General features: G+C 48.1%; 1 protein-coding gene across 1 annotated transcript; it reads left to right on the top strand.

Moving 5' to 3' along the window:
• The first annotated feature begins 36,218 nt into the window (after window positions 1-36,218).
• Cd9 (CD9 molecule) lies at window positions 36,219-68,744 on the top strand. Its single transcript, XM_028754472.1, has 8 exons — window positions 36,219-36,399; window positions 57,205-57,307; window positions 64,850-64,947; window positions 65,555-65,629; window positions 66,489-66,587; window positions 66,724-66,813; window positions 67,689-67,772; window positions 68,279-68,744. The coding sequence occupies exons 1-8, from the start codon at window positions 36,334-36,336 to the stop codon at window positions 68,342-68,344; spliced, it is 681 nt and encodes a 226-aa protein (XP_028610305.1). The 5' UTR covers window positions 36,219-36,333; the 3' UTR covers window positions 68,345-68,744.
• Window positions 68,745-71,369: the final 2,625 nt, after the last annotated feature.

The raw sequence follows: 71,369 nt of genomic DNA, 5'->3' as shown, positions 1-71,369 counted from the left end.
AGCTTCCTCTTGCCCTTCTGGGCCCCTGTCACGTGGAAAGCGCTGTCTCTCTTCTGTGATTTCAGACATTGTTCTCTGACAAATCTCTCAGTACACCTGGGGATGCCATAGATTGAAATTCTTGCCTCTGCACGTACCCGCCTCGACTCCCTTTGTAGACGGAACTGAGGCTGTCTCCCCACCCCCGACCCCTGGTCTATTTCTCTCATTCTTTGACCGCGAGCTCCTTCCACTCAAAACCTAACCCCTCAACTCCACTTGCTTGTCTGTCTACTCAGATCCCTACACACCCTCGGACTTAGCATGTCATTAAACCTCGCTGCCTCGTTGTTGTTGTTGCAACACGGCCTGGCCACAATGCAAACTTGACAGTCAGTCTCTAGGGCCAAAGGATGGCACATTTGACTACCAAATCCTCACTGATCTTGACAAATAATGCAACGCACCGCAACGGTCTGTCTGCCTTGTGCGGGCTTTCTCGTTCTCCCTTTTCACCGCCCCCGCCCCACAGTTCATGCCATGTTCTCCAAGTTCCCCTGGCAAAAGCCACCCCTCCCCACCCCAAAGCTAGCCAGGATCTGGATCTCTCTGTTCCCACTTTTTTGACCTCGATATAGAGGATGTGGCTCCACCCTGGGTGTCTCCTCAGTCTAGCGCTCTTTCTCATCCTTATTCTCTGGCACCCTCTATGCCAGCTCCCTGCCCCAATCCTCATTCAACCTCAACTACACTCTTCTCATTCCCTCTTAAAGGGGAGGGACAATGGCTGGTGGTCCCGCCCACTTAAGGGAAGAGGCGGGCCCTAACGGCCTCCTCCGAATGCATGTCCCCTTTTCTTTTTTCTTTTCTTTCTTTCTTTCTTTTTTTTTTTTTTTTTTTTTTTTTTTTTCTGTGTAGCCCTGGCTGTCCTGGAACTCACTCTGTAGACCAGGCTGGCCTCGAACTCAGAAATCTGCCTGCCTCTGCCTCCCAAGTGCTGGGATTAAAGGCGTGCGCCACCACCGTCCAGCGCACGTCCCCTTTTCTAAGGCTGACCTCTCCCAGATAGAAAGGAGCCTTGGTTCTTTCTCTACTGACCCTTCTAACTTCGTCAGAGTTCAGGTGCCTTACTCAAACCCTGTTATTCTTTCCTCTCTCACCCCTGAGGAGAAGGAAATGGTCTGGCCCGTTGTTCAAACCCACACAGATGAGGTCTACCACATAGAGGATTCCTATCCATTAGGGCAGACACGTTTCCCCCAGTGGATCCCCACTGGAACTATCAGGTTGATTCTGAGAATTAATCCCTGGGCAGGATAGCCTGAGTCAAAATGGTTACTTGCCTCCTGACTGGCCTCTAAAAAAGCCTCTCCTAAGGTAATTCATTTTGATAAAACTGAGGAGTTACCCAGCCAGAGGCTGGATAAAAATCCTCCCGAGTTCCTCGAATGACTTATAGAGGTCCTCCTTCAGTACACAAAACTAGATCTTAATACTCAAGGGGGCATGCCTGTCCTTGTGGGACTGTATTATAAGGGTATCCTGGGTCATGGTTGAGCAGGTACCTAGAACCCCGAGATTCTCCGTGGAATTCTGCGTGAGAACCGGCAGGAGTTCGGTCCCTCCCATCATCCAAGATCCTGAAAAGCAGTCACATAGATCTCCATAGAGTCACATAGGCCAGGCTATAGGCCTCAGGCCCTAGGGATTTACATACTAATGAAGGCCAGAGGGCAGAGCAAATTAAACATTCCTCCCCCAGATCCTCCCCCAATCCTCCCCCTTTCTCCCTCCCTATATAACTAGGTACTGCCCTGAGTTTTTGGGGGGTACGCCTAGATCCATCTATTATCTGCCATGACAATAAACCTTTTTGGAACCAAGGACTTCCTCGTGTTACTGGGGCCTGCCAACGCCAAGGCCCTCAGGCCACTGGAACCATAGAATCTCCCTCCCTAATGTGGAACCCGCCACGGCGGCAGAAGCCCCTCCGGAGCTTGCGCCGCTATGTCGGCCTTTTTAAATTTTCCCCACATGTCCTCAACTCTCTTTTCCTCTCCCAGTCATCTCCTGATATTCGAAAGAAACTTAAAATGCTGGATAACAGCCCTCAAACTCCCCAGAGTAATCTGTTGAATATGTCATTTAAGGTGTTTAATAGATGGGCATAGCAGGAAAAGAGAGGGAAAAAAAAAACTTCTCGATAGAAATGTCAGCTCCTGGTAGCACCCCTAATCTCAGAAGACAATGATGGGGTTCAGAACACCACCTGAGCTTGCTTTAAATGTGGCAAAGCCAAACATTGGGTAAAAACTGCCCCTCCCCTCCCCCACCACCAGGACCCTATCCAAACTATGGGCAAGCAGGACACTGGGCTGACTACCCTGCATTACCCAGACAATGTAGGCTGATCCCCCCAAGTTCCTCCTCCACAGGAAAGTCTGTCAGATCTTCTAGGTGTGGCAACCAAAGACTGACCCTGCCATGGGACTTCTGCCCCCAACAAAATCAAGATTACCACAGAGGAACTCAGGGTGACTGTCCAGGTAGCCAGCAAGTGTTGTCATTTTTTAATAGACTCAGGAGCTACTTGGTCTATATTTCCTGCTTACTCCTGCAAAATGTATCCTTCTCAGATCTCTGTGGTATCGATGGCCAGCCCCACCGGCCAAGGGCTACAGGCCCCTCCTCTGCTCTGAGACCACCCAATAGCTCACTCCTTCTTCATTATACCTAATTGCCCCATCCCATTACTGGGCAGAGATACCATAGTAAAGCTACACTCTTCCTTTTCTTTTCAACCAACTCCTGGAATTTTCACTCTTTCTCATAGCCTCTGAAGACCCTCCTACTAACACTGATGCTCCATCCTACCTGATGTGTTTATAAAAAGATAAAGAGAATACGTTCTGTGGGTGTGTGGAGAGGTATCGGGGAAGGGGATGTCTCAGCGGGCCCATGCCAAGGCATCTCCTCCCCCTGAGAGACCAGCTGCACGACAGTATAGTATAAAATAGAGTTTATTTAGGGCATGGGGAGGGGAGCCAGGAGGGTAGTAGAGGCAGACAGAGAGAGAGAGAAAGAGAGAGAGAGAGAGAGAGAGAGAGAGAGAAGTAGAGGAGTAAAGGCCGGACATGAACATGTGCAAAGAGTGGGGGGAGGGGAAAAGAGGGAAGGGGACAGAGAGAAGCAAGAGATCAAGAGAGAGAGGAGGGGGCAAGCAGCCCCTTTTATAGTGGGCCAACCCTACCTGGCTGTTGCCAGGTAACTGTGGAGGTGGAGTTTAGACAGAATACTAACACTACCCCCTACCAGCCCAAAAGTATGGACCACTTCCTCTCCCTTGGTGGCCTCACGTCACCCTCCTATTAATATCCTACCTCCAACCTCTGTTGCTCTCAGTTCCATATTCCTCCATAACAGACAGGGCTTAAACCTGCCACACTCTCCCTATATCACCCTTATCCCAACTGTACCAAAGCCTGACTGTTCTTAATGCCTAGGCTGGGACCTCGGGGTTAGCAATGCAGCTGTCGTTCCTATACACACCGAAGTCCCTAACCCTCTACTCTACTCCCTCAGATCCCCATCTGCACCTCTTCATTCTACTGTCCTAGACCTTAAGGACGCCTTCTTCGCCATCTCTTTCCACGCAAACTCGCAGAATCTCTTTGCTTTCACCTGGAGCATCCTGACCTGGTAGAGCATCCCGATTTACTGGGACTATCCTTCCCCAGGGGTTCCGAGACAGACCCCATTTTTTGTTAGTCAGATCTGCTTTGATATGTTAAATAGGCACCTCAACCATTTGTCCCTGGGTTTGAGGCTTAGCAAGATAGAGAAGCGGAGGTAGAGAAGATCCTAGACAGAGAGTAATTTATTGACAAACTTGCTAATATTTTGTCCTGTAGGCTTGATTTTGGAACCACTCACTGTCTTTAACTGCAGCTCTTTTCAGTCCTGCAGACACCCAGGACCTGGTGTGTGTTAGACCAGCTGTCTGCCGCTGAGCTGCAGCCACAACGAGCTAAGTCTGTATAAAAAGGGCAAGCTACAAAAGTGGGAAAGGGCCTCACTATGCACGCGATTGGTAACTCATTCGCCTGGGGAAGAACTCCAAAATACCTGTGACGTATGAAATGTCTCGGAGTGCTTGTGTGTGCATGTGTAGGCATGTGTAGGCCAAAGGCTCACACCAGTGTCCTCCTCAATCACCCTCCACTTTTATGTTTTTTATTGAAGCCCAGTTTGCTGAGATCAATGAGTTTATTGTGTTTATTTACACAGCAAAAGTGAGAGATCACTTACAGGAAGTGTAAGTGGTCCCAAAACAGATGTAACACCACAAGGTCCCACCCCACCGTCATGGCAAGCCCACGGAAGCTCCGCCACGGGAGTACCATTTTCTACTAGCCTTCCATTTCCTATGCAGTCTAGCATCTCCGGAGATCATTCACAGCTGACGATAGTGTAGACAGCTGGGATCCCAGGCGGAGACTTTGGAAGCTCTCCTCCCTCCTTCTAGAAGGTACACAGCTCCACTGTTATCACAGGCCTGGTGATCACGGTGGTTCTGCTCTAGTTACCAAATCCATGCCTGTTCTAAGACGGTGTTGTGTCAGGCACAGAAGGGGAAGTGCTTGGGCAACGCTGCATCCCTTCCCCTTGGCTCCTACATTCTTTCCACCACCACCACTCTCCTCCTCAGTGCTCCCTAAACTTCAAAAAGAGTGATATGCCCATCATCCTTTGCCAAGCATCGGGGAGCCATGCCACCTCAACTGTCAGTTGTTCTTGACCAGTTGTGAGTCTGTTCATGAACAGGCACCATCCGCTGTAAGAAGTCCTCCTCCACAGCCAAGGCAGAGAGCAGCAGTGCTAGGCTCACAGGTGACATCAGAATCGCTGTATGACCTCTAAGATCCACTCTCTGTAGAGAACAATCTCCTGGAATCCAGTATCACGGAGTTTCCTCCATCTTTGTTTTTTGAGGCAGGATCTCTCACTAAACCAGGAGCTCAAAGATAATGGCTACACCAGCTGGCAGTAAGCCTCAGAGAGCCCCTTATCCCTATCTCCTCAGTGAAGAAATGCATGCCCGGCAGCACCCAGCTTTTTTACATGGGTGCTGGGAACTTAAGGTCCCATGCTTTCATGGCGTTCTCTCCCAGGCCCCTATAAAGTATAATTTGACTGTCCATCTTTGGTCAAAGACCATTAGAAAAGGAGAGACAGTAAGATGACTCAGTAGGTAAAATCAGTCCCTGTGGAAGTTTATTGACTGGAGTTTAATCCTGGGGACTCTTGGAAGGAGAGATTTAACTCCCAAAATTGTCCTCTGACCTATACATACAAATGTACATTCATACATGTTTAAGAGAAAAGAACTAACCTAAAGCGTTTTCAGTGATGGCGTCATTGGAGATAATGCTGCACTGTCACTCTGGGGCTGCCTGTGTACAATGTGGGACAAAGCAAATGCAGACAGATGCTCTTTGAGACTAACAACGCTGTTACCTCCTGGTAAACCTGGCCTAAGTTGAAACTGCACTTGATTCATGTAGCCATACTCTACCACAAGGTCTCAGGGTTCAGACTCACCCTTGCTGCCCACGGTACATCTGGAGAGAGTTGTACCACATGCCTGAGGTCCAGGAAAGAAACAATATGGAAACTTTGAAACATAGTTTCAACCGTGGATGAGTATTGCTTGCACACCATCACAGAGTTGAAAAATCCTGGCAAGCCGTCAGACGTCAGGGACAGACTGTGCGCATATACTTCTATCATCCTGTGTCGTTCTTTTTCTTGTTTGAGACAGAATCTCCTTCTACAGCCCAGGCTTGCTTCAAGCTCACTGTATGCTCAGGCCCCAATTTTACATTTAAAATATAAGACATCATAGTCTGTTAGCAGCTGCAGACAGGTGCCTTGTCCTCTAACCAGGAGACTAGTGTGTGTATATGTGGGGGTCTTCTCTCTACCCACCCACCCACAAATCCCAAGTTAAACGACTCTATGTCAGATATGCCAGCTCTAGCCCCTTCTCTGTCAGCCCTTTCTCATCTGGACTTTTAGCAGGTCTTCACTGGCATCCGATGCCTATGCCACTCCCCCTCCCCAGGGTCATCTACCCACTATTTGCTAAGCCACACCCCTACAGCACTTAGCAGGGTTCTAGAAAGAAGCAGAGGGCCAGGGACTCGGGGAGGTTGCTGGAGAAATCTAGCTGGTGGCAAAATACCAGGAGTGAGGCACAGCCTGAAGGTTATAGGCCACAGAGATTGGGCAAGGTTGAATGAGAGTCAGAGGGTTGCCTAGCAAGAGTCACAGCCATGGTGGGATCCAACTGCTGTCATAAAGTTGAAAAACAAACAAACAAAAAAAAAACAATAAGGAAAAAAATGTATCTCAATTTCCTTTCTATGGCCCCACCCACTGGGCAAGGGGGCCTGGCTGAAGCACTCTACAAGAAGGTGTGTTAGTTTCCATCACTGTAATAAAACACTCGAGTAAAACTATTTAAAGGATACATACTATTTAAAGTATATATGCTTCAAAGATAGAGTTCTTGCCTAGCAAGAACAAAGCCCAAATGTTGCAGGACAGTATGGAACGCAGAGGCTACATCAAGGTTAACATGAAAGCAGCCAGTCGTGGGAGAAACACTGGAAACCCTCCGTATCTGTAACTGACAGCAAATGCCGCATGCCTGGGGAAATCCACTCTGTACGTGCGTGAGAGAGGGGTATAGCCTACAAATGACCTATAAAGAGATTTGAATCTCTTGACCTGGTGTTTTCCTTCTGTTCACGGACCTACTCCGACTCTCAGAAGAGCTTCCCTTTCTTAGTAAACTGTCTCTGTTTCTATTTCTAACCACGTGGCCCTGGCCCCCTATCTTTGGAGACTAGAAAAAGACCTGGAAACTTGAACAGGTGTCCTGAGACTCAGATCCACACCTACAATATCTGATGAACAGTCAGAGGCATGATCTACGCTATCTGTGTTGGTTTGTTTTATATGTATGATGTATGAGTGTTTGCCTGCATGTATGTCTGTGCACCATGTTTGTGACAGTACCTAACTACATAGGCCAGAAAAGAGTGTCAGGTCACTTGAGACTGGACTTACAGATGGCTATAAGCTGCCATGTGGGTGACAGGAATCAAATCCAGGTCCTCTGGAAACTCAGCCAGTGCTCCTAACCACGGAGCCTTCCCTCTGACCTCTATACTAGTTCATTCTCATTCCTCATTTGCACTGCACTCCCTCCCACACCTCCACCCTCCCTCACTTCCATGGGGCATTGGGAACTGTGTGTTCGTACCAGGGCACCTCTCTGGTTCTCGTCCCTTCTCTCTGTCCTTGCTTTCTGCCACAGCTTAAGTGTTCCAGGCTGCTGTGAGCCTCAGACTTTTCTTCTACACTCTGGGAAGTTCATAGAGGATAAAGTGTAACCCTGGCCAGCAGCTGGCCTGCCCACACCCTAGGACTTGCCTTCCACAAGCCAACATTCACAAATCCTTCCTCCCTGGAGCATCTAGATGGGGTAGGCAAATTCCTGCATGAGATCTTATCATAGTTCTGGGAAAACCAGATTCAATCTCTCTTCCTTATCTTTCCCCTTCCATCTCAGGGATTATGGCATCTCACAATGAGGGCTGAGAAGATGCGTAGGGCCTCTCTCCCCATTCTACCAGCTAGTTTATGTCATTGTAGAAAAGTGCACACGTTAACAGCATCTTGGAACCCAGACTTAAGATTAGAAGGCAATGTTAGTAATGGACTCCATTTAGTCTACACATGTGGGCTTCCTTGGAAGTAAATTCTCACTAACAACCAACCATACGCAGAGACAAGATGGGGAACGTCCACACACAAACATGGTTATTTATACTCCTCAACACTGCTGGAGCCTTAGAGCATCATCATACTCAGACGTTCCTGACCTGTCAGCAATCGGTCATACACCCAGATCTTCATCCTGCCTGCATGGATGATGGGGCAGACTCACTGTGATGCCTCATAGCTAACTAACAAGCTATCTCCACCTCCCACACACACACACACATTTTACTACCGCAATTCACGCAGCTTCTGCTTCATTACACTCTAACTGCCCTCATCTCCTCCCTGCTCATTTACGGCAGACAGCCCCATCCCCAAGGATATAGAGACAATTCCCCAGATAAAGGGACACTCCCGTGAGCTTTAGCTTATCCCCTTACATTTTTAACCTAAATGGATTTGTTTTTAAAAGTCAAAGCCATTTGTGCAAGCACGCTGGCTCTCTGAGCCATGCAGTCTGATAGCTCAGGAGTTACTTTCATTTATTTTTAAAGCGATTCTTAGGAGACGTGACCTTGCCATGCTGAGATAAAAAAACATTCAGAAATGTTCATAATAGAATAAAATTCGGGTATTTTGCTAATGATCCTGGAATGCAGGCAAATAAGCAATTGATTTAAACTCCAACAGGAGAAAGGGTGAGTGTAGATGAGTTGGGAAGTCAAACCAGGGTCTCTGATTTTCCTGTGACAATGCTCAGACTCACCAAGAGATGCCCAAGTAGAGTGTGAAGGAGCTCTCTAAGTCTTAAGGACTTTGCAAATGGATGAGGCATATGCTCTGCCCACTCCAGTGACCCTCATGCTTGTCTCTTTATTAGCCCCCCTTGGATCACACGCTATAATATATCCTCAAGAGTTAAGGTATAACTCAAGAATCCCCAAACAATGACGTTAATATGGCATGGTAATATTGTTTGACTTCAGAGCAAACTGGGTGGGAAAACTTTAGCTAAAGAATAAATGTGTAAACAATACTGTCCTTCTGCTGAATCTATTTTGTAAGAGGCAAGAGAATAGTCTGCTATGAAAGGCTATTGAAAGATAAGAAGGCTCTCCTAGAGCAAACATAAGTGTGGCTTCCTGGTCCCCACCCCTTCTGGGATTTCCCATTGGCATAATCAAGTTATTCTTGCTTAAACCTTGTATTTCTATTTTGGCAACATTTGTGTCTTCTGGGATACCTAACAATTTCAAATTAAACTCCTTATAATTCAGGGATTCCAACCAACTCTTCCTATTCAAAAGCTGAGGCCTCCCTTTTCCAGCCAGTAGGTAGAGAATCTTATGGTCCCCTCTTAAGCAGAGAAAATACCGTAATCAACATGAAAGTAGCTACAGAAAACTGATTCATCATTGCCTTTCTGCTCCTCTAAAAGATTTCTAGAGCCATAGCTCTCAGAGCAAGAACTGAAGAAAGATACCTCAAGACTACCATGAAAGAAATCAGAATAGCAATCTTTATACATGGATAGTGGGCCATATAAAGAAAATAACAAAATGAAGGAATGAAGTCTTGTAGGACACTGTAATGGTTTGCATATGCTTGGCCCAAGTGGCACTATTAGGAGGTGTAGCTTTGTTGGAGTAGGTGTGTCACTGTGGGCATGGGCTTTGAGACCCTCATTCTAGCTGCCTGGAAGTCTGTATTCTGCTAGTCGCCTTGAGATGAAGATGTAGAACCCTCAGCTCCTTCTGCACCATGTCTGCCTGGATGCTGCCATGTTCCTGCTTTGATGGAAATGGACTGAACCTCTGAACCTGAAAGCCAGCCCCAATTAAATATTGTCCTGATAAGAGTTGTCTTGGTTATAGTGTCTGTTCATTAAACCCTAACTATGACAGACACATGAAGGGGTCCAGTTTCCAGTCACCCATTCCCTCCTATACCTCAGCACTCCTCTAAGAAAAATGCCTGTGCCCTTGGGATGTTATATTTGCTAACAATTAGGCTTTCTACATACAATAAATAGATAACCTCTAGCACTGAGCAATGGTAGGTAGGAGGATATAAAACCTGGAGATCATCCCTAGGATCATTCACCACCCAAAGGTGTGACTCCCTGAAGGCTGCTTGGATCTGGTTAGCATGCACATTTCTTTTTTAATCTTAGAGTCTTGGCAATACAAGAAAACACTAAGAACCTCTTCTAAAGACCCCAGAGCATTGCTGGGCAGCTAGCACACTGCTCGTATCCAAATCTGTCTTGATTTTCTCTTCTCTATAGGGAATCCTCAAAACCTCAAACTCCACATCACTCAGCCTCAATATCACAATGGGCTCTAACCTTCCTGCTGCCTTCCCAAAGGGGACAACTTTCAACTTGCCAAGATATTCCTGTGTTTGCTTTCTACTGACCAACGAGTATTCCTGTCCTTAATGACACAGGTAATTATGTTAACCCAAAAACTTTCAATAATACGGGAAAGTTGGGCCTCAGAGAGTCAGGTGCTGGAACGTTGCCTTCTAGATGGTGATTGCTGACGTTATCGCATCACAGGGAAATTCCATTCCCAACAAAACAGACAGAAAGAAAAACAAAAGACAGCTTTCCACTGCCGAAGGCAGGGTCCACACCACATTGTTTAGCAATATTGTTGATTCCTGTCATAATTTAAATGAAAATCACAATGTCTAGAGTCTTTGATGTCCTAAAAAGGAAAGAAAAAGGATGTTCTCTGATTTCTTGCAGCAGAAACCTACAGAGGGGACCAATCTTGATTTCCAGATAGAGTCTCTTCGAAAAGCCAAGTGTCATCTGTGTCATAAATCCTAAGAGACTCTGAGAGATCCTGCCATAAGCAGCTCAAGCCATTGTTGTTATTGAGACTCCTGCTGACGTCAAAGCCAGCTCTTCCTGGACACTGACCAGCTGGCTGAGCTGGAATTCTGATGTTACTGGCTGCTTCACTCCTGGACTTTCACTAACCAGATAAAAGCAGCCTTCAAGGAGTCACACCTTTGGGTGCTGAATGATCTCAGGGCTGGCCACCAGGTCTTATATCAACCATTATACCTACCATTGCTCAGTGCTAGAGAATATATGATTATTATATGTAGAAAACCTAATTGTTAGCAAAATATAAAAGCTTAAATAGATACCAGATGCAGTTAGGTGTGTCCTGAAGAGACTACAGTTTGGGTGTGTCTCTCAAAGCCTCATAGATAAGAATGCTAAAGAATGGAAAGTCCCTGCCTATTTTAAGGCAAGTTGCTTCTGGGAGGTCTTGCTGTCTTTGCTCCGTGACCTGAGGCAAAGTCAGCTGGATGGCCTTGAGCTGCCTCACCTTCAAGGTGAACTGGTCTGGCCCCTACTGAGTTGGCTTGAAGCCCCTTCACCCCACCCCATACACACCCATACATATGCACCATGATTCATGGAACATGCTTCAGCCTGGTAGGGGTATAGGGGAGACACTAGAAACTTTGTTTTTAATAGTAACTAGACCTTTGATGGCTCTCTCTTTTTGGTGTGGAAGAACCTTCATGGAAGGAGCTTTGGGTATGAGATAAGAATCTTCTCTCTGGGCTGACAGGACACAGGTAAAACACTATTCTAGGAAAGAGAACTAAGGAGCCCTCTTGGGTTTGGAGGAGCTCAAGAAAAAGGTAGACTAGTTTGGACCAGGCTGGCCTCGAACTCCCAGATCCACCTGACTCTGCCTCCCAAGTCCTGGGATTAAAGCTGTGCACCTCCACTGCCTAGATGACACAGTCTTAATCTATAACTATCATTAGGTTTTTTTAGCTTTTAAGATTCATTTTTATATTTTTAAATTATGTGTATATGTGTGTTGGGGAGGTCCTCTGAAAGTGTGAATGCAGATGTCCTTGAGAGTTAGAAGAGGGAGTTGGGAATTTGAGTTACAGTTTTGAGCTGTGTAACCTGAGTGCTGAGAACCAAACTCGGGTCCTTTGCCAGAGCAGTATGCATTCCTAATGACTGAGCCGTCTCTCCACTGGCCTTATGTTTAGCAATCTCTGTTAGTTACGGTTTTACTGCTGTAAACAGACACTATGACCAAGACAACATTCAATTGGGGCTGGCTTGCAGATTCAGAGATTCAGTCCATTATCATCAAGGTGGGAACATGGCATCCTCCGGGCAGGCATGGTGCAGGCAGAACCTGATGCTTCAGAGAGCTGAGAGTCCTACATCTTCATCTGAAGGCTGTTAGTGGAAGACGGACTTCCAGGCAGCTAGGATGGGGGTCTTAAAGCCCACACCCACAGTGACAGATCTACTCCAACAGGACCACACCTTCTAATCATGCCACTCCCTGGGCCAAGCATAGAAAAACCATCACACAATCTCAAGGTTCACACCCAGAACAGCCACAGAGGATCACTCTTCTAAAGCAAGCACAAGCATGGCTTCCAGTTCTCAGGCCTTCTGCGCTCCTCCGTTGGTGTAACCCTTACTCTTGCTTCCATCTTGTATTCCTGATTTTGTAACATTTGTGTCTTCTAAGCCATGTAACAACTTGAAACTAAAGTCCCTACGATGCAGGGGTTCCAATCAGTGCTTACCACTGAAAGCCAGTGCTTCTCTTTAGCAGTCGATGGATGATCTTGTGGTCCCTCTTAAAGAGTGACTACACCCCCATCCACATGAAAGGAGCTATAGAAGATTAATTCATCATCACCCTCTGTGTCCACTCCCACCCCCACCCCAAATTTTTAGCACCAAGGGTCTCAGATGCATGGGGACTGGTGAAACTTACATCAAGATTAACATACGAAAGAAGCCAGTTGTCAGACAAACACTGGAAGTCCTTCCCCACTGGGCTACACACAACAAACAGAGCATCCCTGAGAAAGCCCGCATCATGTGAATTGGGACAGGTAGAAACTATGTAGATGACCTAAAAATGGCCACCGATTTCATGACCTGATGCTTCAGAGAACAAGCTTTCCCTCCGTTCACCTGCCCAGCCCAGTTCTCAGAAGCGCTTTCTTGTTCTAATAATCTGTGTCTGTTTCTATTTCTAACCATGTGCCCCTTGCTGGCCCAATGCTTTGCCCTCAGACAAAAAGATCTGGAAACTTGAGTGGATGGTCACAGACTCAAATCCTCACCTGTAACACTAGGTTCAATTCCCAGTGCCGAAAAGAAAATCAAGAAGAATTTATTTCAGCTTACAGTTCAGAGGCTCCGATCCGTGGCACGGTGATTCTGTTGTTTCTGGGCCTCTGCTCTCTGAGGCAGAGCATTATGGCAAATGTGGTATGCTGGATCAGAGCTGCTCACCTCATGGTGGACAGGAAACAAGGAGGAAGGGGCAAGATATACCTTACAAAGGCACACACACACACCACATCCTAATGACCTACTTCCTCTGAGCAGGCCCTACTTCCTAATAGTCCAGTTAGCTATTAACCCATTGTCTTAGTCAGGGTTTCTATTGCTGTTACGAAAGCACCATGACCAAAAAGCAAGTTGGAGAGGAAAGAGTTTATTCGGCTTACACTTCCAAATTGTAGTACATAACTGGAAGGAGTCAGGACAGGAACTCAAGAAGGGATTGAACCCAGAGCAGGAGCTGACACAGAGGCCGTGGAGGAATGCTGCTTACTGGCTTGCTCACGGCTTGCTCAACCTGCTCTCTTATAGAACCCAGGACCACCAGGCCAGGAATAGAATCACTCACAATGAGCTGGGCCCTCCCCCTTTGATCACTAATTGAGAAAATGCCTTACAGCTGGATCTCAAAGAGGCATTTCCTCAAGGAAGGCTCCTTTGTCTCTGATGACTCTAGCTTGTATCCAGTTGGCACGCAAAACCAGCCAGTATTGCCATCAATGCACTGTTAAATTTGGGTGCTCATGACTCGGTCACCTCTCAAAAGCTGGCAGCTAAGCCTTGGAGGGACAATTTTAGAATCAACCCTAATGAGAATGCAAGCGGATGTCTGGTGTTGTGCAGCTACTTCCTCCCGTACTTCATTGAAACATTCCTTCCTGGAGTCAAATGTTTAGGATCTCAGGTCTTTAAAAAAATAATAAATTATAAAAATCAGGAAGCTCAGAAATTTGTGATTCACAAGCTCAGAAAACTCACCGGTCTCCCTCTCTCCCCACCCCTGAGAGAGGAACATGGAATGATTTCTTTGGTTATTGTTCATGCCCTATTTGAGGTCAATAGATGTTGGTTCAAACCTCATTTAGGGTGGTAACCCAACAGCTGGGACAGGGAACTGTACTAAGTACCTCCCTCACTAGCCGACCACAGGGACCCTCATTAGTCCCCACTCAGCACCCCAGACTCACATGACCCTTTCTCAACCCACCACCGTGGTACTCTTTCTGCCTCTTTCTTCTTTCTTTCTTTCTTTCTTTCTTTTTTTTTTTTTTTTGGTTTTTTCGAGACAGGGTTTCTCTGTGTAGCCCTGGCTGTCCTGGATCTCACTCTGTAGACCAGGCTGGCCTGGAACTCAGAAATCCCCCTGCCTCTGCCTCCCAAGTGCTAGGATTAAAGGCATGCGCCATCACTGACTGCCCGGCTACACTTTCTGCTTCTATCATATCTCCTCCCATTCTCCACCTCTCCCTCCCTCTCTGACAAGGTTTTTCTCAGCTGGCACCTCCTCCATGAAGCCTTTTCTAAGCCCTGCTGTCAAACCATCTCCTCTGTTCCCACAGCTGCCTCTCCAGGTCCATGAGAGCAGCCCAGGTCTTGCTCTCAGGCTGTTTCCCCTCCGCCTCCTTGTCCAAACTGTGAGCTCCTAGAGTCTGGAAATGAGCCTATCACTGACCCCAGTGTCTACTCTGCCTTTCCTATCCCCATCCTCTTGCGGGTTCTGCCTCAGATGACAGGAAAGCCTTTTTCCTTTGTTTATTACTAGAAGAGCCAGGGCTATGTTTGTGTTCAGTGGCCCTAAGGGAAAGGCTTTACCTTTGCAACTTGTAGCTCCTGCCCTGAACTGAAGGCAGTCCCAGGCAGACTTTCTGTTCTCACCTCAGTCTAGAGCGGCCACAGGGTTCTGCATTGACATGCTGTCACCATGACTATCCCTACTTATTCTATTTACACAGGCATTCTGTCAAAAGCAACTCTGATAGAGATCAGAGAAAAGTGACTCATTCCTCCCTCCTTCCCTCCTGTACATAAGCATTTTTACAAATTCATATCAAGGTGGATCTGGGGGACCCCCCAGGCTGGAGGATAGGGAATTGAATGAGCTTTGAAGATGCCTGGCTTCCTGTTGACCAAGTCATCTCCACTCTGACAGCACAGCAGGGAAGAGAGAAGAAGGCAAAGGAGGCCAGACTGGCTAAGAACCAGTGGAGGGATGGAATGCCAGCCTCAGAGAACCCTTAGAAGTCAGCTCGTCCTCAATTCTCCAGAAACCAGGGGGCTGGAGAGGGATGCCAGCCAGTCACAGAGAGGCATTGTGTCTTTCTGGGGCTATGGAAACAAAGCACCACAGACTGAGTTCTTTAAAGAGAATTGTACTGTCTCCGGATTCTGGAGCCAAAGTCAGAGATCAAAGTGTGGGCAGGTAGGTATGGGCAGAGTGGTGTGGGCAGAGTTGAACCTTCCTGAGAGCTGTGATGGGGTATGGGGCCAGGTGCTTCCTTCCTAGTTGCTGAGTTTTGGGTCAATCTTGGTGATCCAGAGATGAAAATTCTGCAAGCTCATATACCATCTCCCCAATTGTTTATTTCCACTTTAGTAGGTTTATTAGCATTGTCAAACATACATAGCAGCTCAGGGTGTGGTGGAAACTAAGGTAAGAAGATCCTGTGTTCAGGCCTAGCTAGGGCTACATTTTGATACCATCTCAAAACCAAAGTAAAATAAAATACAAGCAAGATATCTGAGTATCAGCATCCATCACTCTGCTTCTGGTGTGTGAATACAATGTAACAGCCCAAGGCCTCTGCCACTAGTACTCACCCCTCCCATCCCCAGCCTCTGCCCCTCTGTGAAGGACGGCAACATTAAAAGAAAAGAGAGAAGTAAAATAAAAGTAATTGTTAAAACCCATTTTAACCAACTGTACAACAACATTAAGTTTCAGTACCCAGCTCCAAAATTCTTAGTCTGTCCCACCCTGAAACTCCATCTCTGTCCATGAAACCTTGGCTCCCTGTTCCCCCCATGTAATCTCCAGTCTCTAGTAACCACTGTTGTTTCCTATCATTTGACTCTTCTAGGTCCCACTTAACTGGAATTCCCCAGTACGTATTCGTCTGTGGCTGGCTGGCTCTCTTTTCTCGGCAAGTTCAATGTTTGTATAAAGACAGCAAATGTATGAGACTAAAGCCCAACCCACTCCAGTGTGGCCACGTCTTAACAACCATCTGCAACAACACGATTTCCAATGGAGTTGGGGTTAGGACCCCAACTATGAATATAGGGGACACAGCTCAACCCCCTAACAGCTACACTGATAGATAACATAAGGAAGGGTATATGAGGCCGGGTGGTGGTGGTGCACACCTTTAATCCCAGCACTTGGGAGGCAGAGGCAGTCGGATTTCTGAGTTCGAGGCCAGCCTGGTCTACAGAGTGAGTTCCAAGACAGCCAGGATTATACAGAGAAACCCTGTCTCAAAAAACCAAAAAAAAAAAAAAAAAAAAAAAAAAAAAAAGGAAGGGTATATGAGTATGGTTTTGGTTGTAGACCATTAATACTACTACCTCCAAAGTGACCCCACTAACAGGGGTCATTTCCCTGACAAAGTTTTCCAGCCCAGCTAACTCATCACTCAGGAAGGGAAGGACAGGGATTGCTGGCAGATGTCCCAATGCAGTCTCTACTTGAGCTCCGAGCTCCAGCCCTGAGACTTCAGTGTGACCTGCCTGACTAACAAGCAGCCACTCTGTCCTCTGAGGGACATCAAGTACCAATCTACCCACCTACCAGGGCTTAAGCTGCCTGGACTGGGAGGTTTCAAACCTCTACCCATTGGGAGCCATTTTCTATGTTCCACAATAAGAATTAACAGTGTGGTATAGGCCTGGTTCTAGGCTCTAGAGAAAAGGAATGACCTTTGCTCTGGGAATTTTTTATGGAGGTAAAAGGAAAAATAAAATAAAAATGAAATCTACAGTGTGGCTGGCAGTAGTAAGGGCAACTGTGGGGTCAAATCAGAAGGAAACGCATGGGAGGTTCTGGGCTAAGCAGAGTGACACAGAAGGGAAGGAACCAGCCATGCAGACACTGGGAGAGAAAGATCCTGACCGGGGCCACAGCACTCACTGTGGAAATGGAGTCCAGAGTGCTGAGAAAGGGGAAGGTACATCAAGTGACTAAATGATAGCACCATAGACCCTAAGGAGGCTGGGTGTCACTCTGAGAAATGGAGACCTGAAGGAAGAATGAGGAGCCTGCCTAGCATGTTTCAGGCCCTGGGCTCAGAGGAATAAGAACTGAGAGCTTCCTGCCTCCAGGAAGCTGATGCCATCCAGGACCAGTCTGGGGGAAGCAGTCTGCTGACCGTGAAATCCACACTAGCCATACCTGGGTAAAGAAAGCGCTTTGCTGCCCAAGAGTGAGGATGTGAGTCCTGGTCTCAAGAACCTACATAAAGCTAAGGATGACAGCAAGCATCTCTGATCCCAGAAGTCCTACAGTGAGAGGAACATAGAGAAGGAGATGCTCTAAAGGTTTGCAGGAGAGCCAGCTTGGCTTACAAGTCACCGGACAACAAAAGACACCGTCTCAAGTAAGGTGGACGGGAGGACTTACGAGGTCATCCTCTGATGTCTACATGCCTGCCTTGGTATGAGCACCTGTTTGCTCTCTTGTTCTCACCCTCTCATTAGAGAGAGAGAGAGAGACAGACAGACAGACAGACAGACTAAGAACAGAGTTGGCTTAGTGAAGGGTTGAGTGTGGAGAAATGCATCACTCTCAGCTTGGAGAACCATTTCCTCTGCCAGGATTAGATTTAACATTTTCTCTCTGATGGGGGGCAAGGTTTGTTGTCTGACTGTTCCTCTTTAAATTTAAGTTGGAAAGGAAAGTTCAGTTATCTTTGGGTGAGCCACTTTGCCTCCAAACACAGGCTATCACGGCTCACCTCCATGCCGTAGACAAGACAGAAGGTATGTTGTGTGTATGTGGTGGGGAGGGGGAGTTTGAGCTCACACCTCTAAGCAACTGGCCTCACAGACCAAGAAAGCAAACATGTCTCCCTCTTTCTATCTATCTTTGTACCCTTTGGGCTGGTTTTTAGAGTTTCGCTCTGTGTGTGTGTGCGTGTGTGAAGGAAGCAGGGAAGAGGTATGTAAAAGCTACTCATGCAAGTCACAGAGGCAAAATGGTGGCAGGAGAGATGTGGGCAGAGCCTTATAAATATTGTGGGGTGAGCACATTCCTGTGGTTTAAGGACTGGGGACAACAACTTGAAGATCTGGCCAACTTCATGCCAAGAGGGGTGCTCGTGGGATGGAACAGGGCCAGAGCTAAAAATACAATGATATTTCTGTGCCCAGCAAGAGTATTAGCATCTGTGGGGTTTGTGTGGTGGGAAGAAGTGGATTTGAGGAGGGAGGGAGAGAGAACAGCCCCAGGGAGGGGCTAAAAGTGAAGGCTGGCCTGCAGCAGAAGATTCCGGACAATTAAGGCAGGTCCAACCCAGAGACTGGGCCCAGGTCTGTGTTCTGCACAGGGAGCAGCAGGGAGAGTGGGGCAGCCCCCCCACCAACAGGTAAGGAACCTAGAAGGCGTGGCTGGGGGAATGGGAAGGAGGTATGTGTTAGTCACAAGGCATTGGCTAGGCCTGAAGCTAGGATGTTTCCACACTGACCCTCATAGGTGTTTCATTTCTTTTCAAACAGAAAACAGTCTTCATAAAAACATAGTTCAAAAAAGGACTCACAACCCCAGGGCCACCCAGCGAGGAAGTGGCAGGGATAGAACAGGGCCCCTACCTCTGCTTCCCAGAAGCAGGCTTACTGGATGGGTCCCCAGAGGGCAAGACATGGTGGGTTTCCAGGCTGGGAGGCAAAGTTTCTGCTCAGCCGATGTACCCAGCAGTAAAAGCCTCCTGACTCAAAGAGCAAGGAGTGCACAAATGCTGCCTTGGCAGACTTCAGAGAGACCTTGAAGGCCTCCAATGCTCTGGGAGTCTACACTTCCAGAGAAGAGCACAGGCCTTCCAGCTTCCAACTGTCCCCTTGAAATGCCCTTATGATAAGGAGAGTCTCACTCCAGAAAAGGAGAAAGTACACACCAGCCCCTTGCAGACACTGCCTATTCCCAGTCACTATGCTGGGCTGTCATTGTACACATCACCCCTGAGACACAGGACAGAGTCCCAGCTCTTCCATTGCCAGCCAGAGTGCCCCTCATACAGAGACTCCAGTACACCAGACAAGGAGGAGGCTTGTGTAAAACCCAAGGGTTGGTTCACTGGTAGTTTCCTAGGTCCATAAGGAGTCAGAAGAGAGGGCAGCGGGAGCCCTCTCAGGTGAACTCTCTCATGGAACTCAGAGAGAACTCTGTGGCTGTCACTGTAGCTGTACAATTAAAAGTATCAATAACCATCCTTACTTGGACATTTCTTATGCACCTATACACTCAGCTAAACGCTTGGTATATGTCATCTGATTTAATCTTCAGAGCACCTTCGTGAGTCAACTATTCCTCTTACTTCCCCTTTGCATCTAGAGCAGATGCTCGTGGGTGACATAGTTTGTCCAAAATTGCACAAGCGATATGTGACTAGGTCTGGATTCCAGCCCAGAGCCACCAGACTCCAGACCCCACGCATAACCAGGAGGAACTATTACTTCTGCAATCTCCCTAGTGATAGGGTTAGATCTCCAACATACAATATGTAGGTTTCATTGTTGCCGTGACGGATCCCCACAAATCTAGCCCACGTGTTCATGTGTATTGCACTTGAGGTCGTATCTGACACATGGGTCTCACTGAGTAAGACTCATATGAGTAGACAGATCTACCTTCTTTTAGTGTCTGCAGGAAAGAGTTCATGACCATGCATTTGCTGCTTCTGTATTATGCATATGACCATGCATTCCCCGACTTGTAGCCTCTCTCTTTTTAACTGAGAAGCCATCAAAGTCATGTTTCTCTGACTCTTTATCAGAGTTCTCTCTGAGCATACTCAACTTTAACCTATGGAGTTAGACGGAGACCATCTGAATAATTGGAAGTGATTGCTTTTATTATATGTGCTTAATCTAAATTGAATCATCAAAGTCCCTCTTGCCATGCTAGATAACACTTCTCAGGTACATAAGGTGTGTACATATGTCAGAGAGCCTTTAGTGTGTGTCTGTTCACATGTATATGTGTGTATGTATTTATGTGTTTGCATGCATGCACACACAGGCACATGCATGTGTGTGCCTGTGTGTAGATATACATTTCCATGTTTAAATGTCATATGTTTCCATGTTTAGATGTCATGAGTGAGGAGAGAATGCATACAGGTCTGTACATACGCGTGTAGAAGCCAGAAGTCAACACCAAGTTGTTCTGTGACCTTTTCTGGGGACATGTGAAAAAAATGTCTGACCAGCCCAGATAAGGACTGACAACAAATCAAACTATTTTTCGCACCCTGGTATAGCTTAGTGAACCAGAGAGTTCATTATTGTTGATTACAGGATTTTAAGTGAGGGGTTTCTTTCAGGACCATGGAAGATTCAAAGGCAGTCACATCACCAAAAAGCAGGAGCAATTGTCAGAGTCCAGCCTAGACACAGGATCTGTTTCAACCAGAAGCAGGGATATCTGGAAGGCTCGTAATAAACACACATAGGCAATCAGTTTCTCTCTCTCTCTCTCCCTCCCTCTCTCTCTCTCTCTCTTTCTCTCTCCTCCTCCTCCTCCTCCTCCTCCTCCTCCTCCTCCCCCCCCTTCGCTTACTCTGCAGCTTGTGCTGAGTACACTTTCGCTCCCTCCTTGGGCTGCACATTGCGTTCTCTGAACATTCTCACACACCTACATACTTCTCACACACCTACATACTTCTCACACACACCTCACACACACACCTCACACACACACCTCACACACATCACACACACACACCTCACACACACACACATCTCACACACACACCTCACACACAAACATCTCACACACACACACCTCACACACATACACACACACATCTCACACATACACCTCACACACAAACATCTCACACACACTCACACCTCACACACATACACACAAACATCTCACACACACACCTCATACACACACACACTTCACACACACACACCTCCGTGTGCTCTCCTTTCACTCACACACACTATCTCGCCTCTAACTTGCCCCAGCCTTTTACTGTTACTCCAAAAAGCAGCTAGAAAAAAAGACATTGTATAATAGTTACCAAATGTGTCAAGTTCAAAAGAATGATCACATCTCACAAAGAATTAAGAATTAGGATTTTCCTCCAAAGTTTCAAGCTTCCCCTATTCCCAGGCCTTTGGCAAAAATAATAATTACAAACTTATCATTATCTAAACTTTAACTTTTGACTTATTATACTTCAGAGCTCAGAGCTCCAGGTCAGCTACATGCGTTTTCCTGTGACACTCTAACGATAAATGACATGGGCAAAGCTGCCAAGCAGTGGCCAGAAAGAGTCAAGTTAACCCTTAACTCCACAGCTTTCTGCTTCTGTTGTACACAACACAATAGCTCTCCTAAGAGTCCCAGTGTTTTGACTTAGTTTTACTAGTATATGATTTTATGTATTCTATACTTGCTTATTCATACATTTCCAAAGGAGGCCAGAAACCACTCTCAAATATTATACAAAACTCATTTAATAACTTTAATAGCTTTTTCCTTTCTCAGGTTCCCAATATTGACTCTGTTTCATTTTCTTAATTTCTCCAAACTTTCTTTGCAACTCAAACACTAATCAAAAACTACTATTGTATAGTTATTGTTTCCAAGATGAGAGCACACAGCATGTACCTGGGCCATTGGGACTGTGCTGTGCCCCTATGTCTCAATTTCTGATTGTTAAAAATCATTATATCAAGAAACATCTAGTTTCACAGAATTCACCAGAACAGAAGGAAAGGAAATAGGAAAGTCAGATATAATAATTGTACATACCAAGGCCAACTAAAAAGCAGTCACATACAAAATCTATACAGTCATTGTCCAGGGCTAAGGTTAGAAGAAATGGAAACAACTTTTTTACAAAGAGCTGCCTGTGGGTTTCTGAGATGTCTCCATCTAGGCCTACTGCAGGTAGTTCCTTATTGCTGATGGTGGAGATATGTCTCCTGCTTCTCAGGGTCCCAGGTGCCATCTATGTTATGATATACTATCCCTAGCAAGCGATGGCTCACACAAACGGCATCCCAACATTCCATTGAAGAGTATCCTCCTCCTGAAACTGGGTACTTGTACAGCCTTTGGAAGGGGCTTTATAAATCTTATTTCAGGAACTTCCTGAGACTTGTGAGTTGTCTACTTCCTGGATCTTTTAAATTTTATTTACTTCTTATGTCTTAAGCCTCCTTTTAGTACAGATTATTTCAATTTGGAAGAAACTGCCATAGATTACTGATCTCTTATTGAATCTAGTGCTCATTAATTGGCTAGGCTGCCTGGGCAGTTAGCTCCAGGAGTCTGCTTGTCTCTCCCATTGCAGTGCTAGAGTTACAGATCTACCTAACCATGCCTGGCTGTCATATGGGCGTTGAAGATTCAAATTCAGGTTCTGAGGCTTGTACAGCAGGTATATTACCTACTAATCCATCTCTCCACCCCACCCCAGGAGAGGGGTATTATTCTGCCTAGCACATATAATAAAAAAGGAAAAGAAGTAAGATACAACAAACCATAGCAACATGCTTTGGTATTAAAAATAAGGAGGGGGTAACTAATCACACACATGACTATATTTGCTTGTTTTGTTTGAAGAGGAAGACATCAAAACCACTCTTGGTTATTGGTGGAAGGCTAGACTGAGGAGAGACAGGATTGGATGGGTGAGTGTCTTTCCTCCTTTTGGGAGAGTTCAAGCAGAAGGACTCATGAGGTAAACCCCATATGTCCAGTAAGCAGCCCTAACAATGTTGTTCTTCTGATTCCACACAGTCTCTTCACGTTTTAGGAAGTGAGATAAAAAAGCAAACCACCCCCCATCTTTTCATTCAACCCACAGACATCTCAGTTTGTGTCTCTAAGACGTGAGACTTTCTTGAAAAAGACAGTGTCATCCTCATACATGGCAAAACCAAAAGATTCCTTAAGGCTGGAGTGGCAGCACACATCAGAGGCAGACAGATCTATGTGAGTATAAGGCCAGCCTGCTCTACATAGCAAGTTCTGTGGAGAGTCAGTGAGATGTTGCTTCCCTCCCAAAAAAAGTTTACTAATATCAGCTAATGATTAGTCTTTATGTAGAGTCCCCTAGCTAGGTCTGTAGTCACAATACTCAAAAGGCCAAGACAGCAGAATTGCAACTTCAAGATCAGCCTAAGCTCCGGGCAGTGGTGGCACATGCCTTTAATCCCAGCACTTGGGAGGCAGAGGCAGGCGGATTTCTGAGTTCGAGGCCAGCCTGGTCTACAGAGTGAGTTCTAGGACAGCCAGGACTACACAGAGAAACCCTGTCTCGAAAAGCAAAAAAAAAAAAAAAAAAAAAAAATCAGCCTAAGCTACCCAGAAAGACATCACCCCAAAAAAATCTTAATTAATTTCTCCTTACATGCCTGAAAAAAGAGTTAGCAATTGTTCTATGTGAACTGAGAGTAATGAGAAACACGCATCGTCTATTTGATTCCTGAGTCTGTCTCACACATTAAGTTTCCAGAACTCATTTTTCTCTTTACTCTTTTGCATCCTCATTTTTTAATGATATGAATAAATAAGTTATTTTTCAAGTAAAATTAGGAACAGATACAAGGCTAAGGCTAAATAGAGTTAGCCTCTCAATGGGCCCCAAAGGGTAGTGGATAAAGGATAGCCTCCAGCAGTAGAAATTCCAGGGTGCAGGCAACATGGAATGGGGAATCAGAGACACTCATCAAAACCTCAGGTACAGGGCAAGTCAGGGCACCCAGGGGCCTGGTGTTCTGTTTTCCTGGCTTGCTTGGCAAAGGTGGATGGAAAGGTGGGTGAGGTGCCAGGAATGGCACATCCAGCTCCACGTAGCTGGAGGAGAGCTCAACATGCAAAGGATGCTGACATTCTGCTTAACAGGCAGGAGGGGAAGAAACCACGGGACTCACCCACTGTTAAACAGAGCTGTAAAACTCTCCAGGACACGGGGGCTGAACCAAAGAGCCTGGGGCTAGAAAACAGAAGACATTAAAGACAGACACGACACAAGACAACCAAATAGACAGAAGTTAGCTTATAGCTCCACCCCAGCTCAACGCTGACCTCATGAAAGCCACTGTTAACAAGGTCCCTTGGGTCCCATGGCTGGAGAGAGAGAGAAATAATAATATATTAGTGTTTTCTCTAGTTAGAATGTTCTACAGGTTCATGTGTTGCAAGCCTGGTCTCCAGGGATGGAGGTTTCATAGGTGGGGCCGACCGATAGGCCCTTGGGTCAATTTGGAGTGTGCCCTTAAGAAGGCTGAATGAAGCCTGGTGGTGGTGGTGGTGGGTACCTTTCATCCCAGCAGAAGCAGGTAGATCTCTGCAAGTGCCAGGTCAGATCTACAGAGTGAATTCCAGAATAGCCAGGGCTACACAGAGAAACCATGTCTCCAAAACAAAACAAAAAAAACAAGGAAGGAAGGAAGGAAGGAAGGAAGGAAGGAAGGAAGGAAGGAAGGAAGGAAGGAAGGAAGGAAAAGGTTGAGTGAATCTCTTGAAAGACCTTAGTTGGTGACAAGAGATGACTACATCAGCTGAGCCTGGCCCTACCTGGTTTCTCTTGGCTTTGTGCCAGTTGTACATCTTTCCCTACTCCCACTAGCACCTGCTGTGTGGACCAGCAGCAGCTGCTGTGTGGCTATGTCCCGCTAAGTGGAACAGGGAAGCCCCTAAGACCCTGAACACAGTGGAAACTTACGGAGCTCAGAAACTTACACATTTCACAAGACTTTACCCCATGGTTACACAGGCTCTGGCCGGGGGGGACGGAGACTTCTGCATGGAGTCACCTGCAAGCTTTGCAGTCAACTCCAGTAGCTTCTGGAGAGTCATTGCCCATGCTGTGGGGCCTACTCGATCACACCTGCCCCCATAAGGAACCCCAGTGTACTCACGGGTTCACCAAGAGTGACTTGAGTAGGATGTTTCTCTGGTCTGTTGCCAGTGCCTGGACTAGTCACACAACAGGATCCCAAACTATGTGCTAAGGAAGAATGGTTTCTTCATGAGCAGTGTCCTGGCTGGGTTCTTGTCAACTTGACAAAAGCTAGAAGACCTGGGAGAAGAACCTCAGTTGAAAAAATGCCCCCAGAGGGAAGAAAGGAAGAGGAAAACACTGTTTACTTATATTATAACCTCAAAAAAAAAAGCCTCCAATATATCTCAAGACTATAGAGCATTTTATTGATCACTGATGGATGTGGGTAATGCATCCCTGGGCAGGCAGTCCTGAGTGGCATAACAAAGTCCACTGAGCAAGCCATGGGGAACAAGCCAGCTGGTGTGGCTCCATGGCCTCAGCTCTTGCCCTGACTTCCCTTCAGGATGGACTATAAACTACAAACTGACATAACCTCTCCTCCCCGACTTGCTTTTGGTCATGGTGTTTTATCACAGCAAAAGACACCTAACTAAACAAACAAAAATAAAGGCCTCGGAGAAATGGCTCAGCACTTGAGAGCATCGGCTGCTCCTCCAAAACCTGTGTTTGGGTCTCAGCACCAACATGGTGGCTAAGAACCCTCTGTAACTCCAGGTTCCTATGTCAATGCCTTCTTGTGGCCTCCTCAGACACTGAGGCAAAACAGAAACGCAATTAAATAAAATCCAAAAAGAAAAAAAAGAAAAAGAAAAAAGAAAGTAAGACAAACAAGTAAGTACTTTGTTGTGTTGATTTAATAATAAAAAAAAAGAAGCTAGCAAACTCATCATTTGCATATATTTACATGAAAAAGACCCAGGGAGATGCTGAGTAGGTATTGCTGGCAGCCAACTCCCCAGACACCCTGCTAGCCAAGCTCCCAGCCCTGCCCTCAGAGAGGGGTTTACTGGAAACAGGAAAGTCACCACAGACCAGAGAGCCACAAGGCCAAAAAGGTGGTGAGACAGGAAAAGACCCCAGCCAGTCCAGAAAAGTCTACGGAAGGCAGAAGGCTGAGATCCCTGTAGGAACTGGACTGGACTTTGGAACACTAAGACAGTTGTGGAAAAAAATTAGTAAAATCTGCTCAAAACCTACAGCCTAGTTACAGCACTGTAACAATGTGATGTTAGTGGTTTAGTTTGTTGTTGTTTTAGGGGGAGTGTTTGGGTAAAGTTGTTGGTTTTTGTGGGGTTTGGGGGTTTTTGTTGATATTATTATTATTATTATTATTGTCTGGTTTGCTTTTTTAATTTTTGTTTTTCAAGACAAGTTTTCTCTGTATAGTCCTGGCCATCCTGGAACTCACTCTGTAGACCAAGGCTGGCCTGGAACTCAGAGATCCACCTGCCTCTGCCTCCTGAGTGCTGCTACACTGCAGCTGAGTAAAATGTTAACATTAGGAAGACACTCTGTAACCTTAGGAAGACACTGCAGCCTTTTTGTAAGCCTGAAATTATTGCAAAACAAAAATTTAGTGGGAGAGAGGGAGGGAGGGGAAGGGACCATGAGATTCAATAAGGCGTCAGAAGTGGGCAACTCACAGTAAGCCAGATCGGGGATCCCCATGTCCTAAGGCAAAGTTCAGACTTGAGTGTCTTCAGGCAATGGGTTCATGACAGTCATAAACAGGTCTCAGGTGGACATCCAGGACAGCTCCTTTCATTTGTGTTCATCCTGTATGCATTTTACCTTCCTATATCTGCCTACACTCAAACTCTGAGGTCCACACTGTCATATACATACAAGACAGATAGACACAGGTTCACACACACACACCACACACCACACACACACCACACACCACACACCACCCCAGATGCAGTTGGCAAACACAAAGTACCACTATAAGGAACTTACGGTGCCAGAGTGCCAGTCCTATGGCCCCTGAGGCACAAAACTATTGTCAGCAACATGGCAGTTTGACTTGCCCTTTGGTAGAACCTTCTCCAGGCAGGCTCTGCAGAGGTGGGTGGAAATGGGCAGTTCCCCCCAACACACACATGCTGTTCCCAGCATGCCCTATGTCTCCTGTTGTGGCTTCAAACTATTCAAGGCCTGTCCACTGTGTGTCCCTACACCTCTGCCGCCCTTTACTCCACTAAGGCTTGGCTCCCTGTTTTGCATTCCAGCTGGGTGGTAACTCCTCTTAAGCAGGATGTGCACCCTGCCTGTGCCTGCAACCCCATAGGGCCTGGCGCTCGCCGTACGTGTGAGTTAGATCTTGGTGAACAGGAGTCAACACGCTGGTAGAGATGCTCAGAAGACAGAACTAGCTCTTCAAAGAGTAAAAGAGTTCCTCTTGCCAAAAGTCCAGGACTCCAAGGCTCAAGGCCGTCTATCATGTTGTAACACCAAGCCACCACACCTAAGCCTGAGATTCAGAATCACAGCTAAGTTCGGGTCTGGAGAGACAGCTCAATAGGCTCAATAGTTACAAGCAGTTGCAGCTCTTTGAGGATGAGTTCACATCCTGGCATCTCTGTTAGGCGTCTCTCAAGCACCTGTATCTCTAGCTCCAGAGAATCCAGTTCTGTATTCTGGTCCCCTTGAGCACTCACACACATGGCAGACAACACCATTATGCATAAATAAAATAAAAAATAAAGTTGAAAGGGTCTTTTGTGAGTATGTTTCCAGTTTGCAGAGCATTTGCACATCCAAGGGCTCATTTGGTTCTCAGTGATTACACAGGAATATGAACCCACTTAATGGATAAGGAAATGGAGTCTCCGAAAAGGAAAACAATGTGCCTAGGTTGCCATAGCAACCAGATAAATGCCCTGGGGTTCAGATCCGTGACTGCTAATATTTTCCCTTTCTGCCTTCCTATGAAAGAAACAGCTCTCTCTCTCTCTCTCTCTCTCTCTCTCTCTCTCTCTCTCTCTCTCTCTCACACACACACACACACACACACACACACACACGTACTCACGCACTGGAGTGCGCACACACAGGGGAGGGGGCCATGGGAGGTGGGGTGGGGGGAGCCTCTTCTGCAGAATCCAGAAGTACTGCCCAGAGCAGAGAAGTTGCTATGGACTGAAGAGAAGCTACTGATGATACCTGTGGCTGTCAGTGCCTACCACTGAGCCAAGGGCAGGTTCCACCAAGGTTCCCACCCACCTACCCACCTCACAGAGTACAGAAAGAGCAGTAATCCCTGCTGCTATGGAAGGAGAGGCATAAGAGGGACAGCAAAAGGGAAAACCAATATGCAAATTCACAGGGGAATCGGCTTGTTTGCAGGCGACCTCAGGATACCATAATCCCAGGTCAGCACCTGGAAGCCCTTAACTCACCCTCTACAATCAAAGGAACAGAGAAGAGAGCCAGCACCTCAAGGTAAACCCAGATACTCCAGAGGCTGAGCTAGCAAATTGCTTGAGCTCAGAAGGTCTGGACCAGCATGAGCAACATAGCGAAACTTTGTTTCCGTCAATAAGAAAAAAACACCAAGTAGTGCTAACAGTAATAGACCCACTCGCTCACTGTCCTGGAGTCAGCCTTTTAGCCAGAGGCTCTAGGGTTGCGCCATCTGAGTTCATTCAAACTCAGGCTCGCTGCTTCCTCAATTCTTAGTTTGTTTTCTTTGCTTCTATGTGAGGACAAGTCCTCAGCCTCGGAGATTATTTGCATATTAAATGGGCTTCTCAACAGCACTGAGAATCATGCCTGAAGTGTAATAGACACCCACCCACCGGTTAGTGCTGGACGCTTGCTTTCAGTATTCAGAAGCTACCTACAAACAGGAGCTGGGAATCAAGGTTACTAGGGATTGTTTGTTCTAAAAATGCACAAGACATGACGTCACAGGCCAGACTGAATCTTTTAGGAGTCCAGTAGATAATTAAAAAGAAACAAGTATCTGAGACTGAAGTTCATCACTGTAAATCCAATATTTGTAAGACCAAGGCAGGAGGATGGCCTGTGGGTTCCAGACTAGCCTGAACTACACACTAAATTCCAGGTCAATGTGAGTTAAAGAGTAAGATCTGTCCTAAAAAACAAAAATGAGTAAAGGGCTGGTCATGGTGGCACACCCCTTTAATTCCAACACTTGGGAAGCAGAGGCAGGAAGAAGTCCATGAATTTGAGGCCAGCCCTGTCTACAAAATATGTTTCAGGCTAGTCATGGTCTTATGTATTAAGATCCTGTCTTTAAAAAACAATAGTTAAAATAAATGTGTAACAAATACACAAAACAGAAATCACTACAGGGGTATGTTACAGGAGAAGTCACAAGCAGCCTTGGGTGGCCGATGATGCTGGAATGGTAGGGGCTGGGCTAGCCTCAGAGACAGCTAGGTGAAAGGCAGAAGGAGCAGGAACTGGGGCTGGGGAAGGAAGTGAGGAACCCAGACATGAGGCTGCATGTGACATCCTGAAAGAGCAGCAGAAGGGAGAGCAAGGGGCCTCTCGGCCAATCTCAAGTCCAGGACGTCAGGTTCTTGTACATTCAATATTTACTATATAGTTTATGTCTGTTTGTGTCTGAACTATTCAAAGCATGTAAGACACACCAAGAATGGTCAAGTCTTCCCACTTTTGTGGAGTTTGCCTTTTAGCTACCATAGTTGAGTAAATAATAATACACACTCTAAGACATCTCGTATGAGAAAGTCATAACGTTACAGAGGAGTGACTACCTCAGAGGTAGCACTGGGGAAGGAAACTGGGAAGTCTTCAAACAGGAAAAAGGAGCAGGAAAAAGTGAAACAAGCTTAAGGGGCATAACAATAGATAATATTAAACATTGATTAGTTTCTTCCAAACTCTCTCTCTCTCTCTCTCTCTCTCTCTCTCTCTCTCTCTCTCCCACACACACCCCTTCTGAAGAGGATGACCTGATGCTGATGACCTGATAAAGATGGACAAGAGGAAGAAGCAGAGAGAGAGAGAGAGAGAGAGAGAGAGAGAGAGAGGTTGGAATGCCCAACTAAAGCTAAACTACTCTGCATAGACATGTACAGAAGCCATTCATAGGTAATGAGAAATGAGGAGCAGGGGTTGACAGAGCTGGGCAGGAGACAAAGTTGTCTGCCATGAAATGGGATTTTAAGAAAGAGCTATTCAAAGGGGAATTTAGTAAGTGTGTGTGTGTGTGTGTGTGTACATATGGTCACACATGTTTGAGGTGGATATACATGTGCAGAGGTGCACACGGAGTGTGACAAGGCCTATGGAGACCAGAGGATGATGTCAACTGTCTTCCTTCTCAACCATCTTCCAACTGTTATACTGAAGTAGGGTTTCATGTTTGAACCAGAACTCAGGAAATTGTCTAGTCTAGTCAGCCAACCTATTCTGGGGAATCTCTTTTTTGTTGTCGTTGTTGGTTTTTTTGTTTTGTTTTGTTTTTTCAAGACAGGGTTTCTTTGTGTAGTCCTGGCTGTCCTGGAACTGACTCTGTAGACCAGGCTGGCCTCGAACTCAGAAATCCACCTGCCTCTGCCTCCCAAGTGCTGGGATTATAGGCGTGTGCCACTATCGCCCGGCTCTGGGGAATCTCTTATCTCTGCCTCTGTATATTCTTTGGTTGGTTTTGGTTCTAATATTTTGGGAGGTTGTCTGGTTGGTTGAGAGGAGGTCTCACTGTATGGCCTTGACTACCCAGGAATTCACTTTGTAGACAGGGTGGCCTTGAACTCAAAGACCTCTTCGTCCCAAGTGCTGGGATTGGAAGTGTGCTTGCTCTGTCATATGAGAGATACTAGGAAACAAGGTCCCTATTCGCTCAGCAGGTAAGAAGAAGGAGGAGGAGGGAGAGTTCCAGGCAAGGCAGGGCTTGAATGCTGAACAGAGGAAAGATAGAGAGACTGAAAAAGATGAAGGACATTTTGCATGTAGAATTCCCACAGAGATTTTGCTCCCTGGTCCCAATGTTTATTTTAATAACCGTGTTCATCTCCTTCTGCTGCTGTAATAAATTATGACAAATGTAGTGGCTTAAAATAACACATTTAATTATTTTACCACTCCAGAGTTCAGAGGTCAGTAAGTGGCCAGTGGTGTATTTGTTCCTGCTGACAGTTGGAGGGGAGAATTCATTTCTTCACCTGGTCCAGTTTCCAGAGGCACCTGTGTTCCTTGGCACAAGGCCACAGATCACCCCAACCTGGGCTTCTGTCCTCACATCTCATCCTCTGGCTAGGAAACTGTGACCTCTCTTTCATAAGAACTGTTTGGAGGAATGGAGAAATGGCTCAGCAGTTCAGAGTGCTGGCTCTTAACTAAGCTCTAGAGGACCAAGTTCAATTCCCAGCACCCACATCATGGCTTACAATTGTCTTCAACTCCATTTCTGGAAAATCTGATACCCTCTTCTGTCCTCTGTGGGCATCAGGCATGTAAACGGTACATAGAAGGTACACCTGTCAAATCACTCATCACTCATACACATAACATGAAACAAAACACATTTAAAAAGAGAACTCTGCAAACTCAAGGGTGGTGGTGGCGCACAACTGAAAGTCCAGTATCAGAGCAGCTGTGCTGGTGCAAGCCTTTGGTCCCAGCACTCAGGAGGCAGAGATAAAGGATTCTCTGTAAGTCCCAGCCAGTTTGGTCTATATAGTGAGTTCTGGGACAGCCAGGACTACACAGAGAGTCCTTGTTGGGGGGGGGGAGGAGAGAGAGGAAGGAGGAGGAAGAAGATGAGGAGGAGGAGGAGGAAGAGGAAGGAAAAGGAGAAGGAGAAGAGGAAGAGCCAGGCGGTGGTGGCGCACGCCTTTAATCCCAGCACTTGGGAGGCAGAGGCAGGCGGATTTCTAAGTTCGAGAGTTCAAGGCTAACCTGGTCTACATAGTGAGTTCCAGGACAGCCAGGGCTACCCAGAGAAACCCTGTCTCGAAAAACCAAAAAAAGAAGAAGAATTAGAAGAAAAAGAAGAAGAAGAAGAAGAAGAAGCAAACAAGCAAACAACAGAAATTTCTTTTGATTACAAAGTCCCCCCCCAAAAAAAATTCCCATTTCAAGATTTCCTTTAACTTAAAGCATCTACGATTCCCTTACTCCGAGCATAGTGGTACACCCACAAGTTTCAGGAGCTAAGATGGGACATATTTAGATAACTGCTGAATAAATATGATGGTTTGAATTGACAGAGAGGTAAGCTAGACACAGGTGGGAACACGAGAGCCAAGAGAAGAGCGGACCCTGAGGATCAACCTTTGAGTGAGGCACATCTCCCTGAACTTATGCCAGAGATATTTACAGAAAGCCAGCAAGGGATGGAAATTAATACAGGCAAATGGTCTTTTACATTTTTTTATCTGAATTTGTATTATGTTAACATAGATGTTTTGTTAGCATGAATGTCTGGGCACTGCCTGCATGTATGGTGCCCACAGAGGCCAGGAGAAGGTGTCAGATTCCCTGGAACTGGAGTCATTGATGATGTTCTAGGGATCAAACCCAGGTCCTCTGGAAGAGAGGCTAGCGCTGTTAACTGCTAAGTCATTTCTCCAGCCCCCTTCCCCAAAGTGAGAGTCATTTGAATGCTCACCACCAACATGTGCACCAACACAGAAATATGCTGACGCTCAAGGAATCACACCAGACGATCCACACAGAGGAGACTACAGTGTCTACAGCATTTACCGAATGCTCACACCGCTGGCTTTCAAGAAGTGTGCTGCTCTTGACCTGTGAATCGTAACCCTTTTGGGAGTCATATATCAAATATTTACATTATGATTCATAACAATAGAAAAACTACAGTTATGAGGTAGCAACAAAATAATTTTATAGTTGGGTTTACAACAACCATGAGGAACTGTGTTAAAGGGACACAGTGTTAGGAAGGTTGAGAACCACTGCCTTAAAGAGGGTAATGAAACCTTCTTGTAGTGAAAGCAACAAACCCAAGTGGTCACTGGTACAGTAGCTGGGAGGCTCCTGTTGGGAAAAAGGATTCTGCCTGTGGCTGCATAAACTAGTGCCCTCCCACACCCGGACTAGCAGGGCTGAGCAGTCTCTGAGACAAGTGACTACCCAAAGCCAGTTGGGCCATATGAATCTAAATCTTACCACCAGGGGGAGCATAAGGGCCAGCTGGGACCCCTGAGTTGAGCAGGGGTTTTTCCAGAAACAGGATCCCACCCTCCACCCCACCCCCAGGGAAGGCAGAATAAGTTTTCCCAGTCCCAATTCTATAAAAGCCTGGAAGTTCTGGCTGCCACCATGTGATCTCTGACTCAAGGGCTTACCCACATTTTCCTCTTCCAGTTAAAGCAAACCACATTTTTTTCCATCCCTCTTTTCCTGGTTGCCTGCAGCATGGAGCTTTTGTAACAAACACACTTTGGCCTGGAACATCACTGCACCATAGAAGACCCGAGTCCCAAGACAGGAGGTAACCAGGCCAAATAAACCACAGAGTAGGGACCAAGAGCAAACACTCGCTAGTCCCCTCACTCCAGGTCCAGTGCTTTTCTCGTATAAGGCAACATCATTGTGTGGGCCTGAGATCTCCGACAGGAGGATTTCCAGTTTAAGGCGCCACACTGAGACTCTTAAAAAAAAAAAAGGAAGAAGTGGAAAATACTTTTTTAAAAAAGGAATCTATGATTGTATGTAATGGGGTCTTAAGCTGTTCCTTTCCGTGGGTATCAATAATAATGATGGTGGCAACAGGGCGGGGGACAGTCTCTTCTTCAGTACTCACCACTACCCAGAGCAGTTTCTGATATGGATGGAAATGCTAACTGAACCCCACTCTCTCATGGTGGTGGAGGGGCAATACAAGGAGATAAAACCTTTCCTTTAGAACTGTTCTCCCAAGATGGATGGACTCCCACCAGAACAGTACAAGAAGACCTTATTTTCTACCCTGTCCCAGCCCCTGACTGTTCCTCAAATCCAGAGGTCTTCTCGCAAAGCACCATGGACATCCACTCCCCCTGGCAGGAGATTCGGGTTAGGCTCTGCCTCCTTCCTCAGTCTCTGTCCCCCAGCCCCCACAGCTAGTAGCTTCCCTGGCACAGACAGGTGCATGTCTTTGCGTTTCTGTGCCCACACACACAGCTCCTCTTGGATGGCCATTCCTTACTCCGCCTAATTCTGATGCCCCTGACTTCCATAGTCAGCTCCAGTCATAGATAGCGCCTGGCTAGGGCCTATCTCAGATGGACTCAGGGACATCCACTGAATTGCCTGTTAGGGTCTCTTGAATCCCTATCCATGGATAAAGGTGTTGTCATGGCACTACACTCAGCAAGAATAACATGGTAAGAGCTAAGAAAATTTAGAAGGAATGAAGGAAACTCTTAGAGATTCGTCTACCTCTCAGATGCTCCCTCTGGCTTCCACCTTGTCCCCTCAGCAGACTTTTAGGTCCCGTTGCCGCTCCTACCTTCCCATTTGTCCTAAACTGTTCCCAACTCACAACAAAGTTCCATTCTTCATCTACCTGCACCGGGCCCCGCACCCCTTCCATCATTTTACCTAACCACACCTCCTCAAATACACACAGATTTTCTGTCCAATGTCCCAAGGTTTTACACCAGGGACTAGAGATACAAACGAGGGTCCCTAACATCACAGCACTTGCAGGCTGCCCTCCTGCCCTGCCCACGCACAGTCAGGGGTCCACCTGACACCTCTGGGGTTCACCTGCATTCTCAGAGGACAAGGTCCTCACCAGTTCTCTCCATAAGACCATGGGAGCCTCAGTCCCTGCTCTGTCAGACTTCCCTGATTGTAACTCTTTGTGATAGTTGTCTCTTCTTAAAACCTCCGTGGCCTCTCCTCAGAGCTCTCAGAGACTCTTAAGTTGACCATACACACTCTCCAAGTCTCCTGCCTGTCTCCTTCCCCCAGCTCCTAAGCTGCTTCAGGGAAGAAATCAGAGAGAATCTGTTGCTTTCGACTCCTGCTCCCAGTGAAGAACCTTTCTAAACTAGACTGTGGGGAAAAAAACGTTTTTAACTGGATTGATTAATGAATCGGTCTACTTACTGATAAATAGTGAAACAAGAGCTGTGCTATGCTAACAGAGGCTGGTTTTGCTACCTGAGAAAAACGTCTTGTTTTTATTTTTCGTTTTTGGAGACAGGGTCTCCTGTAGCGTTGGCCTCAATGTACTTTAAGCCAGGAAAAATTTCAACTCACAGTCTTTTTGCTTCTTGGTATTTTCTTATGTTTCTGTAATAAGTGTGATTTGCTTTTACAATAAAGAATGCCGAGGAAACTTCCTGCAGGGGTGAGGGAGAGAAAACTCTACAGGATGTTGAGAAGGACCTCCTCACCCAGTTGGAAGAATCAAGAAAGACTTTAAAGAGCCACAGAGCAGGACATAGTGGCCGATGCTTGAAACGCTCTGGAGGACTGGAGTTGAGGATAGCCTGAGCTACAGGAGCTCATTCCGGGTCATAATGGCCCAGGCCTATAATCCCTGCAGAGGCAGGCAGTTCTTTATGAGTTCGAAGCCAGCCTGGTTTACACAGGGAGTTCCAAACCAGACGGGACAGTATAGAAAGACTCCGTCTCAAAATAATAATAACTTTAAATAAAAACTAAAGCACAGTAGAATTTTCACAGAGGCAGCGCGGCCAGCCACACACCCCTGCAGGCATCAAGGCGCGGCAGAGTAGGGGTGTGGCACCAGGTGAGTCAGGGAATGAACGAGTAAAAACAGAATGAAGGGTTTCAACTTAAGTCTCCTAACGTAGAAAGTTTTTGAGCAAGGGAGACCTGCTCAGATTGGCACTAAGGACATTCTAGCGATCACCGTGGTCAAATAAGTGCGTTCAGTCCGGAAAGGTTTACAAGGAGGTGTCAGAGAGAAGGCAAGCCAGGCAAACGGGCCGGCAGACTTGCCGCAGGAATCTGAAAAGGTTCTTTAGATCAGATGACGCAAAGCTCAGGATGAACCAGCGTGAACGGGAAAGGCGAGGCCGGCACTTAACTCCCCGTAAAAGAAGTCGGGTTTGGAGGTCTGGAAAGACCCCGAGCCGGTGAAAAGAAAGAAGACAGAGGGAATGAGGACCTCAGGGACTGAACTGGGAAACAGGGTGCAGGGAGAGCTCCCCACTGACGATGGAGCCGCAGTCCCTGGGTCTGGGGAGGGGATTAAAGCATGGGCGGGGCAGGTGGGCGGGGGCCGGGGGACCGGGGGGCGGGGTCTGCATCCCACAGCACATGCGCAGCGCAGCTGGCCGAGCGCCGTAAGGAGTGGCACTTTTTAAAAGTGGAGCCTCGGGCCAGCCCCTAGCCGCAGCGTGCCTCAGTCGGTTGTCGAGTCCCTTCTGTCCCAGTCGTGCGTGCCTCTTGTTCCACACAAGTCCAGCCTGTACCATGCCGGTCAAAGGAGGTAGCAAGTGCATCAAATACCTGCTCTTCGGATTTAACTTCATCTTCTGGGTGAGTGAGAGGCGACTGTCGCGCGCTCCTCTCCGAGGCCACCTGTTCTCAGGCCCGGGACGCCGTCCGGGGCGGTGAGTGTCCCGGCGGCCGAGAGCGCGGGGAGCTGCTGGTACTGTGCGCGCCGGGCGGACTCCGGGCGAGAAGAGAAAGGCGCAGCGGCTGCCAGCTGGCCGGGCGGGACTGGCAGGTGGGCGGGAGGGAAGGTGGGTGGGAGAGCCGAGGGTCCCGGTGGCCCCGGCTGTGCACTTCGCTCCCGGGTCCCTCTGCCGCCGAGCATTTGAGATGGGGTCTGTGCCTGCTCCCACCCGGAACACCCCCGAGTGTAAGAAAGGAGCGAGGGAGGAGCGGAGCACCCTTTTTCAAGTAACTCGATACCCTCCTTGGCCCGCGAGGTTCCTGGCCAGCAGGGTAGTTGAATATCTCTCACTTCGGTGGTCCCACAAGTGGCGAGGGGCGCCACGAGGGAGAGGAAGTGGGTGTGGGGAGTCTCTTCCCTGCACCTGGAGGACGGACTTTCCTTGATAGGTTCTGAATTCTCGCCTGAAAACGTCCATGCCTCTTTCTAAGCTACCTGAAAGACTAGATTGTCTTGATTCTTTTTCAAGAGCGATAACTATCTTGGCTGGAGAGAGAAAACTCTGGGAGCGTTAGAGAAAGGAGGGTGGGGAAGGCGCCTATTGGCGCCTCTAGATGGGATAAGTCCGGTGTTTCTGCATTTCCCAGGTAATCAGGCGCTGCGGGCTTGAAGCCTCGCCCTCCAAAAAATGTCCCAGTAGGGCCACGGGGCATGGCGGGTCACCTGCAGAGGGCCCAGAGGCAGGGGCTAGTAGACTCCCTACCGCTCTGCAGATGGATCTCTAGGAAAGGTAACAGAGAGTGTCCACTCTCCAAAAACTAAGGGACAGCAACAAGGAAACACAAGGAAGCCCCTTTTGTCGTAGTTCTGAGAGGGCACACCCCCTCGCACAAATGCATAACGTTTGCTCCCAGGCAAGCAGGAAAGAGTTTAACTAGGCAACTCTTGTGCCACCAGAGGTTTTCAACAACAACATAAAAAGTACACTATTCCCTTGTAGCTAGCCACCGGGATGTTCTCAGCTTCCAGCAACTGTAAGGTTTTAATCCTCCCCGGGATTGCTTGGAAGTGTTGCACAACCTTCAGAGACTACCTTGGGTTTCTGGGAGCCACCACACCCATACAACTTAAGAGGATGTCAGAGGGCATTCCCTCCTCTGTTTCCCCAGCTCTGCAGACAGGCAGCCAGCTCTCAGGGTTGGCTTGGCCCACTCATCAACTTGAGCACCACAAAACAAAGTCTGAAAGCAGCTGGCCCCACCCAACCCCGCCCTGTCCTTTGGGGAGTTTTCCTCTCTCTACCCCCCCCACCCCAAGTCTCTCCCCTGTTAGTCTGTTGGTCAGTCCTCAGACGCCTGCATAGATGGTGTGAAAGTTCGGTGCTAGGGGAAAACCGCATCGTACCACAGCCTGCCTGCATCCCCCATCTGCCCGCATGGCATATGCAAAGGGTTGAGGGGAGGTGCTCGTGGCCACCCTGGGTCTTCTCAGTCTGTCGCCTGATGGCCTGCAATCTGTCCATCTTGTCTCCTGCTGTCACTCTTATCCAGAGCCCCCTGCCCTGTCACTGCTGGTTGACTCTGCCTCCTGAAGCAGAACAAGCTCACTCTAGAATGGTTTGGTTTTGGGGTTGGAAACTGCTTAAGAGATTGTGTACCAGCTGTAGGTGCTAACACTCAGGTCCACTGTGAGGAAACAGAGTGCCTAAGATCGAAAGCCAAGTTAGTACTCTAACCTCTGGGCCCCTTGTTTTCTGTCTTTACTCTCCTGTCTCTCTTACCATTAGAGAGATGGGCAGTTTGCTAAGTTAACTATTGTCCTGGACTCTAATAGGGACAGTCATGTTACAATCTCTGTGAGTATTTTACAGTCTTCAAAGCCTCCCCAAGCTCTGTGACAGAACCAGAGAAAGAAGCATTATCCCCATTTTGCCTATTGATGGCCAGAAATTTTGCCCATGAAAACCAGGCTCAAGTGGCAGGGTATTATCAAGTGAGGTGGTAAGCTGGGTTTGACAGGAGTAAAGGAAGGCTGAGAGGAAACTCCTCAAAATATCTTTTACCGACAGGCAGTGATCTCAGGGGACCCCTGGAGTTATTATGATGTCACCTCTTCGATCCCTTGAGACCAATGATTTATGATCTTGACATTTGGTACCTGGTATGGACTTTGGAAAGCAGGGGGGCTACCTTTGTCTGCAGAGGATGCTGAGGGGCTAGATGGCAAGAATCCAAAGAGAAGCCAGCTTTTCTTAGTTGCAGTGGGACAGTGGAAGAGAGGGAGGACCGGAAAAGGGGAATCTGCCTCTCTCCTAGGCTTGACTGAGCATGTCCCCTGTAGGATGTTCTGTGACAGCTGAGCCTGCCCAGCCTGCCTCTCTGAAGTTGGGTGTCTCATGCCCACAGCCAAGCCAGCAATCAGTCTGTTTTTCCAACAGCCTCAGAGCCAGACCTCCCAAGCCTATTTTGGTTGTTCCTAAATTTCCCTCAGATCTCCATGTCTATCCCTCCACTCTCTCCAAAAAAGAAAAAAAAAAAAAGGAAAGGAAAGAATTGAGAAAGAAAACATCTTTCTGATGTCTGGATGGCAGGTGATAGAAGTGTTTCAGGCTGTAGTGTGGTGGCCAGCTTCGAGCCAGGCCTTTTCCCACTCGGTTTTTTGTTTGTCTGGGGCCTTGCTATGCAGCCAGACTGGCCTTGATCCTGCTGTCTCTGTCTGGCCTTTCCCCATCCTACCCATTCCCCCAGATCCCACGTAGTGAGGACTTTCTATGGTCCTCAGCCTAGGCAAAAGAAAGGACAGACGGTCTCTATTGAGAGAGCCAGACCCTGCTTCTGCACACTCGGACCCTCTATTTCTGCCCCTTCTCCATCCGGAAGGATGGAATTAGCAGAGGGGCTCCGTGGCATGGCCTTCATGGAAGATAATTGAAAATGTAGGCAGAGAGCTGGACCCAGGCAGGATCCAGAGCCTGGCGGAGGGCAGATGACTTGGGAACTACAGGCAGCTCACTTTTCTGATCCACACTGAAGTTTCCTCATTACAAAAATCCATGAATTGACCAAATGGTCTCAAAGGTCCATTCAAGTTCAGCCTATAGAACAAGCCCAGCCACCACACACCATCGCCCCACCTCCCCTCTGGTTAATAAGACTCCCGGGCAAGCCAGGTAGGAGTCAGGAAATGACGGTGGATACTGAGAATTGTTCCCTGGCTTTTTTACCTGCGAGTACAAACCTGTCTCTTGGATCTTTCCTGCTCCTTTCACCTTCCCTCACTCTTGGGGGGGATGGGGTTCTCCTCATGTTCAGGTTCTCTTATAAGCGCTCCATTGCCTTGGCCTTTTATGGTTATAGGTTGTAATGGTCGACGCACAGCCCTGGATTCAGCATCCTCAGCCCCTGGGCAGGTCAGTTTCTCCCTGTAGCTGTTGTGCTTCCCTAGTGGAAAGTGATTTGAGGCCTTGAAGAGGGTGGGAGCAATTCCCAGGTAAGTGTGGAGGTTTAAATCACAGATTAGGCCACACTCGCACTTGGTGTGGACGTACGGTGTGGTCTTGTGGCTTTTCCACATCTCCCCGCCCTACGAGCCGACAAATGAGAGCTGGCCTCACTCTTCAAAGCAAAACAACTGACTCCATTTTGTACACATCTGACTCAGGGAAGAAGGTACACCCACCCCTGAAAATGAAGCTGACGAGCCTCTAGAGGGTTCCAAGGCATCAGGGTTCGAGTCAGGGCAGGCTGTGGAGGGGTAGGTGGCTGTAACAGGAGCCCCTCCCCACCCAGATCGCTGTTCCCCCAGAAGTTGTTTGACTTGGATGTTGGGTTGCACTGTGGCGTAAAATGGCTTCCCACAGAGCGCCTGGGCTGGAGCGACACTGCCCGGCTTGTACTGGAGCTGGCAGGTTGGGGAGAGGGTGAGCTGAGGCCAAGTGTCTGCACTGCTATGGAAAATAGGAACTGGCCCCTGCCTAGAGCTTGGGTTTCTCCCCCACCCCAGCCATAGTTACCAATAACCACGATCAGGAATCCCGATCTCTGGGTGGTGGTGAGAACTGGATTCGTGTGCGCACACTCACACTCCCTCACACACCCACACACACACACACACTCTTCACAGACTCTGCCCCTGTTTTCGAAGTGCCGGTGGCAACATTCCAGACCTTGCTATGGCTCAGGAGAAGCCAGCGGCGGCTGTTGGCTGCTGGTTACTTCCCAAATTTGGGCAAGCTTTGATAAGCAACCTTAGAAGAGTGGATATGGCGTGGCTGGTCAGTGCTCACTCTCCTAGGTGAGCCTTTCCTGGCTTCTGCGCTTCTTCAGGAGGTGTATTGGGCATGAACCTTTAATCTTAACACTTAGGCCTGTGTGTCCTGGGGTGGTTCCGCCCAGTTTTGGGTTCAGTTCAGTTTTTATAAAGAGCTGTGTGGCCTCTGAAATGGGTCACACAGTTTGGAACCTAAAAATACTTTGGATTTACAAGAAACATGTTTTCTTTGGTAGCACACACAGAGGTGGATGGTTTTGCCTGGGTGTTTTCTTCTTTCTGGCTGGGGACAGGAGCGGGGCCTCAAATCTCAGGGGTCTGGTGGCTTTGCAGCACAGTCACTGCCTTGTGTGTTCTGGGGAAACCCATGTGGCGTTGAGAAAAGAAATCACACTGTGATTTCTGAGTTCCTCCCTGTTCTGGTTGGAGCAGAGGGACTTTAACAGGACCTGTCAGCTTTTTTATTCTTTTGGGTTTTGGTGCTGGGGATTGAAGCCAAATCTTGTGCATGGGAGGCACGCATTCTGCCCTTGAGCTGAATCCCCCAGTCCTCAAAGTGTTGGGTTTTGCTTTCCAGTCAAAGTCTTGCAGAAATGGGTTTTACTTTTTACATACAGAAGAGCAAAAACCTCTTTATTTCAAAGGCTGTAAATCTCCCTGACCCTGAACTACCAGAAGTGTATTTCAACTAAAGAAGTTCTGGATTGAGACAAGGGCTAGCCTTGGGTATTTTTTGTTTTTGTTTTTGTTTTTTGTTTGTTTGTTTTTTTTGTTTTTTGTATGTTGTGTTTTCGAGGTCTGATTGCATGACACCTGGCTGCTCCATTCTGTGGAAAAAGTCAGGCTGGTCCAGGAACATTTTTATTTTCCATCAAGTGGTGGCATGCAGCTGTGGGAAGCAACATTCTGTCCCAAGATGAGAAAATTTTATAAAAATTACATCCATCCGGGTAATTTTCTACACCATCCACCCAAGAAAATACTTAGTCATGGATTCACGTGGGGAGGGCTGTTTGTCTGTTTGGGGGTTTGTGTTGTTGCTGTCTTGGGTTTTATGGAGTTTTTTTTTTTAATTATTATTTGTTTGGTTGGTTTCTTGAGATAGGGTCTTTCTATATAGACCAGTCTGGCCTCGAACTCAGAGATAGATCCTCCTGCTTCTGCCTCTCTGTTCCTGCCTCCCAAATGCTGGGGTTAAAAGTGTGGCCACCACCACACCCAGACAAGTTTTATGTATTGTGAGTATATTGTTACCTTTTTAGGGAATCCCATCAAATTAGTAGGACTTTCTTTCAGGGGGAAAAGTGTTATATGTGATTTAGTGGTGGTGGTGGTTGTGGTGGTGGTTATTGTTCTAGAGGCCCATGAACTAACTTCAGGTTAGAGATAGCCCCATATTGATTTGTTTCCCTTGGTTTCCAGGGAAACCCTCTGGTATGCTCTGAATCCCATGTTTCTGACATGAGTAACTTCCTGGAATTGAATAAGGGGATAATAGAAGGTTTTTAAAAGTGGGGTTAGAAACAAGCTGGGTATAGTGGCACATGACTTTAATTAATCCTAGCCTTCGGGAGGCAGAGGCAAGTGGACCTCTGAGGCTAGCACGGTCTATAGAGTGAGTTTCAAGGACAGCCAAGGAAGGCTATGTAGTGAGACCTGCCTCAAAAACAGCCAGGCAGGCAGGCAGGTAGGCAGACAGACAGATAATTTAAGAAAAATACTGAAATGACCAAGGTAACCCCATCTTGTTCTGACTACACACACACACATACACACATCTACCTTGACAACTCATTTGAGATTTCCAAGACCTGGACAATGGTCCATTTGTATTAACCAAAATAATTGACAAGTTCTGTCTATAATAACTGTTGTGCTCCGCCATGGAGGAACATTTCAAGGTTACTCTGACATTCACTATTGTCTGTGTGGGTTTTACCTTTAAAAACATTATACCCCTGAGCTTGGGCACCACAAGATTCTTAGAGGCTTAAGCCCACTCTGGGTCTGGCCATCAATAAAGAAGACTAAAGACTTTTAATTGGCTTAATCAGCATTGGCATTAATCTATGTCTTGTAGATCATGACTAAAAGAAAACAACATCAAAGAAACCCTAGGTTCAAGACTGGGACTCTGGGGGCTGGAGAGACGGCTCCGTGATGAAGAGCACTTGCTGCTCTTACAGGGACTCACGCTCAGTTCCCAGCAACCACATGTCTCACAACCACCTATATAACTCAACTTCCCAGGGATCCCATACTCCTTCTGATCTCCAAGGGCACCGTGGTGCACATACATACATACATGCAGGCCAAACAGTCTTACACATAAAATAAATCTTTTTTTTTTTCAATCTTTTGAAGGCTGAGGGTGTAGACACAGGAGGCCCTGGCTCCAGTCCCCAATATTAGAAAGAAGAGAGGAGGAGCGGAACCCTGAGCTCCCATGATGACCCGGGGCAGCCCACGCTGCAGAGCCGCCTCCCCACCCACCCTCACTGGCTCTGCAGTTAATCATTGCTGAAAGAGTGACTGGACACTCGTCATTTAACCGGTGCTCTGTATCTCTAGACCACACAAGGAATCCAGCCCCATAAGCTCCCAGGCAGGTCTTGCTCATTGGTGATTCCTCTTCCCAACCACGGAGCATGGGACGTCCAGCTCAGCCTTACCTCCTCTCTCCTCTGGGGACTTTGAGAAAGAGCAGGGGTGCGGATTGGGTCTCCGGAGAGGTAAACAGCCACCTAGTTAAGTGATAGAAACAGCCAGAAGAGTCTAGCTTGGACATGGCCCATGTTAATTGCACTCCAAAGAAGGCTCCATGGGTTTGGGAACTAACTGTTCACTAGAAGTGTCACCAGCCTGGCTGTTAAGTCCTTGCTCAGTGAGTACAAGGGGCGCTGTGTAGAGGGACAGAGGTGGCCTTCACAGCTGACCCGATGCCCATCGGAGGCCCCGTGAACACTATCCACACGGGTAGGTCAGTGGCTGGCTCCCACTGATCTCCTACTTCCTCTTAGCATCAGAAGGAAGCCCCTGTTCACTCACACCTGCCTAGCACTGTGTGAGCTGCCAGTATGTCGGGATCAGAAACAACACAGCCCCTGTGTGGCTCACTGGAGCTACCCTAGACCAGGGCTAAAAATATCAGGAAGTCAATTGAACCATTCTCTTAAAGTCAAATGGATTTCTGCCATATTCTAATCTTTATTCCTTTCCCACCTACAGTGAGTCTATAGTATATATAGTATATATGTAGTGTATATGTAATATATGTATATTTGTATATATGTACATATACATATATATATGTATTTGCAGTGGATTTATTAAAACTAAATAGAAAGATAGGCAAAGTCATGAATAGTTGTGACCTCACTGTGACTTTCCCAGTGGGTGGAAATTTTCAGATATCGGGGTGCATGTCTCAAGGGTGAGCTATGGCAGAGTGCCAGTTTGCACATACAGAGTGCCATGTTCACACCCCAACTCTGATGGGTGTTTTCAGACTGAGGAACCTCCACTGCCTAATCCTAAAGAGGAATGTGCACCCCAGAAATGGCCCCTCCCCACTAAGGCAAGGCGGCTTCTTACTGCCGCCCCTTTGAAGTATGAATATGATTACCTTTCTGCGACCGCAGGTGTCTATCTGACCGTTAAACCTCAAATGTGAGGTGTTGGGTTGGGTTTGAGACAAGGGCGAATCGAACTGTGTGGCCCAGGCTGACCCAGAATGCTTTATGTAGACCATATTGGCCTCAAACTCTCAATAATCCTCTTGCCTCCCAAAAACTGAGATTATGGCTGCCTCTTCACCTGTCAACACCCCAAATGTTAAACCTCCTTTTACCAGCCTGGGACAGGCTTCCACACTCTGCTCTCCACTAATCAAACCCTTACTTACCCTGGGTCTAAGGCACATAACCTTTAAGTGACCCAGAAAACTCGTTGTCAAGTAGAAATTAGATTATCGTCCAGGGCTGAGCTTGGAGAGCCCTCAGTCCTTTGTAACAGGAAGCTGGCATCACGCTCCTGCCAGCCACAGTTACCTCTAGGATCCCACGGAGTGTGGCTGCAGGGCAGGAGCAGAGGCTCCAGGTTGTATCTCAGAACCCAATTTTCCAAGAGATAAGAATCCTGGCAGCCCTGGCTGGTGGAGGGTGGCTGCAGCGAGGGAAAGCTAAGCCGAGAAGAGCCATGAAGTCACTTGGGGCTCTGGTTCGATGCAGGGCTTCGTGGAGTGGAACAAGGATATGGGCAAAGCTCAGAGGAAGAACACCCAGAGGAGGGAAGGCTAGACCCTAATCCTAGATCCCACTTAGGCTGTCCATTAGCTGCTCATTTGAGAAAGGCCAGGTTCAACAGCAGCTCAGGCCAAACTTAACAGTTCTGGGACTGGGATGTGTCTTCTGTGTCCCTGTACGCGTATCCCAGCATGGGGTTGGGAGAGACCCAGTTCGACAGAATGACTTTGAATTCACACTTTGCCATCAGAATCAAGTTCAATCCTTCATGTGTGGTGTAACCTCAGAGGAGCGATTTACCTTCCATGCCCAGTTTTCCCGTATAAAAAGATGGGAGATGAAATCTAGGCATACAGCTCATTTGATGAAACGCTTGCCCAGCGTGATAACCCAGGGTTCAATCCCCAAACCCAGGTGAACAAATCATGGTGGCACTAGCCTGTGATCTCAGCTCAGGAGGTAGAGGCAGGAGGATCAATAGTTCAAGGTTTTCCTCAGCTACTTAGTGAGGCCAGCTTGGGCTGGGTGAGACCCCCTGCTTCTCACACACACATAAAAAGGAAGTTGGTGTTATCTACTAGAAGGCCCATTGTGCAAACAGCTCAAGTGAATTAATTGCTTAAGGTAGGGTGTAGGCCAGAGGACAGATGTGTAAACACTTGTCATCTAAAACTAAGATTCCTAAAATATGAAGGAAGAGATTGTGCAAAGGGTCAAGACACGTGATGGGTAAGACACAGCAATTAGGAAACCTTGTCAAAACGTGTCATGATAGGTGAAAAGATTCAGTGAAGTATCGCCGTGAGTGCCGTTGGCCAGCACTGCCAGGGCGCACAAGCCCATGCCCCTTTGAAAGCTGTACAAGAAGGGTCACCTCCCACCGCTGGGACCGTCTACACTAGCACATTGTCACTTTTGCGCGTGGGATGAGAGCTGCCGGGCCACATAGGACATGTGGGCCAGCAAGAGTGTGCATGGCTACTCCCTGGACAGCTTAGTGAGGTGTGCGCTGTGGGAGAAAAACCAGTGTGTGGAGCGGAGAGGGCTCTAATGCAAAACAGTCCCCATGTTGTCGCCACATGATCACAACGCCTGCTTTCAGCAGAAAGGGGGGTATTTACGAGCTGGCTGGGAGTAGGGGGGGGATGTTGTGTGTCTGGCAAGCAGGCAGTGGAAACTGCAGTTGGGATATCTCCTCAAGCACACCAGGTCCACCCTGCTTTTTAAATGATGCTAATTCTGTCTTCAGAAGAGAGAGAGGACTTCTTAACTCCTGAACTTGCCCAGACCAGGTTGCTGCCTCATTACTAAGATGACACGTAGAGAAAAAGTTGATGTGGCCCCAGATCAGCGGTTCTCAACCTTCCTGATGCTGCGACCCTTCTTGTTCTTCATGTTATGGTGACCCTCAACCATAAAATTATTTTCTTTTTTTTTTTTTTTTAAAGATTTATTTATTTATTATATATGAATACACTAGCTGTCTTCAGACACACCAGAAGAGGGCATCAGGTCTCATTATAGACGGTTGTGAGCCACCATGTGGTTGCTGGGATTTGAACTCAGGACCTCTGGAAGTGCAGTCAGTGCTCTTAACCACTGAGCCATCTCTCCAGCCCTAAAATTATTTTCATTGCTACCTCATAACCGTAATGTTGCTACTGTTCAATCATAATGTAAATATCTCAGATTAGATATCTGATACGTAACCCCTGTGAGAGGGTCAGTCCACCCCAAAAGGGTCTCGACTGCTTCCCCTGAATCTTCTTCCTCACCCTGGAGAAATAAATCCACTGTAAACTGTTTCTACCAAGAATGAGACTAGATTTCAGAAATAGACTTCTCTCTCATGGTCTATGTCATGCAGGTGACAAAGAGAGCCCACAGCTGAGTCACCCTGAGCATCCTGTGACGTGGGCAAGTTACCTCACCTCCCTGAGCCTATTTCCTCTTCTCTTACTGATGAGGGCTACGGAAGCCCTCTAAGACAGAGCTCTGGTCAGGTCACCATGCAGGTCAACCGAGTTCTCAGGCCACCTGCCACACAGAAAAGCCTGGAAAGAGAACGGGCTCCTTCTTTAACTTGGATATTTTACGACTGGATTTTTTTTTTTAATGTTGAATTATATGAGTATCAAAATTTTCTCAAAATTTAAGACATAAAATAAAAGAAGTTGCCTTCTTAAGGGCCTGGCTTCTTATGGGTGGTTGGGATCTTTAGTTGTTATTGGGCATGCACACGCAACCCATGACGCTACAAAAGAGTCTTAGCGACCTGGACCAGGTGTCACATGCCTGTAGGAAGATCAAGATGAAGGTTTTTGTCAGCTACATAGTGAGTTTAAGCCCAGGACGACTACACAAAAAATTGCCGGGGGGCGGGGGGAAGCAAAAGATAGAAGCAAAGGTCATTTGTACCGGAGTAACTTGAGGCAGTTGGTGTGTTAAAAACACAAGCTCCTGCCGGGCGGTGGTGGTGCACGCCTTTAATCCCAGGACTTGGGAGGCAGAGGCAGGCGGATTTCTGAGTTCGAGGCCAGCCTGGTCTACAGAGTGAGTTCCAGGACAGCCAGGGCTACACAGAGAAACCCTGTCTCGAAAAAACCAAAACAAACCAAAACAAAACACGAGCTCCTGTAAGATGGCAAGTTAGTGGCTCATTTTCCTTATCTGTGTAATGGGGGGAGTAATGCAGCATTTAATGAAAAGCTGTCTATCGTCCTTTCCCTGGCTCACGGTAAGAGCCCAAAGGTTAGGTTAGCTAGCTTGAGCGTCTACAGCCGTTGCTGGAGTCACAGCACTGCTAGCTTTCCATAAATGTTTGGAGCGGAGAGCTGATCTCAACACTTCCATTCACCCAGATCTCTCTCCTCCAGCTCTGTGGAGTCACAACACAGGGTGGCTCAGAGCTGAAATTGGCCTCCAGTTCATGTGTCCCAGGGCTTATCTCTCCACCCACAGAATGCTTGGCTGTTTCCCCAGTTTTGGAGGGATGGTGAAATTAGCCTTTGGTCAAGGCTCACCTCGGTGTTAATTCCTGGTAGTTCATGAGCTACGTGTTACTACTTGGCAGGGAGTGCACCAGCGCTTGAGGTGCAGAGACAGAAGCATCTGTACCATCCTCAGCCATGTAGCAAGTTTAGAGACCATCCTGGACTCCGTGAGGCCCCGCCTCAAAACAGCAAAGAGTGAAAGGAAGAGGGACAGGGAAAAAGTAAAAGAAACAATCTTACTTTACTCTAAACCTAGAGTAAGACTTTACACCTCCCCCACCTTTCCCCCTCCACCCCATATACTTCCCAGAAAAGGATTGAATTTTTTTTTTTTATCTAGAACCTTCTGGACAACATGGACACTACACACACACACACACACACACACACACACACACACCCAGGAAACCAGATCCTAGAGGGTGTCAAGCCAAAGTCATCTTTGCTTTTGTAAAGACAAAAATCAGCGTAGAAAACAAAGGGCACTTGGGTGGAGCTCCCTGAAGCACATTTTCCAGGGACCACATCCTGTCCTGCCTCAGCAGAGGGAGAAGGATGAACCCAAGGGAAGAGTCGGCTTCTACCCTCCCTCTCCAGGAAGCTGACACTTCATCCTCAAGCCTGGACTAGAGGAAATCCTTGAGGCTCAATTAAAGTTCAAGTTCGAGTATTTTTCCAAGTCTAGCCTGTCCGAGACCTGGAGATTCCCAGTCGCACGTGGGCAGTTTTCTGAAGTCCAGTTTTCACTCTGTGATCTTGGTTCAATTTGAGCCCTCCCTGTTCTGGCTGTGTCGTTCTGGGTGAGTTGCTTAACATCTCTGAGGACCCCTCGTCACGAGTCAGAGAAGGATCCTAACGTGGTAAAGCATATCCCACCATTGAAGGCATGCCTGGGTCCTCACAGATAATAGCGGCTACTGTTCTTGGCAGCCTCTGTTGTAAACAGTGTATATGTCCCCTCACCTGCTGAAAGTTCAGCCCTGATAAAGCTAGATCACCTACAGCCTGACTGCAGTCTCTGTGTTTTCTTGTTTAAAAATTAAAAAAAAAAAAAAAAAAAAACTCGTAAAGAGTCTGGGGTAGTCTGCGCTCCTACATAATAGCAGCTTAGCCTTGGAAAATAGGGGTGTCATTTCAACGACCTTCAGCCCTGTCTGGCCATGGGAGCCTCTTAAAACTCCCCTGAGTCATTGGAGAACTAGGGTAAAGAGGTAAGCGCACCTTTGGGACCCAGATGCAGGTTCCAACTTGTGCGCTTTGCTCCAGCTTCCTACCCTTGATCATTCAGTGTGGAGCTGCCCAGCCACCGGGCCGGCTTCTCAGTCTTGCCGCCCCCGCCGGCCTCCACTGGCTCTAGCCAGCAGTCCAGGAGGACTTCCTGTGGCTTTGTGGTTGGGTTGGTTAGAGTGCCAGAGCCTCACTCCTCAAGTCTGTAACGGGGGAGGGGGGAGAACCTTACTCCTTTCAGGGAGGCCACAAACAGAACATCAACCCAGGAAGTCCCGCCCCTCCCTCCTGCCCTCCCTTGGTGTTTTTCAGAAAAGGTGTGAGGAAACCTCTCTTTCAGGCTCACAAGTCCAGAGAAAGCTGTTTCCTGCCATCCTTGTGCAATATTTAAAGCAAAAGTCCAGGGTAGTGAAAGTGTCAGAATAACCCAGGCCGTGTTCAAACACAGGCTCCTGGGTAACCCCCACCCCGGCCAAGTTTGCAGCGGGTCTAGGAGGGAGCATTCTAACAGGTTCTAGGGACCTCCCTTTGTGAACGGCTGGGCTGGCTGGTGAAGGGGTCCCCCGGGGGGGTTGCTGTAGTCGTGAATGCTGCCCACATGGTAGAAGCTGAGAGTCTGAGCGTTGCCCTGAGCCCGCCGGCCAGTTCTTCTGAAAGTCCATCCCCTTGCTCTTTAAACAACAGCTAACAGTTGTGACTCTCAAGGAAAGGCAGGCATGAACTCTCTTCTGTTGGAGTGGACCTGAGTACTGTTCATAACTGAGGGGTGGGACCTGGGTGTCGGAGGACCCCTTCCTCTAGTACTGGCTACACCCTTGCCTTCCCACAGCCAACAGTTTCCGTCCCGGGTGGGGGAAGGGAGACAGGCCAGAAGGTTGCCACTTGGGATCCTGTGTGTTCTTGCTGGCATTTCGTGGCCCAGCCTCCTAACCGCCCTCGGCCCATCTCAGGCTTGGCATTTTGCTGGTGAGAGGAGGTTGCCATGGGGATGGGTGAGGCCCAGAGCCCATGGGTCTGGGTGGCCTGACTTGCTTTTGAATGTTGAAGCCTGTGGACACAGAGGGCCTTATCTTCGCCTCGGTGGCTTTCTTCAAGCTTGACTGATATTTTAGGGCCTGGGAAACTGCTGATGGTGAAATTGCATCCTGGCTATTTGGTCTTCCTGGGCAGAGTGAGCAACGGTGCCTGCAGGTCCCGAAATGTGTTCAAATAGAAGCATACAGCAGAGTGAGGGGCATCTGCTGAGGGGGACAGATACGAGCTAGTGTCCTGTTCTGTGCCAGCCTAGGACAGTGTCTCCCTCCCTCCTCCCTGGCCATTCTGGAACCCCAGGAGAGGCCATAGCTTGGGTCTGAGCACAGCTCTCCAGCTTCGCCTCCCACCTCACTTTGACCAGTCCATCCAGCCCTAGGGTCTGGCAAGCATTTCCTGGGTGTCTAAGGTAAATTTACCCATCTGCCTCCACCACCCAAGACACAGCCTCATAAAACAGAAACCCGATGTCCCAGGTTTTGCAGCTTCTGCCAACCACCTCCTCAGATCACAGAGGGCAAACAGCATCTAGGGAGTGCCTGCCAACCCACCTACTCCTTGTCTTTCTCAAGGCTTATTGTTTTTGTTACTATTTTCCGTGCTACAGAGACTGAGTGGCTGTAGTGACCTACAGTTTCCACAGTGCAGTGTGTCCTTTGACCTTCAACCTATGCTGAAAATGAAACAGCATTTCTGTCCGTGCATGCGCGTGTTGAAACAAATAACAGATGAAATCAGTGTGGCCAGTCAAACCGCAGTATAACAGATGGCCCTGCCCAGAACACCCAGTGCACCCCAGGGTGTTTTGATTGGGATCTATCTCAGGGGTCACATGCCACCTCCCACCTGAGGGACCCGGTGCAGTTGCGGCTCAGTTGCTAGTCTCCTCCTAGTCCACGGCCTACAGACTTGAAGAGTTTCTGTCAGTTCCACTTCCCCCTTGGGTGTATACTTCCACAGCTTCTGGCTGGATCCAGTTTTGTAAGCTGGGCCAGGAACAGTTGAGCAGCCAGGTACACCCCAGCTCCATTAATACTGTTTAGCTTTTTTTTTAATCAACCTTTGGAATTGGAGGTATTTCCATTGGCTACAGGTCGTGTTTCAGAGTGAGACTGTCCAGCTAGTGAGATTTTCCATGTGACTCACGCCTGTAATCCCAACCCTTGAAAAACACAAGAGAGGATGGAGTGTTTGAGATCAGCCCCAGCTGTGCATAGAGTTACTGTTGGAAGGGAGGAGAGACTCCCTAAGGATTAGCCCACATCTCAGCCAGGGCCTTACTCCTAGGAGGCAAGTGCCTACCACTGAGCTACTCTGTTTGGGTTTTAAATCAGGGTTTACTACATAGCCCAGGCTGGCCTTGAGCCTAGTATGTAACCTATGTTGGCCTCAAAGATCCTCCTGCCTCAGTCCTCCCAAGTGCTAGGATTACAGATGCCCCGCTGCACTTTTGGGGTGCGGGGGTGGGGAGAGCATTGGAAGACGTGGGGAAGGAAACAGGATCTCACTGTGTGTCCCTAACTAGCCCGGAACTCACGCTATTGACCAGACTGACCTCAAACTCAAGAGATCTGCCTGCCTCTGCCTCTGCCTCTGCCTCTACCTCTACCTCTACATTCTGAGTGCTGGGATTCAAGCCCTCCGGAGCTGCTGTGTGCAGCTTCTCCTGTCCTGAAATATTAGGAAACGGCTCCCCAGTGTCTCTTTGGAGCTGTTGTGAGGGTTAGGAATGTGGGAAGTGGGGTGAATAAGAAAAGGAATAAAGAAGTTGATCTTGAGGACTGTGTGTTCTGTGCGGTGCTGGAGCAAGCAAGAGCAGTCTAGGTGGCCAGGGTGACATTTTCAGAAGAGGGACTTGGTGGACAGAGGCAGGATTGCCAGGGTTGAAAACAGATTCTGATCGAAGGAGGAGGAGGAGGAGCCTGGGGTTTCTTGGCATCAGCTGCAGGTTGGCACGATTCATCTGTGAGGATTCGGGATTGTCCTGTAGGCAGCAAGGTTGAAGAAAGGGAGTATGGGTTTCTGGTATCCTCTTTTTGTTGTTGTTGTTGGGGCGGGGTGTGTGTGTGTGTGTGTGAGAGAGACCTGCCAGTGTGGTGCGGTCAGCGGAATCACAGAGGCAGTAAAGACACTAATTAACTGAGCAGCCCTGCAAGGAGACTGAGGCTTTATGGGGGGAGACAGGCAGGTGGGATCAGCTGCTGCCTTTTAGACCTACACTGGCAGTAGCCAAGCCACATAGTGTAGCCTTCACTGGTTTCTAATGCACGCCATACCTTTCCATGTTTATTTAGGGTTTATTTGAGTTTGGGGGAGGTTTTGTGAAATAAGGTTTCATAATAGAACCCAGGGTATCCTGGAACTCACTGTCTGGAGTACAGGCTTGCCCCACCACAGCTAGCTCTGCCACATTAGTGTTAACCTGTGCTACACTTACTTCCACTCGTTCATTCTGTTCCTGGGTCTTACCCAAGATCCCACATAACAGCAGTTGTCCTAAATCTCTGGTCTGTGACAGCCTCTGACTTTCCTTGTTCCTCACGATCCTGACAGTTTTAAAGCTACTGGTTGCCCAGCTGATCAGGCTAACGCTGGGGAAATGGAAGGCAAAGGTAGAAGAGGGTTCAAGAGTAGGCTGTGCTCTTTAACAAAACTTTGTCTCAAAAACCAATATAGAAAGTGTGGAGTTTGGGGAGGTGGCTCAGTGGGTCGAGTGCTTTCCCAAAAAGCTGGAGAACCTGAGTCCCTGTCCCCAGAACCCGTGTAAAGCACTAGCATTTGTAAGGAGATGGAAGTAGAGAAGGGAAGCCCAGAAGCTACCAGGTGCTGTGCTTACATAGCGGCAAATAAGAGACCCTGTCTGAAGGTGAGTGCAGGCTGCCCCCTGACCTCCACACGTGTGCTATAGCACACACAGAAGTGTACACACACACACATATAACATACACATACATACATAGACACATAAAATTAACATAGACACACCAAGCGCAAGCGCACACACACACACACACACACACACTGTTTTTTTGTTTTGTTGTTTTAGTATAAAGGAAACTGAAAGGGGAGAGAAGTTCCGGGCTGAGTTCTTTGTAGACTCTATGCATTTTAGGTTTGTGTCAGTTTTTCTTACGGTCCATCTTACACTAATTAAAAAAAAAAAAAAAAAGCCATATGAGCTGCAAAACACAGCAAGCCCCAGTGAAACAATGAGAGAAACTCCTTCTTTCCTTTACTGTCACATGGATGGAACCATTTGGGGCCAGATGGCAAAGGAGCTTTTCGCAGCAAAACCAGACTGTTTCCATTTGGCTTTTGTTGGAAACAAAAAAGGTAGCTAAGCCAACTGTAGGCAGGGCCTCTAGCTGGGAGAGCCGCCCGCCTCTGGACTTTCATCTCCATCCTCTGCAGCCTAAGATCCCCACATTGCTCTGATCCCTTTCTAAGAGCCAGTCTAAGCATCTGCGTTAAACCTGCCCTGGTCGTGATGGACAGACAGAAGCGGGCTGGGCAATTTTGTGGCTGATGTGACTACTAGTGTCAGGTAGTTGGCCTGCAAGGGAACATCTTATTGTTCTTGTTCTTGTGATAAGTTACTTAGAAAAACAATCAAGAGACAAAGGTTTATTCTGGCTCCAGTTGGAAGATGAAAAGCATCAAGGAAGGGAAGTCCTGGGGCAGGAGCTGGGGAGTGGGGGGATCCATCTCTTTGCTTCACAGATGCACATGAGGTCCTCCCCTGCTGTCTCCAAGGTGGACATTCCAGGAATTCCTGATCCTACCCTTACCCAAGAGCCCTTCCCCCACCCCAACCTCTGCAGATGCCAAAATCCAAGGATGCCTTAAGTACAGTATTACGTTTACATGTAACCCATACATATCCTAATTCAAGCCTTCCCACCGTCAGCATAGCAGACACCAAAGGCCTAGCTGCCCATTGCACAGGAACCTGCAGAAGCAGCCCCTTGACCTTGTAGTGTTCATTTTTTTTTAAAGGCTAAAGTTGCCTGGTTCTTGCTACTGGTCTCTTAGTTTCTCCTGTGGTTGAAGTAGCTGGAGTGAGAACCAGGAGTGGCAACAGAAGTACCCCCAACCACTGCCACCAAAAACATGCTCCCCCGGGAAATGTTCTGAGCTCTTTAACCAATGTTGCAGAAGGAACCAGTGCGAGCTCTTCAGGTTTCACAGCCCTGCCACCTCCAGCTGACCTAGCCTACTGTAGCTGTCTTTCCATTCCACAGAACAAGGCAGCTAATGACTGACACAGCATCCCCTCCAGTCACTTAACACCAGAGTTTTGTTTTTCTAAAAAAAAAAAAGAAAACAGGGAGTAAGTAAAGTAACTGCCTGCAACTCCCAGCACTTGGAAGGCTGGAGGAGGTTCCAAGACCAGACTGGTCCACACAACAAGTTCCTCACAAGCCAGGCTGCAAAGTGTGGAATGTGTTTGACAACAGAACAAGAGTTGAGCCTGGTAGTGCACACTCTTAGTCCCAGCCATAGAGGCAGGGGGCCAACCTGGGCTACAAAGTGAGTTCTAAAATAGCCAGAACTACATAGTGAGACCTTTTCTCAAAAAGACAAAAAACAAAACAACAATAACAACAACAACAAAACAAAAACAACAACAACAAAAAAAAAACAAGAAAACTAATCAGACAAAGATGGCAGCTGGCTCACACCTGATCAAGTGTTCACAGACTGCTCCGTCTTCCTTCAGCCTTCCTGTTGTCTGCTTTTCTTGAGTCTTCCCTGGTGACTTTTTGATTAAAAAAGAGCCCAGGGTTTAGTGACCTTTTTCAAGCTTCTGCGGCCATCTGCATTTGCTTCTTCACTGTTATGCAGCATTGTGGTGTGGACAGCCCAGAACTGTGATATCAGGCTTGTGGTGACACCCACAGGTGGACCGACTTTTGTTCTCACTGTGGCCCAGGTGAGACCTGAGATTTTCCTATCCTGCCAGGTTTCTGTTTTCTAGCCCAGATTTCTTCCTCCCACTGGTGCTCACAGACTAGAACAGAAAGGGCTTCCAAAGTCCTAAACCAGGACTTCTTAACGTTTTTTCTAATTCTTCTTACCACAGAAAGAAATTCCATGTCCCAAGGTAGACAGATATATCAAATACATATGCAAATCACTTCCTGATCGCACTCCAGAGTCTAGCCCAGGGCCCAGCCAAGCGTGGTCTCCCCTAGCCCTGATTCTGGTGTTCCCTGTGGTCAGGAGCATTCTGTTGGAGACCAGCCTGTTCCAGCATGGGAGGACTAACCCTTCTACCCCATAAAGGCAGCTCTGCACTGTCTGGACTAGGCCCAAAGAGGCTTTCCCATATGCCTTGCTAAGGAAGAAGAACCTGACCCCCGTCTCTGGATACAGTTCTCAGGTTTATGTTAACTCTGTAATTCCTGCACCATCAAACCTGGCATTCATGAACTCTTCCAGTGTCCAGCCAGAGACACTTGGTCTGAGACCTTCTTAGTGGTGCGTGGAAATGTCTTATCTAAGAGGGGGGACTGCACAGTGTGGGCAGATGACCATCCACAGGATGGTCCAGGCGGGGGGAGGGCTCCTCATCCACAGGACAGAGGGTTCTGGGTCATGTGACCTAGTGCTGAGAAAGTCAAGCAGCTTTCCTTTTAGATGCCTCCTTCTAATATAGTTCTGATGTAAGCCCCCTTAGTCCCTGGCCAAACTGCCAAGGCACCGGCAGGTCACATCCACCATTCTGGTTTACAGATGGAAAAGCTGTAGTGGTAGGGCTCTAAGCCAGGAAACACAGCCCACACTGTGGGGACTCAGTTTGTATGCAATGGGATCGAAGTAGCCTACACCTCTAGGGGTACAGGCGAGGTGGTTTCTATAGGCTGACATCCTGGATAGCCCTTCCTGGTGTCACCATGCGTACTTGACACTCAGTGCACCCGATTCTATTGCCACATCATGCGTAAGGTTGGGGAGAAAGATGGAAAGTGGAGGGAGGGGGTGTCCACACCACAGACTCTTACACAGTTCCTAGGGCAGAGAACCAAGAAGATGATGACCTAGGTACTTCTGGTAGGGTGGATAGACCAGCCAAACCAGGTCTGTCTCCCACAGCCAGCCAGCCACTACACTGGAGGGCTGTGAGTCACTCCCTCAGCAAGCCCTGGTACCAGTGATGGGAGGTCAGCTGGCCCTGGGCGGGTGGGGGATGGAAAGGCTTGGCAGAGGCCTCCCCAACAGCATCTGCATCTCCAGGGCCAGGGCAGGGGTGGACTGGTGAATAAAAGGCTGATGTCGGTAAGTGAGGAACACTTCTTGATACGTCATGTCACTTGCTGGGCATATCACAGCTGTCCCCAACCCCCATGCGTGCGTTTGCCATTGCTCAAGTTAAAATTTCAACAAAATTAATAGTATATACCTGGTCTTTCAGGAGGCTGAGGCAGGGGAATAGCTAAAGCCCAGAAGTTCAAGACCCACTTGACCAACACAGCATGGGGGATAAAGTGTCATTTAGCATCCTATTCAACATCCTAGGTGCTCACCCACCCTGCTCATCCGTTTGTCCCCCGACCTGGAGCTCATCACTCGCTTGATGCTCACTGGTTACGTTTGTTTTGTTTTCCATTATTACTTCTATGACATATTTTATGTCTGTGCATAGTAAACAGCATATGGAGTCCTGGGGTGTGAGCTTAGTGGCTTGTGCTTTCGCTGAACATTGTAAGACACACTTATAGTGCCGGTAGTCCTCGTGATTCGTCTTCACTGCTGTGTAGTATTCTTCTGGCAGGGAATTGTTAATTCCAGTTTTCTGGTGGTTTTACCGCCAGGGTTGACCACACCTTTCAGATTGCTTTCTGCTGCCAGCTGCCCTTGGAAGGCAGAAAGAGAGATGATGCAGAAGTCCTTTGCGAGTGGACTATGCTATCCCAGGCGGTCAGAACTAATGCCAGCCAATGCATTGTGTATCTTGCAGCTCGCTGGCATCGCGGTGCTTGCCATTGGACTATGGCTCCGATTCGACTCCCAGACCAAGAGCATCTTCGAGCAAGAATCTAACCATTCCAGCTTCTACACAGGTGAGAGGGAGGGGTTGCCACTTCAGCTATGGAAACTCCATGCTGACCTGGGGCCTGGGGCCTGGGGCCTGGGACAGAGAAGCTGGCCCCATAAGCCAGCCCTGTCCCTTTCAAGTTAGGTGGCTTAGTGTGTATGTGTGGCTGTGTCTGCACGTTTGCATCTGACTCTTGTGGTTTCTTGCCTTGCCAGCTGAGTTTGTCATCTTGACCATTCTCTGATGTGATGTTGTCTGGCAAGGATGTCACTACTCCTGAGGGTTTAAGAGCCTCAGTTCACATGCTGTGTGTCTCCAAACTAAATTGTAATCTTCTTAAGTCAGAAACCATTGTCCTGAGCGTCTGCAGAGCCCGGGAGAGAAGGGGCTCCCCTCCCAGTCTCTCTCCAGACCAGCTTCCTGGATAGACCATCAAAATTAAGATTAATGGGGATGGAGGTGGAGGAGCTTGCAGGAGGCCCTGGGAGGGATGTCAAAAGAAGCTAAAAAAGAGAGCCAAGAGACAGAAAGAGAACAGGGAAGAGAAAAGAAAGAAAAAGAAAGTCTGGGCTGGAGAGCTGGCTCGGCTGTTGAGAGCATTGACGAGCATTGACCGTTCTTCCAGAGGACTGGAGTTCAATTCCCAGCACCCACATGGCAGCTCATAATTGTCTGTAGCTCTGAGATCTGACACCCTCACAGACACACGTGCAGGTAAAACACCAATGCACATAAAATAAAAATAAGTAAAAGGAAGGGAAGAAAGAAAATAAATCAGTCACTGGACCTAAGAGACCATCCCATCCTTTGGGAAAAACTGCTTTTGCCTTAAGGAAGGGTTTCCATGTTCAGGAAGGTGGGCATCGCCCAAGCTTCGGCCAGCCAGTAGCTTTCTCTACACAGCAGCTTTCTCTCCTGGGTCCTTCCTGGCTCCATTCAGCACCTTTCTCTTCCTCTGTGAGAGGAGATGCCACAAGGACCATCTATCTCATAAGGCTGCTGGCCTGAGTAAGCTCAGCCTTTGGTTCTAGTTTGCCTGATTTAGAAGTAGGAAGCCCCCTATTTTTAGGGTGATCCTGTCATGCCATCAGACCCAGCGTGAGTTGTCACTTCCTTTCCACCCACCAAAGTTATTTTTACAAAAGACAAGAAAGCATTCTGACAGGGTTATCATCTCGCAGGCTGCAGGGACCAAGGGCCATGGCTCTAGTCAGCCTTCTCTTTCCCCTCTCCCTGGGGCCAGACTTGGCCAGGTAGATGGAGAGGAGTCTCTAGGGGGGCAATCACCTTAGTTCTCTGTCTAGATCTCCTATTTTCCTGTCCTTTGTTATTGTTCATTGGCAGTGGAGTGGGGAAGGCCTGGGTGTGTTGCCCTGTTGTTGGAAAAAAGAACGAGGGGTGGTTAATGGTTAGGCCTTTTGTGTTTTTAACTACAACCAGAGTTTTTAGGGAGCATGTTTCCATAGTGCCCTGACTTGTTTTAGCAACAAAGCTTCGTTTCTGAGCTGGAATGCCAGGGAGAGAAGGAGAGGGTGGGGTGTGCTTCGCTCTGGATTAGCAGTAGCAGGAAGCAAGGTGCTGAGAGGAGCCAGTCACACTCCGTGCCCCAGCACACAGGGTCCTTAAGTACCACAGACTCACGGGCAGGAATGGGTATCCTTTCAGGCTGACCTCCCAACCAAGGGCCCTATGGTTCCTGTGTCCTCCAAGAGAGTTGTGACTCGCTAGGCTCCTTCCTGTTGACTGCTCCTGATCACCTGGTAGTTCTTCCCAGCATTCAGGACTCAGGCTAGTTCTGTATATTTTTAGATGTGGGAAGAAAGATTCTCACCGGTGACTAGGTGACCTGGGAGGAAACCACTCCCACGTCTGAACCCTTCCTGGTGGAGTTCACTGGCTCCATTCCTGAAACTCTACAGGAGGAGAGAATAGCTCCCACCTCACAACCTAGACAAGCCGCACACACTGCCCAAGCTCTCGTCCCTAGAACACAAACCCCAGATCCTTCTGGAATTCTCTATGCTGCACGGCAAGGGGAGCTCCCCTTGTAAGAAGTGTCCACCGCCCCTCTTCGCCAGGAGCAGGGTAAGGCTCTCTTAAGCCTTTTGATGTCACACAAATTGAGAGAGGAGCCCCTGCTCCCTGGCCCTGGTGGGCTGGCGGTTGGTAAGAAAACCATCCAAGGTGGTGGAGGGTGGTTACCATGGGAGTGGAGGAAGAGGAGCCCAGTTCTGGGAACCTCGTGGAGTTCTTATCCTCCAAATTGTTATAAAGTCAAAGTGGTCTTCAGTGGGTCTCCCTGAAGAGACGAGAGGATGACTGAAAGCAGAATCCAAGCCAGCAGTCCCTCACTGGAGGCTGGTATCTTCAACTTTGTCAGTTCTCAGCCCCTTTGCACTGGGCCCTGTTAGCATTGGGGGGTATGTGGTGATTTAGGGGAGGGAGGCCTGCAGCATGCTAGGTACCACTCCGTCACTGAGCTGTGTCCCTAGCCCTCTTTTCCCTTAAGACTTTCAGACAGGGTCTTACTAAGTTGTTCACATTTGCCCTTGAATTTACTTAGGTTGGCCTTAAACGTGTAGTCTCCTGCCTCAGCCTCTTGAGTGGTTGGTATTAAAGGCCTGTGCCTTCAAACTTTCTATGAGTTCATCTTTGAAGACGTCCTTCTGCTTCCAAGGACAAGCGGCTACTGCCAAAGGCACTGAAACATCAGGGAACTGAGTGGTACCTAGGTCTGGGCCCTGCCTGGATAACCATTATATTTTGGGAAACTGAAATTGTTGTCCCTGGGCAAAGGGTCAAGAAGGCTTTGTCCTCTGGGTCCCCTTTCCCACTGGACTGTGAGACCAGCCCTCTGTGGGTACCACAGTCCTCCCAACACATGTGCTAGGAGTACCAGTGATGCCCAGGCTGACTTTTCAGGCAACCTTTTTGTTCGGTTTTCCTGAGGTGAGACCACAGGTTGCACAGTCAAGAAAGGGTGTGTGGTGAGGCAGAAATGCAAGACTTCAGAACAGCTGGTACCTTCCATAGAAGGGCCTTCTCTCCAGTTCAGCCCTGGTACATTCTTCCTGTCAGAGGGACACAGTCCCAGGCTTACCAACATGCCACAGAACTACATTTTCCTTGTCCCGGGCCCACAGCTGGAGTGAAGGAATTTAGGGGGTATGGCCACAGGCCATCAGTGTTCATCCCTCCTTGGGACCTTCTGGTTGTAAATGTCCTCAGTAAGGTGGCCTTCCTGCACTGGGTACGTATGCCATGCCTGATGGTGGCCTTCCTGCACTGGGTACGTATGCCATGCCTGATGGTGGCCTTCCTGCACTGGGTATGTATGCCATGCCTGATTGTTCATTTTCCCACCTGAATCCAGCATAGCGTACGCACCCACACTTCTCTGGGGGTTCCCACGCTCAGCATATGAAATGCCAGTGAGTCTTCTGAATGAGAGCAACCGGCCATGGGAGGAAGAGAAGGCAAGAATGAGCTGGGGTGGGGGAGGGAGTGGGGTGGGGACCGATTATTTGGGGATCATGAACCTAAGCAAGGGAACATGAGCCTAGATCAGGTTCTTTTTCCTTTGGGGACACAAATGGTCGAAGGGAAATGCTTATGGGATCATTGGGCCTTCAGGGGAGGCTTCCGTGTCCTCGCTAGCTCAGAGCCCAAAACACAGGTGGGACAGAACGCTCTGCTTCCTGTGCAAAGGGCACCCTGACATATGCTACTGCCACACCAGTCCTTCCTCCCTCCACCCCACTTAAATAGACTTATAATGTCAGCCCAAGAGGAAAAGAAAGGACAATAAACAGCCCTTAAGCAATTTAGCATGGAGATCCTGAAGAAGGCCCTCTGACGAGTAAATTTTTCCATGAGTCAGACAGAAAAGCTAACATTCACTCCTTTTATAAAAGGGAACGCTTTGTCATTTACCACTGCCTGCCCTTGCTAACAAGCACCGCTCTGGGGGCTCGTGAGCCGCTTTCCCAGAGGGAAGCAAGGGACAGTGCTCTTTGAAAGCAAGCCAAGTGATGGGCGGAGCTCCAAGGTGGAGCTCAGGAGTGAGTCCCAGCCTCACCTTCAGGAAGCCCCGGGTTTGAGCCCTAGCCCCTCGAGGCTAACGTGGGGAACAGATACAATCCAAGGCTCGCACTGGGTCGGTGACTCACTAAGGTTGGGAGACCTGCTTCCAGATGAGCCACTCTGTAGCTTAGCTGCTGGGCTTGCTGTCTGGCTCCTCCTGACTAGAGAAGGCTAAACAGAGACACTCCCGAGCTGCAGCTGTCTGAACGAGGCTTAAAGCCGACAGACCTTTCATTTAAAATCTTTCTGGAGTGGATCTGTCGTATGAACCAAGAGGCCTGTTAAGGGAACATTGTCTCTGTGAGAACTGCTGTCTCCTCTAATGCTCACTACTCCCCCAGCTGCCCGGCCTTGCCAGGGTGTCCCAGCCTCCATACCAGGGTATAGACTCAGAGAGAATGCGTGTGTGTTTGCACTTGATTCTCCTCCATGTGCTTATAAATCCTTTTGATCTCTTCATGTCCTCTCCGTTGATTCAGCCCCTGCTCTGCAGCTCAAAGAAGTTACCTCATCCTTCCCTGTCTTGCCCTGATACGACAGAAAGCACGGCTGTCCTACTGCCACACTCAGTGCCGTCCCCTTGGCAGCTGGTGCTCCTCCCCAGGGGCCGAGTACTGCCTCCCATGTTCAGGCCCCACTGCATTCGGCTGGCCAGGAAGATGACTTGAGGACAAGCTGAGTTTGTCCCCTTGCCCAGTCTGGGCCAGGCATGCACAGAAACAATACCCATATTCATGTACTCTGGGGTTTGCCAGTAACCCCACGTGACTTCACGTCACAGTGGCGATAGGAGGAGGCGAGAGAGGCACAAATGCCCACTGTGTGCTCTGCTCTGTGCTGCCTATGAGCATCAGCTGCAGGCCAGTCCCACGGTCTCCTGCCTGCAGAGTCCGGCCCGTACGCTGGGTGCTGCAGGTGGGGGACGGTGAGGTCACTGTGGCACCTGCCAAAAGTCCTTGTCACGTAGTATGCTGTGTACCGTGAGAAGTATATCTCCCCCTCTCGTTTTCAGCCTATTTGAAGAAGTCTCTCTGATCTCGGTGGGAATACAGGGAGAGAGTATCAAGTCCATAAAAATCACATTTTCCTGCAGTGGTTACATAGGCCTTATACTGTTGAGATTATTTTATTTATTTATTTATTTATTTATTTTGGTTTTTCGAGACAAAGAGTTTCTCTGTGTAGCCCTGGCTGGCCTCGAACTCAGAAATCCACCTGCCTCTGCCTCCCAAGTGCTGGGATTAAAGTTGTGCGCCACCACCGCCCTGCATACTGTTGAGATTAGTAACAGTTGGCGTGTGTGTGTGTGTGTGTGTGTGTGTGTGTGTGTGTGTACACTCACTGCACATATCACAACAGTTCCAGGAGATTGCACTGTTGCCGTCCCTCTTTTTGTAGTACTAAAGCTTCAACCCCAGTCATTTCTCTTAAATTTATGTGTGCACATGTGGGAGCCAAAAGGAACGCCGGGTGTCTCCTGTGCTCTCCAGGTCATTGAGACAAGGTCTCTCTCTGAACCTCAAGTTCTTTTCAGCTAAACTGACCAGACAGCCAGCTATCTCCCGGGATCTGACTGGCTCCGCTTCCCAGCGCTGGCACACACTCATAACCCGGCTTTTTTATGTGGATGTAAGTTCTGGGATCTTAAACTCAGGTCATCATGGGTGCATAGCAAACATTCTTAGCCATTTCTCAACCCCAGTCACCCCGTATTTTATTTAAAACACCAACAACTTGCTGTTTCTTCTCTTCTCTTCTTTTCTCCTTTCTAAGACAAGGTCAGTACATAGCCCTGGCTGTCTTGGGACCCACTCTGTAAAACAAGCTGACCAGGAATTCAGAGATCCCTCTGCCTCTATATCTGTGTACTGGGATTAAGGTTGTATTAGCTGGGCATAGTGATTCACACATTTAATCTCAGCACTTGGGAGATTGGCAGTCTCGAACTCACAGAGATCCATTTGCCTCTGCACATAGTAAGACCCTATCTTGGAGGGAAAAAAGAGAGGGAGGAAGGGAGGGAGAGAAAGAGTAAAAGGTATACCACCACACCTGGCTGAGATATACATCTTTAAACCCAACACTTGGGAGGCAGAATCAGATGGCTCTCTATGAACTTGTGGCCAGGCCATTCTACATAGTGTTTCAGGTCAGCCAGAAATCACTTGAAGAGACCCTGTCTCAATAGATACCCACCCAAGCATCCTGGGCTTTGAAGCTGAGGCTCCTGACGTGTCACTGTAGCACTGGCTAGAGCATGGTAGCAAGACAGGTACTGGGGCTGAAGAAGTGCTCAGGGGTTAGAGTGTGTAATGCTCCTTCAGAGGACCCAGGTTCAATTCCCAGCACCGATGTTGAGTGGCTCACAACTGCCTAACTCCAGCTCCAGGGGCTGCAGCGTCCTCTTCTAGTCTCCCAGGGCAACTGCATTCATAAGCATGTACAGCAACAGAGACATACACTAACTTAAGAATAAATATTTAAATACATTACAATACATTTTTTGCTTTTTTTTTTTTTTTTTTTTGCTTTGTTTTTTTTATGGGAGGCACTGCAACTCCCTTTGTTTTCCTTGGGGACTTAGGACAGAAGAGGGCTTCACAAAGGTATAGTCCCTGCTCAGCAACTATGGCTTCTCAAGAGTGTCACTGTATGATGCACTCTGGGCACAGCCGTGGTGATCTGGAATAAATGTAGCCAGGGCTATCCACTCTGGTTCCAGATCCAAGGATTTGCATTGTCTGGGTGTGGACAAGACTTAAAGAGTCGTTGCCCTCTCCTATCTCCTCCCCAGTAACCAGTCACATCGAAGACTTAGGCATGACGTCACCCAGTCTCCCCTCAGCGTGATGAATCCTTTCAAACCCTTAATCTAGAGTAACTTCATTCCGACCATAAGATTTCCTAGGTGGGCTGATGGGATATCATGGCATGTAAGGGGTGTGTGTGTGTGTGTGTGTGTGTGTGTGTATAAGCAATGTGAAGTGCCTGCAAAGGCCAAGAGAGGACATCAGATCCTGGGAGCTGAAGTTACAGGCATTTGTGAGCTGTCCAGCGTGGGCGCTGGGTAGTGGTAGGTGCCTGGCAGCATGCAGAAAGGATTTCTGGGGGAATCCAATACTCAAGCCCCAAACTGTAGTTTGAGAGGTCTCAGTGAATTAGCTCAAGTACATTCTCCTGCTGGGATGAAACATCACAGACTGAGCCAGGGGCTGTCTCCTGAGCATCAGGGTGCCTGTCTGTGGGTGCCTTCTAGGAAAGGGCCCAAGGATAAGGTAGAGTGTTGATGTGGTAGAGCAGAGTTCCGGGAGAAGGAGGTGAGAGGAACCAGAAGCCAAGGTGGAGCATGCTGTTTGGTTAAGAAAAGGCCTCCTTCCCTGGAGTGGAGGCCATCGAGGAGGCTGGAGGCTCCCAGGGGAAGAGGCCTGGGCCTCCACACTAATGTTTGCAACCTTGTATCCTTTTTCCTCTCTCCTGCCCTCAGGAGTGTACATTCTGATTGGAGCTGGGGCCCTCATGATGCTGGTTGGTTTCCTGGGCTGCTGTGGAGCTATACAGGAGTCCCAATGCATGCTGGGATTGGTGAGTATTCCTTCTGTGCTCCCAGTAGCTAGCCAGTCTTGCCTTAATCCCATTCCTTTCCCAAAATGTCACCAGGCCCAGTGCACAGGACAGGTAGAACCAGTGGAGTTAGGAAGGCGCCTAGGCCGGCGGGCTCTGTTCCACCTCTCGCTGTCCTTACTTCAGGTCCAGCCCTCTCTGCCTGGCTTCCACCTTTTATAGGCAGCTAAATGCCAGGACTTTATTTCTACCTTTCTCAAAGGCCATGTTTGCTTGCCCCCACCCCCCCGAATCCACGGATCCTTTTGTCCTCTCTCCTTCTTGTTTCAAAAATTGGTTCCGTCTTGCCCAAACACCACGGAATGAATGTGCTGCCTTTGTTTCCCCATTCGCAGTAGCACTTGTGTGTGGGCAGTGGCGGTTTATTAATGCCTGGCTCCAAACTAACACCCCCAAGTACCAGTTTAGGTGCAGTGGGTCACATTTTCCCCCAGAATGCCTTGGGCTCTCTGCTTTTTGGTCACCCTCTGTTCATCTGTGTCACCTGCATGCTAACTGCTCTGCATCCCTTTGGCGTTGCTGTCTGGCTTGCTGGAGTCCCTCTCACCACATCCCCTGTGTCTTCTAGTTCTTCGGATTCCTCCTGGTGATATTCGCCATTGAGATAGCCGCAGCCGTCTGGGGCTATACCCACAAGGATGAGGTAGGTGTTTCCCATAAAAATGCTTGGGTCCTACAGTGATTTGAGTTTCTGAGCTGGGAAGAGGGTTGGAGAAGATTGAAGGGTCCAAAATAAATAGCCCTTCCCCGCTACGCCTAGAAAGGTTGCTCAGAACAACATAGCTTTCTGTAATCAGCAAAGATTCCCTTTCTCTAATCTGTAAATACATACTACAAGTACCACACCAGATGCTATGCAAAGGTCCCCAAGTATCTGGGTTCCAGGTCCCACACTTGAGGAACTTCACCATATAGTGTGGGAGAAGGATGTTTGACAAATGTCACTCTAGTCATTTATAACCAAAAATATCTTGAGATTTAAAAAGGTGAAGATGGACCAGGGCATCTCTTCCAGTTTGTAAAGAAAGGAGAGTGGATCTAGACCTTGAATGAGATGGGACGTGGGGGGGGGGGGGGACAGGAGGAGTGGGGAACTTCTGGGCAAAGGAACGTGAGTTTGAGTTTCTCTGGTGAACTCTAAGGAGTTGTAGGCCAGGCTGGAACACACCGGTGCAGCATTTAAAGGCAGGGTCCTTACATTCTTCAGTGAGAGAAGGAGGAAGGGATTGAGGTGGGATCTCTGTTTTCAAAGAAACTATCCAACTGATAAAAGAGTTGACGAAGGGATAGAGGCTGGGGATTCCCAGGACCACACCACCACCTCAAAAGAAACTTAGCCAGGCTAGATGGCAGACTCCCGTAACCTGGGCACTTTGGAGGGTGGAGCGGGAACAGTGCGGAGAAAGACGGAACTGGGGGTTGTTAGCCAAGTGCTTGAAGAGTATCCGTGAAGCAGTTTTTGAGAAACCCATCTCTGCTCCTGATTTGTCTGTCCCTCGTAGGTGATTAAAGAGGTCCAGGAGTTTTACAAGGACACCTACCAAAAGTTAAGGAACAAGGATGAGCCCCAGAGGGAAACACTCAAAGCCATCCATATGGCGGTAGGTCACCTCTGTAGTGGAACCCACTGACCCCTCCGGTACATCCTGCAGGGTATCGGGTATTTCTATACCAGGTTGTCACGCCTCTTTTAACTATCTTGTTTCTCTCATCCCCATCCCTGCCTTCTCTCTTCAGTTGAACTGCTGTGGCATAGCTGGTGGTGTGGAGCAGTTTATCTCAGACATCTGCCCCAAAAAACAGATTCTGGAATCCTTCCAGGTTAAGGTAAACTTAGAAGCAACCCTCTGGCACCTTGCCCTGCTCCTTTGACAAATCCTTGTGAGGGCTTAGGTGAATTTAGCAACATTCTTCCCAGGGGCCTTTTTCCTCAAGTGGCAGCGAGACAAAGGCCAGATCAGAGACAGAACCAAATCCCCTAGTTCCCACAGCTACAGGCACCAGGGACCATGCACACTGCCCAAGTGCCAAGCCTTAAAGACCAAGCAGACCCTATGGAGGGAATGTCTGCTCCTAAGGCTTTAGAAACAGTTCCCGGTTGGTCAGTTTTCCTTAGTCCAGAAGCAGAATTATAAAAGCGACACTCCACAACCATGTGAAGCTGGACCCAGAGGGTCCTTCCTCTTTTAGTGGCAGAATGCTTGCCTGGTGGATGAGACTCCCAAGTTCCAGCCCAAGAGCTGCCAAAAAGAGAAAGAAAGGGTTGGGTGCTGTGGTGAGTTGTTAAGAGCACTCACTCTTCCAGAGAACCCAGCATTGCATCTCAGAGTCACCTGTATCTGCAGTCCCAGGGGATCGTATGCCCTCTTCTGAGCTCCACAGACAGCAGGCACACATGTAGTGCACACACACACACACATGCAAACAACACTCACACGTGTAAAAGAATTATAGAAAGAAAAGACCTCGAACCTCACCTTTCTCTGAAGTGTTCTCAAGTTTGGGATACCCCCCATATATCTAGTTCCCCCCTCTGGCCACCAGCTGGGACAGCCCTTGTGCCCAAATACACCCATTCCAGTTGGCCCTCTGGCCACGAGGCCTCTCAGAATGATAGAGGAGTCTGCAAGTCATCAAAGAAGAGTTACACACCCAAAGTGAGAACTGTTTCTGACCGTGTGTGTCTTGCTTGCCTCCCTAAGCCCTGCCCGGAAGCCATCGATGAGGTCTTCAACAGCAAGTTCCACATCATTGGAGCAGTGGGCATCGGCATCGCTGTGGCGATGGTGAGTGGCAGGTGGTCCGGGGAAGAAGACTGTTGTCAAGCTGTGCCCAGGCGCTGTTAGAAGTGCTGTAGGCTCAAAAGCAACCCTGGCTGTCCTGGCCAGGTGGATGCCATCAGTATTTCCTTCTTACTACTAGGAAGTAGGAGTCCTCAGACTGTGGCTCAGAGGCAGGGCACTTGGCTGGAATGGACAAAGCCCTGGGTTTCAATCCCAGCCCTGCAAAGAAAAGAGGATGGGGAGAGTCCTAACCTGCATGCTGTGTTGGAAACACTGAAGTTAGGATTTAAAGCTGCGTTTTTAGGGTCTCACCCTGAATGTTCTCTAAGGAAATGTCTCAGCAGCTGACTGTCAGAATCCGAGTCCCGCCGTCCTTCCTGTTATCTGGCCTTGATCTCTTCTACATCAGTGCCGTTCTTGGACCTTGTTGCTTTGGTCGTTTGTCTTGGACTGGGTGATGCTCCTTCCCTTCCAGTCAGGCAAACCATGCCCCCTTCCTGTCTTTGCAGGTCTTCGGCATGATTTTCAGCATGATCCTGTGCTGTGCCATCCGCAGGAGCCGGGAAATGGTCTAGAGTCTGCCACAGCCCCGAGCAGGAACAACGGCCCTGAAGACGGTCCGGGCCGTTTGGTTTTTTGCCACTAATATTAGTATTCATTATGCATTTCTAAACAACAGTTATTCTGTGTTTGTCTTTTTAATGCTTTATTCATTGCCATTTGTAGTTGAGGTATTTGGGGGGGGGGTTCAGTTTGTTTTGATTTTTTTTTTTGGTTGTTTATTTTTGCTTCTTATGTTAAGCAAAAATCCTGCAATGAAAGGTACTATATTTGCCAGACTCTAGACATAAGATATTGTACATAAGAAGAATTTTTTTGCCTTTAAATAGATAAAAGTATCTATCAGATAAAAATCAGGTTGTAAGTTATATTGAAGACAATTTGATACATAATAAAAGGTTATAACAATGTCCAGGACTGATTGCCAATTGCTTTCTTTTCTTTTCTTTTCTTTTTTTAAAGATTTATTTATTTCACCTATATGAGTCCTCTGTAGCTGTCTTCAGACACACCAGAAGAGAGCACCAGATCCCATTACAGATGGTTGTGAGCCACCATGTGGTTGCTGAGAATTGAACTCAGGACCTCTGGAAGAATAGTCAGTGCTCTTAACCACTGAGCCATCTCTCCAGCCCGCCGATTGCTTTCTTTAAGTTAGTTTTTTAGAACTGCTTGGGTTGAAGCTTGGATTGACTTGATTGAACTTTTCAGCTTTTTTTTTTTTTTTAAAACCTGTTATCCAGGCTAGCTAGGCATTTTTCTCTGTAGATCAGGCTGCCCTCAAGTTCCCCGGCAGCCCTCAGATCTCCCAAGTGCTGGCATCACCCTTGTGCACCAGCCCACCTACCTCTTCCAGCTGTTTTGTATTCTTGGGGCAGTAAATGAGAAGTCGATTGGAAGGTAGGTCTCCTCATCTACTAGCAAGGGAACTGAGGCGTGATCGATTGGGAGATTTTGGCCTGAGGTGACAATTTTAGTCCACACTAGGATGTGCCCCCAGCTCAGCAGCGTATGGTGCCTTGGGGTCACCCAAGTCTTTGCTATGCTCCCTGTTGTGCCTCTAGCACCAAGACCTTGGTAACTGGGCATAGCCAGTGCTCAGTATGCTTATCCATGAAGAATTGTTGGTTGAACAGCTGAGTATACATCCATTGGGATTTAATAAAGAGATGGAACCACTCTCAGATCCACGCATGCAGGGCTTCATCACAGGAATATGTCCCTCTACACAGACCCTGGAACTAGTCGAGTTGACCAATGGGTAGGGGAAAACAAGAACCAGCTGGCATTGGCAGGCGACCCTGTGGCAGTTCTTGTCTCTGACACTGGCAGAGTCTTACCTGGACTGGACCCTCCGCGGTAGAGCTGAGCTGAGGCGTGGGAAACAGCTTCATTCCTTCTCCCTGATTCAGGTTAACAGTAAAGAAACAGTGTGGTGGAGATGGGATGGCTCAGTGACGAGCGCTGGCCACTCTTCAAGAGGACCCAGCTTCAAGTCCTAGCCGCCACATAGCTCCTCGCCACCATCTTTCCAGAGGGTATGATGGCTCTCTTCTGGGCACAAGGCATGCACGTGGTGCACAAATGTACTGTCAAACAAAAGAGCCATGCACTTTTAAAAAATTATTAAAATCTGTAGTATGGGGGTACATATCTGTAGTCTCAGGACTCAGGAGGCTAAGGCACAGTTATCAGGTCCAGGCCGGCACTGGCCACAGAGCATGGTCAAGGTCCTGAATCAAAACAAGAGAGACTCAAAATGTTCCTGAATGCTATGACATGTTCATAGCAATGGATGACCAAAGTAGAATATTATCGGGCCTTAAGAAGGGCAAAGAGTAGTGACGCACACCTTTGATCCCAGTGCTGAGGAGGCAGAGACTGGTGGTTCTCTGTGAGTTTGAGGCAGATGAGCCTTCGTGTCACTGTGGCAAGTGAAATAAACCAGATATAAGAGGGCCAGTATCTGTAATTGCACGGAGGCCCTGGAATAGGTAAAGTCGGAGACAGGAAGTAGATCTGAGGGGACTCAGCTAGGGAGACAGAAACAAAACGTTACCAGAGTTGCTTATTTGAATTAACTTTTTTATTGCATATGTCTGTTTAGCTTAGAAGGGGGGTTCACACCACAGTTCATATGTGGACGTCAAAGGGCAGCTTGTGAAAGTTAGTTCTTTTCCACTATGCGGGTTCCAGGGGTTGAATTCTCATCCTTAGGCTCCATAGCAAGCACCTTTTCCCACTGAGCCATCCATCTTGCTGGCCTAGGAGCTACTGCTGTTTAATAAGTCCAGAGTTTCTGTTTGGCGTAAATGAAGTTTGGGGAATACAGAGGACTTGTGTGTTGGGCAGTTTAAAATGATCCAAATGGTGTGTTGTTTATTGCGTGTATTACGCTAGACAAGCAAAAAAAAGATGAACCAAGGTAGCTTTCTCGGTTCCGCTGTTCCCCTGTGGCCCAGGATCCCTTCTCCATTCAAGCGTTTGAAGACAGCTACTATGGTTCTAATTGTGGAGTAAGCCATTAGTTTTATGTAAGTTACAGAGCAGGGCTGAGGGGTAGGGGGTAAGGGGGCGGGCAGAGGGGACCGGATGACAGGGTGTCCTTGTAATGACTTCTCAAGGAACTTTTCTTCCTCTCAATCTATCCAGGCCTAAGTGACCCAGGGATGTTCACCCCACCCACCCTGAGCCTTCATGCTGGCTTGGTGAGCCCTGAGCAGATAATGCAATTGTCCCCACTCCAGTCTTGGCCATCAGACCCCTGGAGAGCTAATTCAATTTCTGTCCTTTTAAATTGGATTTTCCCAAACCATCTGCTTCCCTAGTGGAAATGCAGGCAGGGTGAGACCTTCTGACATGAAACCTCCACTCTGCAAACCCCTAAGCCAGACCTGCCTCTGACCAGGCAAGACCTTAAGGAGTCCTCCCGCTCCAGAGGCCGGGTGTGCTGTTCTAACCACCCCTACCTGGACAGTCACCAGCACCCACAGGTCTCGGCCTGTCTTGAGTTGGAGTTGGAGAGACCCGTGGATTCTC

This window comes from Grammomys surdaster, unplaced genomic scaffold (assembly GCF_004785775.1).
Source record: "Grammomys surdaster isolate TR1022 unplaced genomic scaffold, NIH_TR_1.0 126013, whole genome shotgun sequence".
Lineage (NCBI taxonomy): Eukaryota > Metazoa > Chordata > Mammalia > Rodentia > Muridae > Grammomys > Grammomys surdaster.
The sequence above is the reverse complement of the archived record's forward strand: the minus strand, read 5'-3'. Positions and strand labels throughout refer to the sequence as shown.

Excerpts from the sequence above, each read along its gene's own strand:
- Cd9 (XM_028754472.1), top strand. The coding sequence starts at position 36,334 with ATGCCGGTCAAAGGAGGTAGCAAGTGCATCAAATACCTGCTCTTCGGA. Across the intron at positions 36,400-57,204 it reads GATTTAACTTCATCTTCTGG|CTCGCTGGCATCGCGGTGCT; the intron begins GTGAGTGAGAGG and ends TGTATCTTGCAG. Across the intron at positions 66,814-67,688 it reads TGGAATCCTTCCAGGTTAAG|CCCTGCCCGGAAGCCATCGA; the intron begins GTAAACTTAGAA and ends TGCCTCCCTAAG.